This window comes from Lampris incognitus, chromosome 3 (assembly GCF_029633865.1).
Source record: "Lampris incognitus isolate fLamInc1 chromosome 3, fLamInc1.hap2, whole genome shotgun sequence".
NCBI lineage: Eukaryota > Metazoa > Chordata > Actinopteri > Lampriformes > Lampridae > Lampris > Lampris incognitus.
In genome coordinates, this window is record NC_079213.1 from 81,540,899 (window position 1) to 81,612,987 (window position 72,089).

Here is a 72,089-nt window from a genome sequence, read left to right on the forward strand (position 1 = left end):
TTCCTAGGGACAATTTAGTGGGGCCAGTTCACCTGACTTACATGTCTTTGGACTGTGGGAGGAAACCCACGCAGACACGGGAAGAACATGCAAACTCCACACAGAGGACGACCCACCAAGGTTGGAGTACCCCGGGTTTCGAACCCAGCACCTTCTTGCTGTGAGGCGACTGCGCCAACGTGCCACCCAGCCCTGGAAAATGATCTGCCAAACATTTTCACACATGCATCGGCCCCCTTGCCCCCAAACCCACAAACTCACTCTCAATTCAAACACCCCTTCCAAAACCGAACCAGTTTGTTTCCAACTAGGGTCACACATCCCCAATCCCTCCTCCCCTTACATGTTCATATCCGCTCCCAACGATGCACATCACAACACTCACATTTGCATGCATACATACTATATGCTTCCCCTTTTACGATCTATTTATTTACTTATTTTGTGTATATCACGTGTATTTTTTTCTATGTATAATCAGTGTTTTTTATCTAATCTCACGTTAAGTGCACTTATATATACTATGCAATACAAATAAAGTCTTGATGATTGATTGAGCATTCAAATTCGTACCATCTGTGATAATTTAACACAGCCTTGTATGAGAACAGTGTACTTGCTATTGGTTATCAGGGTTGTAAAATTTAAATCCTGGATGGGATGATCATTTTTATTTTTCATCCCACTGCAAAAAGTAGGCTACTTCAAACTTCTCAGAGGTGCTGTGGTAGTGGAAGCCAAACTGAGACTATAGACAACAACAATCCTCCGAGGAAAAACCACGCCAATCAGAGCTGTGAAAGATTGAAATGCACTGAGCCGTGGTAAGTGTGAATAGCTGCATTTTCAGCAGGACCAAGGTGGATGTCAAATGCAATGGGAAAAGGGACTATATCTGTGAAGTGTGTATGTGCGCGCGCACATGCACATACACACACATACACACACTCAGAACATACATATGAAAGAAAGAGACAGGAATAGGCTTAGACAATGGCAGCAATGTCTGTATATTTTGGTGGCATTCCAGATAGATTTATGGCTGATGTTTTAATCAATATTTAACTGCTAACTGCTAGCAAGCTAAAGTAAGCATCAAATGCAGTTTGAAAGAGAATGCTTCTGATGATCAACCTACATTTTTAAGTGTAATGGTGATCTCGTGTTTTTCAATCATCTTGAGTTTATAATTCTCTGAAAAATGCATTGCTGTATACAAAAGAAGGGGACTGGACTCCTGCAGGTGTCAGAGTTCGTTTCTTTGACCGAATCTCAAGGCATTATTTTGTTAATCAGGACACAAGGCAGCATGGCTTCTCACACCCAAACAATGTTAAATAAAATCTGCTGTTTCAAAACGAGATTAAAACCTTTAGTATGACATAAATCAATTCCAAAATCGAAGTGGGAATTCAAAATAGCCCCCGGGACCTTCATTTTCAGGTATTACATAACATTGTACAAATGCCTTTGATTAAATGTCTCTTTTGCTCAGAATCATCTGGACTTCTTGGCTTTTGTTTTCTTGCTCTTCCCCCCTGATTTGGTTACATCATCCTGTGAAATGAGAGAAAAGATCAGAACATGATCAAGGTCATGATTTTCTCATTACCAGAAGACTACTTAGTGGTGCAAAAAGCATTTCCCGGGGGGCGTTCAGGTAGTGTAGCGATCTATTCTGTTGCCTACCAACATGGGGATCGCCGGTTCGAATCCCCATGTTACCCTCAGCTTGGTCGGGCATCCCTACAGACACAACTGGCCATGTTGGCGGGTGGGAAGCCGGATGTGGGTATGTGTCCTGGTCGCTGCACTAGCACCTCCTCTAGTCGGTCAGGGTGCCTGTTCGGGGGAACTGGGGGGAACAGCGTGATCCTCCCACGCGCTACATTCCCCTGGTGAAACTCCTCACTGTCAGGTGAAAAGAAGTGGCTGGTGACTCCACATGTATTGGAGGAGGCATGTGGTAGTCTGCATCCCTCCCCAGATCAGCAGAGGGGATGGAGCAACGACTGGGACGGCTTAGAAAAGTGGGGTAATTGGCCAGGTACAATTGGGGAAAAAAAGGGGGAAAATTTTTCACACAAAAAAAAAAAAAAGTATTTCCCAAACTGAACATTTGAGGGTAATTTTATTTTAACAACTCATGACTCAGTTTTGACAGACACTTTTGTCTGGTTTCCTGCTGTGCCTCACTGCCTCGCTAAAATTTGCTTCCTTCAATGTGCTGTTTCTTAATCAGCTTAGTATTTAAATGCATTTCAAGTATTATTGTCTTAAGCTTTGTGTTGCACTCTAAGGAGCTATTTATTATTGTGTATTTTATACTTTCATCCATCCCTGACCAAGCTGCAGCTGAATCCCCAGTCCACTGGACATAAAGCGAGCATTATGACTAATCGAGTTTAATACAGCTCCCTGCTCTACCAGACACATAAACTTTACATGAACTTTACATATTCACACGACTCATTTCCCCCCCTAGGAACAGCAAAACATCAACACAAAAGAGAGCTCTTCATATTTTCCACTGCTGGCAGGATTTGATTTTGAAGGAACATTCTAGCGTCTAAAGGTGTGAAATATAGATTTTTTTTCAATCCCACAAGACAGTTCACACAATATTTAAATGTCTTTAATACTTCTGAACAACACATCTTAACTCAACCTGCACAAAGCTGTTTGACATGAAATGGAGGCAACTAGGTGTGGGAATGTGCTCGTTGGGGAGAAGAATAATTAAACAGAAGCACTGGTGATATTCTGCATGACTGGCAGAATGGCAGGCACCCTTACGTGTGTCATTTTTTATTACAATTATGTTGTCTGTATAAAGGTCCCTGAGAACATCAACAGCAACCACAATAACACTAAAACAAAAATGTGCCTTCAACCTAGAAAACGCCACTGCTGTGAATCTAAGCAAAAGAGCGCAGAAACGCAATTTCAGGAGCTGAACCATTCGCTGTTTTTGTTTTTGCAGCAGTTTGAGTTGGGTTTTTAATGTAGGTCACTTCCAGGGTGTTGGTTTGCAATACCTTTTAATCTATCAGTGGCAGCAGCTCAATGGTCAATCATGTTGTCAATGCAATGACTTGGATGTTCACAAAGAATACTTCAACGCACACTGCCCCAACCCGCGGGCTGGTGAAAGCAAGGAGTGTGTTTGATCTCAAGAACATGCAGTGTAGCTACAGACACTTCAGATCAACTGACATCCATAATGCAAGAGCAGACCTACTGATGGTGTGCCAGACACAACACAAGTTACAAATATTGCATTGTAACAACAATGTCGTCCTCTGTGGCATTACAGCAGGTACCATACGTGCACAGCACTGTTCCCTGACCTCTCTGACCCTACTTCAGCTACTATAAAAGAACACTGTCTAATGAATAACTAATTACTGTTTTGATGATTGGAGAAAGAGTGCCATCTTTTGCAGTGAATCTAGTGAACACCTCACTATCAGTAGAAATGAATAAAACCATCATTTGACCGCTTATGTGTTTTATCTAAAGAGCAACACTAGAAAGCAATTTGAGACCCAGATAACGTCTCACCGCAGAGGAGGTGAAGCCTTCCTGTACCAGGATGTTTCTAGCACAGTTATTGATGTGTTTGAAGCGGTCCGGACCCAGCAGAATACCTCCATACCAGCGAGACACAACCACCATGACATTACGCACATCCAGAATCTGTAGGGGGAGTGAACAGAAGGACGTTGGTGTTAAAGAAAGCAAGGTATTAGATGTGTGAGCATGTGCGTGTTCAGGAACAGCTATGCAAGTACAGATACTCAAACCCCATATGGCCATTTTCAACATTTTTGTCATCTGTTGTGCTTAAATCAAATTGGGTCATCATGATATATCTTTGTCTCAGCTGTAAAAACAGAGGTTTCAGAAAGTTGAATCAGTTCATCTGGACACAACGTTTAATGACAGAGAAACGTTTCATCACTCATCTAAGTGACCTCTTCAGTCTCAACTGACTGCAGGTATCCTCACCCTTATAAACAATACAGTGGCATAACGACCGAAACCAATGACTGGTTTCATATGCAAATTGCCGTGACCATTAACTAGAGTTACAGTGGCCATGTGTACTATTCATAGAGGATTTGGGAATGTTTGCAATCACAACATTGTAAGATGGTGACAGATGTACTCTTAGGCCACCCCTCTCAGTTCAGGGATAATAATAATAATAATAATACATTTTATTTGTGGAGAAATAACAAGTGAAAGTGTGTGTGTGTGCGTGTGTGTGTGCGTGTGTGTGTGTGTGTGTGTGTGAATCATAGTGTAATCTGACAACATCAACCAGCGAAAAGTGTCTCTTTGACATGAGAAACAAAAAGTAATATGGGTGAAATAATATCGCAGTAGCAAAATCCCTCTGGACGGGGATGGAGCAGAGATTTCAATGCGTGCCATCATCAGCCTGTCAGGATGGGGAAGCTTCACTCTAATAAACATGTGAGCAACATAAAAGCAGCAAAATACTTGCCATGGTCATCATGTTTAGAAACCTACTGGCCCCTACACAAGCTTCACAATACAGTCAGTTTAACAATGTTGATGGTTATTGGTCCTATCACTTCTCTTTACTCTGTAAAGACCTTCCCTCTCTCTGGACTTGATGCTGCCAAAAGGAGATATTCATTTCAAATTCAGTGTTTGTCTTTGCTTTGTACTACTGCTTTAAACAAAGCAGATAGTGCAAAGCATCTCACAAGTCCTTTATTCACCGACATCATTGTTTCAAACAAATTATGGTATTTATGAATGCAGCGGCATGGCTGGGTCAGATGGTCCCTTTGATTTAGGCATTGTCAGCCTGTACTTTGTAATAATAGCTGTTATTGACAAAAGCGATTTAAAATATTGCCTGGTCCCTTAAATTACCTGTCCATTTTGAAACCACTGGTTTCTTTACGGTAACTTATTCATTTAAAAGAGAAAGTTGTCAAGGTCACCTTGCAGAGCTAAGCAGATCTGGACTTCTATATAAGGGGTCAGTGGAGGGCCCCTCATCCATACCAATTACAGTTTAAAAAGAACAATAGTAGGGGGCGTCTGGGTGGTGTGGAGGTCTATTCCGTTGCCTACCAACACAGGGATCGGCGGTTGGAATCCCCATGTAACCTCTGGCTTGATCGGGCGTCCCTACAGACACAATTGGTTGTGTCTGCAGGTGGGAAGCCAGATGTGGGTACGTGTCCTGGTCGCTGCACTAGCGCCTCCTCTGGTTGGTCGGGGCACCTGTTCAGGGGGGAGGGGTAACTGGGGGGAATAGCATGATCCTCCCATATGCTACGTCCCCCTGGAGAAACTCCTCACAGTCAGATGAAAATAAGCAGCTGGCGACTCCACATGTATTGGAGGAGGCATGTGGTAGTCTGCACCCCTCCCTGGATCGGCAGAGGGGGTGGAGCAGCGACAAGGATGACTCAGAAGAGTGGGGTAATTGGCCAAGTACAACTGGGGAGAAAAAAGGGGGGAAATCCAAAAAAAAGGGGGACAATAGGGGCCATCGTGTAGACTATTGAAATGAGCATGGCTGTTTAGATGCAGCCCCAAATGAGAAATTGTAATCCAACGGAATGTCAGATTCTCTATTCAGATTGTTTATGTTGGACCTTAGAACCGATTTAATGGCAAATGGATGAATGTGATGGTATACTTTGCATACAGATTGGTCTTGTACTGTAAACCACCCATCCATCCATTATCCAAGCCGCTTATTCCAATTGGGGTCGTGGGGATGTGGAGCATATCCCAGCAGTCATTGGGCAGCAGGCGGGGAGACACCCTGGACAGGCTGCCAGACCATCAGAAGGCCCACACACACACACACACACATACACACACACATAATCACACCTAGGGACAATTTAGTACGGCCAATTCACCTGACCTACATGTCTTTTTTTTTAAATTAAACTGGTTTGGGCATGTTTGCCGAACGGAAAGGACACTTGCAAAGGACATCCTGCAAGGCCTGGTAGAAGGGACTAGGAAGAGAGGAGACCGAGAAAAACCTGGGTAAACAACATCGGAGAATGGCTACAGATGAGCGTAGCGGAGGCGGGGAGAGCTGTGATGGACAGGGAATGGTGGAAGAGACTTGTTGAGGCATCAGCTGTGCTCCTACGACTTCCATAGGTTACGGAACTGATGATGATGATGATGACATGTCTTTGGACTGTGGGAGGGAACCAGAGCACTCAGAGGAAAACCACGCAGACATGGGGAGAACATGCAAACTCCACACAGGATGACCTGAGATGACCCCCAAGGTTGGATGACCCCCAAGGTTGGACAACCCCGGGGTTCGAACCCAGGACCTTCTTGCTGTGAGGCGACCGCACTAACCCCTGCACCACCATGCCGCCATGTTTTTAGATATATGATGTAATATAATACGACACACAAAACTTGTGCATGTGTTGCACACTGACATGTTAATCTATTTATCAATGCACCAAGTGAGTAACTCATCAGAAAGTTGTCTTAAGAGGCAAAATGGCCTTGTGGTTAGAGATATCATCCAGATATCATCTGTCCAAGACTTAAGCCTAGTGTCTTGTAAAGTGTTCCTATAGGCGTTGGGGAGTTGTGCTGTTTTGCTGGCTCAGTGCTCTGACCACCTAAAGGGGGGAGTTTAAGCATCCACACACACAGGAGTCAACAAAATGTAGCGTTTTTATCACATCTCCTATTGTACATTACTTGTATTAGGATTTCTTTCCTCCTGAGGACCAATGCACGATGCCAGCTTCAAGTCAAATGAGTGACTGGCTAACTCATGGTCAATCTGTGTAGATTCAAAAACATACCTGTAGTAAATGGAGCAATCTTCCCCCTGCTGCTGTCTCGCCATCATCTTCACAGTCTTGCAAGAAGCTCTGCTTGCCCTCACAATAAATTCTACAACACAGAGAGTCATAATTGCTTGACATTAGGTGAGAGAACATTTGACGTTTTTGAGGCTCGACAGCCTCTTCAGAGGAACGTTTCAAAAGTGGTCTAAAAGTCAACATATCCTCCAAGTTGAAATGCTCTGCACGCACGCGCGCACACACACACACGATTTCATGTCATAAGTCATATTTTCCAGAATGTATTGCTTTCTCCCTTGTGTTCCGGGCAGACTGGAAATGAAAAATGGCCCTGGACTTTTTGACTCAGACCGGCCCACCAACCCCCCCCCCCCCCCCCAGCGATACACCACCACCCACACAAACCACGCCACACTTTATGTAAACAAGATTACTGAGTAATATTTATAACAATAACTTTAGTAAAATAGATGTAAAATAGAACAAGGGGAATGTGTTGCTCTTAGGAGGCTGGCTAAAAGGAGCCCATTTTGGCATAACGGCACTGGCAGCAAGGTGGCAAGAATCTCTGGTACTATCTGACCAGTAAAAGAAATCATTTTAACCACCTTTACGTTTTTTCTCCATCCGTTTGTCCAACTTTCTCCACTCCACTATTTATCCAAATGTCGCCACTTAACAGAGATGGGAAAGGGGCAGGGCCCAGGAAACATCAGAATGGACCAGACCTCCCCGTGTTGCCTCCGGCTTGGTTGGGCGTCCTACAGACACAATTGGCCGTGTCTGCGGGAGGGTAGTCGGATGTGGGTGTGTGTCCTGGTCGCTGCACTAGCCCCTCCTCTGGTTGGTCGGGGCGCTTGTTCGAGGGGGAGGGGGAACTGGGGGGAATAGCGTGATCCTCCCACATGCTACATCCCTCTGGTGAAACTCCTCACTGTCAGGTGAAAAGAAGCGGCTGTTGACTCTACATGTATCGGAGAAGACGTGGTAGTCTGCAGCCTTCCCGGGATCAGCAGAGGGGGTAGGGCAGTGACCAGGACAGCTCACAAGAGTGGGGTAATTGGCCGAATACAATTGGGGCGAAAAAAGGGGGAGACATTTTTAAAAAAAAGAAAAAAAGAATGGACTGGACCAAGAGTAATTGGCTGGGAGAGAGGCAGACAGGTTTAATACCCAACTGCAGTGGGCCAGCAGCCCACTCGCCTGGGCCAGTCAGACACACAACACTTGGTTATTTTTATTTAAGTGGGAGCTGGGGTTATTTATATGTTGCGTTGCATCGACCCCAATGTCAAACGGCCCACCGGGAAAACTCCCAGTGCTCCAGATGGCCAGTCTACCATTGCTTGTGTTTTTTGACCTTTAATTGCAATAATGAGCACTTATATAAGAAGATTGACAGTTACCAACCCTATTTATATATTATTTTTCTACAATAACCACACACTGAAACACCAACCGTTAAACTGACCTGTAAAATACCACCAACACAGAAAATGAATCATATATTGGGCATTAGCTGACCTGTATGCATAAATATTATGCGTGGCACTAGCAATCTTCTTGTTTTCACACAACTTATCCAGAACCATTTTGACCTGCAACACAAAATACAGAGAACACTACATTTGAGAAGTGTTGAGGTGATGATCACCTCTTAGGTCCTCTCTCACTTTTTGGAAAATCAGTGACCAGGGAGGATTTCAGGTTTTGAAGCATCGTCAACTCTCAACGGGAGCATAATTATGTTTGATGTCTGGCAAAAACACTAATCCAGTACACCTGTGTGGTGTGTAAAGAAAAGAAACTCACTTTTAAAACAGTTTTAAGTTGAAACTGATACTGTATACAAGGAGATGATAGGCATAGTTATGTTACCAACTGTCTGATGCAGTTGACTCAGACCCACTGCAGCATCAGAGAGCTGTTAGTGCGTCTACCCATACAGGAAGAAATATGCAATCATGTCTCAGTTCTTGGTCTAATAATCCCCCTTAAATGAGCTATTACAAAGTCCTACCTGCTTTAACAGAAAACGCCCGACCGCTTCTTTGCTTGTTTTATTACTGAGCTTTGTAATAAACCGATAATGTATTGGGCAAGGATTACATTTTGCTTCTGGACCGGAGGCTAAATTCATTTTTTGACAAGTGAGTGTTTTTATTCAGAGAAGTAAGGGACAGCTCATCGCAGCCCTTCCCCCATTTCTTCCCATTCTGACAAGAAAATCATACAAACGCTGATATCGTCAGGGAGAGAAATGGGAAGGTGAAAAGGATATGGTTACATCATTGTTTGCAAGGAACGAACGTGATCTTAAAAATTCAAGAAATGTAGGCATATGAACCCATTTCAAGAAAGATGTGATCGGCTGCAAAAAGATATTCAGGTATTATGTTCTTCCCATTATCTTGGAGAATTGTTCTTGTGGTGCTCATTGGAGAGAGCCTGGTTACCTGACTGAGCCAAGGGTTTGATTTCAACTGGGGCAGTATGTACAGTATATATGACCATGACCATGTCTGATTGATTGAAATGGGATATTGGTAATTTCTGTAGTACTGCAGCAAAATATAGCTCGTTTGAATGACCAAAGTCAAAATAGTAATATCGCAGAATCTCTTGTTCAATCCATCAATTATCTGAACCGCTTATCCTGCTCTCAGGGTCGCGGGGATGCTGGAGCCTATTCCAGAAGTCATTGGGTGGCAGGCAGGGAGACAACCTGGACAGGCCGCCAGGCCATCACAGGGCTGATACACACACACGTACACACACACACCCATTCATACCTAGGGACAATTTAGTATGGCCAATTCACCTGACCTACATGACTTTGGACTGTGGGAGGAAACCGGAGCCTCCGGAGAAAACCCACACAGACATGGGGAGAAAATGCAAACTCCACACAGAGAACGACCTGGAGATTTTCTCTTGAACTCATAACATTTACAATGTCCCATGTAATTACATGTTTCATCTGCTCAATTCATGCACTCTCTGGAGAACGACAGCGCCTGTAATTGATTACCTTTGTCTAAACACCACTTCATAGCAGGCGGAAGCTTTTAAGAGCAGTTGTTAATGTTACCCAGAGAATCAGATTTATAGATACCAGGAATCTGTGAGAGGACGTTTCAGTATCCACATTGGTGAGTGAACTGGCCCAGTGAATTTCACTCCTATACATAACACTCACCACCCAGATAATTGTCTTGCTAAAAGCAAAGAAGCTGTACAAAATTTGACCAAAGTCCCAAATGTCACACCAATCATGTGACACTTTAAAATGTCATTTATTTTTTTGTGGATTTTTTCCCCCTTTTTTCTCCCCAATGGTATCTGGCCAGTTAGCCCACTCTTCTGAGCCGTCCCAGTCGCTGCTCCACCACCCTCTGCCGATTCAGGGAGGACTGCAGACTACCAAATGTCTCCGATACATGTGGAGTTGCCAGCCGCTTCTTTTCACCTGACAGTGAGGATTTTCGCCAGGGGGACGTAGCGCGTGGGAGGATCACACTATTCCCCCCCAGTTCCCCCTCCCCCAAAACAGGTGCCCCGACCGACCAGATGAGGCGCTAGTGCAGCGACCAGGACACATACCCACATCAGCTTCTCACCCGCAGACACAGCCAATTGTGCCTGTAGGGATGCCCGACCAAGCCGGCGGTAACACAGGGATTGGAACCAGCGATCCCTGTGTTGGTAGGCAACGGAATGGACCACCACGCTACCCAGATGCAAAATGTGATTTTAAGTTTCTCTTTGAAGCTTCTACTGCAGCTGGAAATGGAAATTCAACTTTTTGAATAAACCAGTATATATTGCCAATCTATGAATTGAATCCTAACTGTGTTGGGACATAAAAAAAAAAACCTGAATTCAGACACGATTCGTGTGTTGTACCTGTCTGGGAGTTACAACAGGTGCTAAGTGAGGCTGGAAGGTACTGCGTCGGTCTGTGATTGTATCTCCATGTTTTACCGGAGGAACCTCTTCATCTGCAAGAAAATACAGAATATGCTTTACAGACACTGTGTGTTATACTTAATTAATGCATTTTATATACACTATTAAAGTTAAGTGTTGTGTAATTCATGCAACTACAACACCGTTGGTCAGACAACATACAGCTTTGACATTTCTGGTCTAAAAATATCCAAATAAGACTGAGGCCATACCGCTGTCATGATCCATGAAGAGATGTACATTTTCGGTGTTCAGTTTCAGAGTATTAAGATCCGGAATATCTTCATCATCCACATCTTCCTCAGTCGTTACATTTACCATTTCTGGTTGTCCCACTGTAAAAGTCATGTAATTTTTTTTTTTAATGATTCTGTTAGATGTAAAACTTTTAGTGCCCTTAATGGTCCCCGTGATTCGTGTGTTGGTCAGTTAAGGTCTCATTAAAACAGACACCAATTGGGCCGCTCATGCCTATTTGACCATCAGGTGACCTTACTATTATCATTAATACAGATTCATTATCTAGGATACCAAGCAGAGTCATCATAATAATAATAAAATAACTAATATAGCTAATATTTTCTGATTTCTCTAAAACCTTTAAATAGAACACAATGGTAGGATGGTAATTTATATAAATAGTTGTGAATTCTGCCATGTTTAACTTTTAACAAGCATATGGTAGAAAATTGGGTAACAAATTGAAGGAAAGCATGGTCAATTACATGTGCACACTTTTATACTTCTTGAGTACTTATATTTAAATAGAAAAATGAACAGTAAATAAACACATACATAAATACACACACACACACACACACACACACACACACACAGCCAAAACTAGATCTGCAAATAAGCGAGCATTCATATATGGATGAACACACATGACATCCTCTCCAAAATCACTCGTTTGCCTGCTCTAACACACTGATTTGTAAACTTCATTATCCACCCTATTATTTGTCCTCATTTGTGCCACCCACTTTGTCGTGTTTACTCCTATTTTTCTTGAATTTTATAATCAAATTAGAATTCTGTTGTTCTCTTTCAATGTTGTATTCTGTAAGTTGTGTAAACACAACATCCATTGCATGTTGTCTGTCTTGGGAGAGAGATCTTCCTTGTTGCTCTCCCTGAGGTTTCTTCCTATTTTTTCTCCCTGTTAAAGGGTTTTTTAGGGGGTTATTCCTTATCCGATGCGAGAGTCTAAGGACAGGATGTTGTGTTGCTGTAAAGCCTATTGAGGCACATTTGTAATTTGTGATATTGGGCTATACAAATAAAATAGACTTGACTTGACTTTTCTTCTGTTGTCCTCCACCTCATTTCCTCTCTCTCACATTTTCATAACTTGAATGGGAACAAGCCATCATTCCTCACTTATTGGGCTAAAGAACTGTGATCACTTACCCAGAAGGGTAATATGCATCACAAAGGTGATGAAGATGATAGATTTATCTTTAGCCTTAGTGCCTAAAAGAAACTGCCCTAACCCATCAATAGATGCTGCCACATGCATTCACAGATAACCAAGAAAAAAGCCTTCTCAAAATCTTTTTTTTTCTTTTTCTGTGTGTGACATCAGGGGAAAATGTGCAATTTGGATACCTTTTATACTTTTTATGCTTGAAAGGGAAAAGGAACAGTCTAGGTAACATAAGTCATTATGTAGATACAGATCTTGAATTATTTCAGTCAATCAAAGTCAGATGTCAGAGAGAGCATATTTACTGCCTTCAAATGCCTTTGTGTTCATCTTTTCCTGCATCCCACAGCATGGAAACACTTGTATTACCATCGCCCATGGCATGGTTTCTTAGTAGAACTTAGCGGGCACTGTGTTTAACCGGATATTTGATTCAACTCTTCTTCTCGAGTAAGGAAGGGTTGAACAATGAATCAGTATTGCCCTCTACTGATTAACAACAGTCCATATCAGAATCAAGTCATCAGGGCTTGATTAGATAAGATTAAAATGTTAACTATGGGTCCTGTCTGGGTGGCGCAGCGGTCTATTCCGTTGCCTACCAACACAGGAATCTCCGGTTCGAATCCCTGTGTTACCTCTGGCTTGGTCGGGTGTCCCTACAGACACAATTGGCCGTCTCTGCGGGTGGGAAGCCAGATGTGGGTATGCATCCTGGTCGCTGCACTAGCGCCTCATCTGGTCAGTCGGGGCACCTGTTCTGGAGGGAGGAGGAACTGGGGGGAATAACGTGATCCTCCCACACGCTACGCCCCCCTAGCAAAACTCCTCACCATCGAGTGAAAAGAAGCGGCTGGCGACTCCACATGTATCAGAGGAAGCATGTGGTAGTCTGCAGCCCTCCCCGGCTCGGCAGAGGGTGGTGGAGCAGCGACCGGGACGGATTGGAAAATAGGGTAAATTGGCCAAGTACAATTGGGGGGAAAAAATCCAACAAAAAATAAAGTTAATCATTAAAAGATCTGAATTGCAACAGCAGTAGAAGGCAAACGTATAGAAATAGAAATCATAGATATCGCTAACAGAATAAGAATGAAACAAGCTAACCCAGACAGCAAAGAACCTTTGGCCCAAATATGGCCCACATCTGCAGTTATCTTATAGCCCACATTTGGCCTTGAATGACAGCTTAGACTCAGGGTGAGTGTAGCTGCCTCAACTCAGCCACAATTGGGCCATATTTGGGCCACATCTGACCCACATAGTATGTGCTGTAACCCAAGTCAAGCCCGGTTCGTTACATTTGGGCCATATCTGGCCTACACAACACTTGCCGTAACCCAAGTCAGGCCCAGCTTATGACATCTGGGCCACGTCTGGCCCACACAACAGTTGCCAGTGCCGTAACTGGGCCGTAAATACCAAAAGTGCGCCATATCAGGCCCAAATGTGTCTGCTATCTGGGGAAAAAAACCTACCTAATAAAAACATTTTGCCTGTCAGTCTGTGGGTGTACACCCTCCGAGGCGGACCCTCGCATGAATGAGACCAACTCTAATATGAACTTGCACTTTCCAAAAAGAAAAGGTTTGCTATGCAACCATTTTGGTCTAACCCTAACCCTGTCATTAATTTAATAATATTATAAAACTGGGTAAACCGTTTATGCTTGCACATACATGACTCACAGCTACGGTTGACTCAGATGGGCAGCGACAAGAATACGCAACACTTCCAATTTTGAATCCAACCTGGAGGAAGTTGCTGCTTTACAACTTTCACATTTTTTGGATTATCAAAATTCTTTTAATAACTTTTAATCATGTTGCTGCCCAATCCGGGTCAATCACAGATGTGAGTCGTGCATGCGCACGGTTGACTCAGATCAGGCAATGACAGACAGCAGCGTTGGTCGACAGAGAGGGGGCAGCGACAGCCTCCAGGAATTCTGCCTGGCGGGGATGATAAAGACATGGTTAACATCAGATCAAAATGGTCACATAGCAAACCTGTTCTTTTTGGAAGGTGCAAGTTCATATTGGTCGCGTTCATGCGAGGGTCCGCCTAGGAGGCTGACAGGCAAAGCATATTTATTAGGTAGATTATTTTAGCTTGAGTGCGGTCTATTACATTTTTTCCCCCAATTTTCCCATTCAATTGAGTTGGGCACTGCGCAAAAGTCTTATAACGGCAGGAAAAACACTGGTTTTTCTGTGTGTGTGTATCTGTCCGCTGCTAATATAACATACTACTGGACCTGTCAGCCTAATAATTGTTTGGGCATAGTTATGACTGTATGATCAGGGACTTCTTGTGGTTGCGGTGATTCAAAACCTTTGACAAACCTGTTTTATACCGTAATTAAGTGCTAACTCCTCAGCTGTTTTTTTTGCCAAAGTCCGAGCACCAGAGAAGAGGAGATGTGCCTGGCAAAGTTGCACTCTACTGACTACACTCTTCTAGTTTTATTTGTGTATATGTGTAGGTATGTGAATATGTATTGGCTAACGTGTATAAAAATATAACCATATATAGCTGAGACACAGACATATGGTTATATATTTATAAATTTAGACAGACAGACAAACAGATAGACAGATAGACAGATAGATAGATAGATAGATAGATAGATAGATAGATAGATAGATAGATAGATAGATAGATAGATAGATAGATAGATAGATAGATAGATAGATCACGTTAGAAGATACAGCCCAATATACATTACATTTTGATATCTAGTGTAGCTTTGTGAAGGGAATGTTATTTACTAAATTGCTAGGTATACAGGGAAATTGATTCTCCCACAGTTATTTTAAATAAGAAAATAACAATTCAAATGTCACTTCAAATAAGTATAGATCGTCGTATAACTATGGACCTCACCTGTTTCTGTGCTTTGAGATTTCTCCACGAGGAACTCCCGGATTCTCTCAACCCAAAGGTAGAGGATGTTCTCTCCGGTATGCTCTCTGTTGAAATGAAAAACATTTTACAAGTGAGGGCCTACACACAAAGAGATGATGCACATCAGACATGGAAAGAACAACACATTTTTAAACTATGAAAATCTTACTGTGCGGCTTATGTAAACAAACATCTTATTACTGTTATGGCTAATTCCACTTGTACAAAAGTACACAAAACTGGAAATAACCAAATGCACTCACACATAAAGGTCCTCCAGGCTGTTTGCTAATTTCATCCTCTCAAGACCTCGCAACCATGCTGCACTGCAAAGGAAGGGAACAAGGAGCGGGTTAGACTATTCAACGCGAGCCCTTTGAATTAAATGGGAAAAGTAAATGGACCTACTTTATCTGATAGATAGGTGGTGCCGCACTTGGATAATCGGGTGGTAGAATTATCTGATCATTTAAAAAGACATTTTATCAGGAATTATTATTTGTGGCAGATTATAGGTAACTACAAAGTCACATAGATGTGATTAACAAACTTTTTTTTTTTACCTGTAAACACGCAGTCAGTTTTGGTTCCTCCAAGTTGCTGGATATTTTGATGCAAAAGATTCTGGAAGCTTCATCAATAACACACCACTCATCGCCGTAAATGGCAGAAAGTGCCTCAACCTCTTCGATCTGGCAGAGGCAAGACAATTTTAAAGCTGCATCACACCCACTGTGAAATGACGTCTTTAATGCAATTGCTAAAGTCAATCATACACTTTTTTTGTATCTCAAAAGATACGGTTAGAAACGCGATGCAAAAGCACACGCCTGGCAGTGATAATGTTCTTTACTGTGGTAGATTCTTCTTTTAATGTGCTGCGTTTAATTCTTTTGATTTAAATTATTTTAATCGAGATGGTGTTAGTTTTAGTGCGTCTTTTTTATGAGGAAATCTCTTGTTATCGTGACGAGATCGACGTGTTATCTGCGCATGGTGTGAGTTAGCGTGCCTGTGTATTTCTAAAGTTTGCCCAATATCACTTCAATCTGCATCTGTGAGACAGAGAAATACTGAAATACAATGAGATCTAACTCCAACATCTGGGTTCGTTTCTTTGACGTCTGTATCAAATTGGCTATATTTGGGCTTGTAGCGGTCTGACGCTGTGGCGCCGCCGTCGGGCCACGCCCGCGATGTCGGCGGGTGGCCAGCGAAGGTAGGAGCCAGCACCGCGGCATGGGAGGAACGTTGTGTAGCGACGAAGAATCGGTCAGCCTCCTTTGACAGCTCACGGGGATCCGTGATGGTGGAGGTAGCGAGCGCAGTCTGGACGTGGGGCGGCATGTTGCGCAGAAACAGCTCCATAAACAGGAAACATGGCTTTTCTTGACCCAGTAGGTTTAACATCCTGCTCATTAGCTCCGATGGTTTGCCATCTCCCAAGCCCTGAATTGCGAAGAGGCGACGTGCTCTCTCCGTTGTTGACAGTTCAAAAGTTTCAAGGAGGAGATTTTTAAGTGCGGCGTATTTACCATCGGCCGGTGGGTTGGTTATGAAACCGCTTATCCTGGAAGCCGTAGCGCACCCCAGCGCTGCCACTACGTAGTAGTACCTGGTCTCGTCTGCTGTTATGTCTCTGAGCGCGAACTGTGCCTCAGCCTGCGCGAACCATGTAGCCGCGGAAGACTCCCAAAACTCCGGCAGTTTCATTGCAACGGCGTTCGTAGCCATAATGTGATTGGTTTCAGAAAACTTATCCGAAAACCGACGTCGGGGTCACCAGTGTAGAGCCGAAGGGACGGAGAAGACCGTAGGTTCACACTTTAGCCGTGTAGGCAGCTTTCTTTAATCAATGGTAAATCAGAGAGACAACAAAACCACAGCTCGACTGAGCGGAGGCGGCAAGAATAACCAGAAAACTGGCTGAACAACCATGACTTAACCCTGCGTTAACCTGCCAGGGCAACCCTGACTTAACCCTTAGTTCCTGGGGCGAATTCTATCCCCAATACGTGTCCACCACAGTCTCATATATATTCAAGATCAATAACTATACGCCCTATACACAACCACCATAGAATAATGCAAAATAAAATGATTTTAAAAAGGCACTCAGCTGAACTGTTAGTTTCCTTGGTTGTAATGAAATCTGAAAGGAAGTAAGGGTTGCGATGTCAAAAAAGTTAGTTTACTTGCGACTGGAGGTCCCCTTCATTCTCCGAAATTGTGATGTCAGCCATTTATTCATCGTAAACGTCACGTTGAAAAAACACGAGGAAACAACGGAACATTTGTGTTAATTTCAAAAACTCTTGCTTACAGAACTGGGCGTGCATGTGTGACAACAGCAATATTCTTTCCTGCTAGACTATTTCGGCTTCCGGTGTCCGCCGGATATTCAGTGATTTAACGGTGCCTTGCAAAAAAATAAATAAATATGTAAATTACAAAAACAAGGAGCAAAATAATCCAGTGTTTCAAGTAATTCTTTAATAGACTGTACAAGCCTGTTTCATGCCTTAAGCAATCATCAGCTGTCAATCGATGATTGATTTGATTTAATTGATTTGACAGCTGATGATTGCTTTGGCATGAAACACGCTTACTGTTTATTAAATAATTGCTTGAATCACTGGATTTTATATATATATATATATATATATGTGTGTGTGTGTGTGTGTGTGTGTGTGTGTGTGTGTGTGTGTGTGTGTGTGTGTGTGTGTGTCCCGAAACCGTCAATGGTGTTATAAGAGCTCAACTAATGAGGAGCGGAATATCAACACAGATACAGAAGAAGGAAAAAAGGTTTAATGCATAGCAGTGTAAACTACTAATAAGACACGTTAGTCCCTAGCTAACGGGTCTGACCCTTTAGCCGAGCGGTTAGTGATGTCGCCTTGTGGTGCAGTACACCCCGTATCGGATCCCGCACCGGGCAAGAAAATAACCGGTTATAGCAGTATAGGCATGTGTCGTGCGTCACGCACTCATATATATATATATGAACTGGAGCATGGTGAACTATGTATTTCTAGGTATCTACATAATTGTATTAGCTACGCCAACAAAGTTACAGAGCCATACATGGCACCAGTGACCCCTGTCTCCATCCAGGGGGTCGGTGTGGACACTGTGGAGTACTACCTGGGGCTATATATAAACAATAAACTGGACTGGGCTAAGAACACTGATGCCCTCTACAAGAAGGGACAGAGCCGTCTCTATTTTTTTAAGAAGGCTGAGGTCCTTCAAAATCTGCCAGACAATGCTCAGGATGTGTTATGAGTCTGTGATGGCCAGTGCTCTCCTGTTTGCTGTTGTGTGTTGGGGCAGCAGACTGAGGGTAGTGGGTGCAAACAGGCTCAATAAACTGATCCGCAAGGCCGCTGATGTTGTGGGGGTGGAACTGGATTCTCTGGCGGCAGTTTCTGAGATGAGGACGCTTTTGAAATTATGTGCCATCATGGACAATGTCTCCCACCCACTCCATGATGTGCTGGTTGGGCACAGGAGTACTTTAGCACAGGAGGACTCATTCTGCCGAAAAGCACCACAGAGCTCCACAGGAGGTCATTCCTGCCTGTGGCCATCAAACATTTACAACTCCTCCCTCAGAGTGTCAGACACTCGGAGTTAATGGTCATTGGACTGGCCCTTCCACTTGTTTTACCCTGTCAGGTTTTGTTTGTGATGCTTGCTGTGTGCTGCGGTAGTGCAGTATAGATAGGGTGTTATGTGCACCATGCTTGTTGATATATTTTTTTCTTATTTCTAGTTCTTATTTTGTCTTTTATTTCTGTTTGTTTCTGTTTTTTCTTGTTTCTATTGTTTCTATTTTCTTGTTATCTTGTATCTTGTTAGTTGTTAGTTTTTCTTACTAGGGCTTGAGCGTCTGTAATAGAACCCAATTTCCCCTCGGGGATGAACAAAGTATTTTGATTCTGATTCTGATTTTTCGTTTAGCCTGCTATATCAGGTCATACACAAGCGTCCCGACTGGTGACTCTTATTTTGAAAAATAACTTCCGGTTAACTTCCGCATAGTACCGCGATCAGCTGATGCTCAGCGTAAACAGAGGCGTGGGACGCGTTGGTCCCACCAAACGTAGGTCTAAAAGATAAACCTGAATGTTTGCATGAGGATTATGCTCTGCGAAAGGATATGCTACGAGCTTGCCATGCCGTGTTTTCCTAATCAAGTAAATTGAAACAAGGACAACTACGGGGCCCAGAAAAACCACATGCCGACCTCCGTAGGAACTTCAGCCACCGCGGACTATGTGAGAACAATTTTCGGTCCGTTGTTTGTATTCGCCACTCACGGATTTTAGTCATAGTTTTGGATATTTATCTATTTATACTTATTTATTTTGATGCCTTGAATCAAATCAGTAAGTCTGGGGAAAGTTGCACTGCGTAGGTATGGGTTGCGTTTTCATGGCGTTGCTCTTTTGAAGTTTTCTTAAAAATTAGTCTCTCAAACAAGTCCGAAGGAAAGGACGGTATCGCTAATTTACAGCGTTTATCTTCTAATAACCTGGCATCCCCGCAGTCTGATTCCGAAATGCTAAACCAAGGTCCCGGTGCCAAAATGTTGGCGATGTCAGTTACATGTAGTGTTCATGGTTGTATCGACGTTTCCCGAGTTAAAATCTTTCACCTGACCACAGCATATTCTTTATCATGTGTTCTTTCACGACCCTTGAACTGGTTCATATAAAGGAAGTCACAAGACAGGCTGCATGCTTTATCACATCCAAACTGTGTTGCTCAACACTTGAGGGCTTTTCGTCTCTAGCAGTACAGTTGAGCAGATTGATGACTTGAGTTTAATAAAGTTAAGCAATACTCAGTTTCTGACTCATTTCATTCTTCTCCTTCTTTTTTTACACCGACCTTAGAATATTGGATTATTTAAGGTGCCCATCAATTTTGAGTAAATGTCACGTGGCATTGAACCATTGAATTTGTATGCTGCATTGATGATGACACTGAAAGACATTGTAGGCAAAGCAGAAATCTTCCCTGTTTGGCACTATTTTATGGATATGCTGTTGTTAATTAATCTAATAGCCACATTAGGACATCTTTGGACTATTGTAGCATAAATGAAGCTTTCAGAGACTTCCTGTAAAGCTGGTATGACGACTGCCACCTTTTGTTACAGTTACTTATGTCAGTTGTTTTGAAATATCCGTTTTCTCTTATTGTAGCTTGTGTTGTAAAAAAATCTAAACCAGCTGGGATTGGGGTTTTCAGGCATAACAGTATTGTAAAAACTAAAGGTGCAATATATGAGGTTACAATAGTTATCCATACACTACACAATTTTTTCATCCAAATTAGAGATTATTGATAGCGAAGTTTTAAATCTGTTAAAAAAAGCCTGAGTTACCTGTCACTTTTTTTTAAAATCTAACATTCATGTGATGCTGCAGAAAGTGAACTGTTATCGATTAGAAATTAACTTTATAAACACCCACAGGACCATTTCCGTAAACTTGACACACTCTAGATTAAATTGACCAAACTTTACTTTTTTAAAGCATTTAAAAAAAATTCTGGTATTGTGTTTCTGCTACAGGGATCCATGGAGGAGCTGGACCCCGAGGAACAGTTCCTTCGCCATGCCAGGAATGGAGACCTCCCTGGTATTCAGAGACTTCTCTTGTCCACGATCAAGGAAGAGACTTGCATCAATATCAACTGCAAAGGTTGGCATGATGATACCAAGAGGATAATAACAATAACGTTAGTGTGAGTTAAAAACCCAGCAATGCCATTAAAATTGCTTAACTGGTATTTAACATTTGTTCAGGTAAGAGCAAGTCTAACCTGGGATGGACTCCTCTTCACCTGGCCTGCTACTTTGGACACAAAGATGTGGTAGAGGAGTTGCTTAAGGTATGGTGTCTACTGGTAATTGAATGAACATTTTCAATGTTTTTGGAAAGGGTTTGAATAAGCACCATGTTGAAGGCAGAGCAATAATAAGTGTGTGCGTGCGTGTGTTTGTGATTCATTCTTACTGCAGGCTGGAGCAGAGGTTAACTTGCCAAATAATATGGGGGACACACCGCTGCACAAAGCTGCCTTCACAGGAAGAAAGGTACTGTGAATTTTTCACTTTAATTAGTTTTTTGTTGTTTGTTTTTTTTAATTGTCAAACCTTGCACCTCTTCCTTGACAGTGTAATTTTATGCATGCATATATTCATCCATTCTTTCAATTACACTTTAATTCAATCAATCAATCAATTAATCAAATCAATCAATCAACCAATCAATCAACCAACCAATGATGCATTGATCAGGAGGTTGTCATGCTGCTGCTACGCTTTGATGCATGTGCTACTGTCATCAATGGGACAGCACAGATTCCCAAAGATGTCACTCAAAATGCGGAGATCAGAAGCATGTTAGAAGGTGAGGGAGCAGCGTTTGTGGCATTCTGACAATTGTTAGTTTCTTTTTAATGTCATTATGCATGTCTCTTGAATAGATGAGTGTATTTTTCAATTTCTAAAAGATAATATTAGTTTTTAATGTTGGGTCAGTGTTATTTATTTATAAAAAAAATTCGTAATTCATCTGGCTAAATTCTCAAAGAGTAAACATTTTCCATATCATATCTATCTTATGTCAGCGGCCGAGAGAACAGAGGAGAGGAAACTGGAAGAACAACTTTTGGAAGCAGCAAGAGAGGGAGATCTCCCAACACTAGCACAACTGGTTAGTGCTACTCTGGGTCCTACTTTGTATTCTTTAATCTCTGCTTTGTGTTGTAAATCAGACTCATGCCATCACACCAAGAAATGCTTCCGAGCGTTACTCAGAAGCTTTTTTTTTTTTAACCCTTGGATGATAATATGGGACAGGCAACTTTTGTAGGCAGTGGAATTGGCTGTTCCCTGTGTGGGCATGAATGGGTGTGTTTGTCTGTGTCTGCGCCTCTGCTATTGTACTAATACGAAGTGTGATCTGCGTCCCTGGTAAATCTAAAGGTGTAGAATGAGGAATTGAATTGAAGTTTCTGTTAGGTTCCTGTAGTTTTAAGTAAGGCTAATAGTGTGTGGCAGCTTTTTTGTGTGTTTGCTTGTTTGTTTTTTTGTTTTTAAAGAATGATTTTGGGCTTTTAAATGCTTAAGATGATGCTGAGCAAAGTACAGGGTTTTTCCTGGCTCAAATTAAGGTGGAGGTGGTACCATCCTGATCATGCGCACACACGTACGTGCATGTGTACTGTGCCTTCAACTGGCTCAAGCAAATACTTTTTCTTTTACAAACAGAGTATTTTAGGAGTTCTAATAATTTCATGATTGAAGAAAATGACAATTATCAGGTTAAAGCATATTTTATTTAAAAAAAAATAAAGGTGCCATATTCAACACTGGCGGCCTGTCCAGGATGTCTCCCTGCCTGCTGCCCAATGACTGCTGGGATAGGCTCCAGCATCCCCGTCACCCTGAGAGCAAGATAAGCGGTTTGGATAATGGATGGAGGGATGGATGGACAGCATAAATGCTAATGTGTTAATTTACACACTTAACAGCAAAGTTGTTTAAGATTAAATCAAATATAACATAAGCTGTTGTTTTCATTTAAAGTTCACATGGGCCCTCTGGCAGTGTAGTTGAACATAAATATAACATAAAGGCCTTTGCTTTAATTTACACTTTTCACGATTGGAAACTTCTTGAAAATTGCAACTATTTTTTTTTTCCTCTGACAGCGCCTTTCCAGGTGCAGTGCTGATTACGATACAGCACCACCACATTGGCGACGGCGTAATGCCGCATTTGCAGTTAAAAATGACATTCACCGAGTGCAACGCTCATTAGAAAATAGTGTGTTTCGTTCATTAAGACACCCGTTGAGAGCTGGAGGCGGGACGGAATGTGACGGAGGCGTCCGCTCGTAATTCTCTATCCAGGAAAACCCCTGAAGTAGAGAGGGATCTGATTTTAATTTGTTCCCTTCTCTTCCTTCTCTTTTGCAGCTGAACAGAAAGAAGCCGCCAGACATCAACTGCACTGATCTCTTAGGTAACACTCCGCTTCACTGCTCCGCCTACCGAGGCCAGAGACAATGTGCCCAGAAGCTGCTGAAGAGCGGGTCCAACCCAAACATCAAGAACAAAAATGGTGAATGTTTGGTTGGGCTGTTGATACTCATCAGTCCTGGCCACCAACAACTCTGTTGTTTAAAATCTCAAAGGCCCCGACTGATACTTCCAGTTTGCTTTTGTAAAAGACTGTCGAGCAAGTTAACATTGTCACATTGCTCAGTTGCAAGATTTAGTCACAGGGAGTAAATGCAAAGACTTGATGGTAGAGCATGAGTAAAGGCTTAGAAAGTTCCCAACTTGACACTTTGTTTTTAGTTTGCTTTTTCCAATTTTTTGGTTTTCTTTAATTGTCTTGTCTTTGTGTTTATGTTAACTTGCTCATAATCAAGTCTTCTTCGTGTCACAGAAACAAGACAGTTAGGAGGCTTTGCCATTGCCAGCTAGGATTAAAGCCCTGCTTGTTTGCTATATTATGTTTTTTGTTGTCCTAAAACAACAGTATGTTTGTTTCAAAATGCCTCAGGTCAGACGGTGTTTGACCTGGCCAGTGATTCGTTGATGAAGCAGGTCTTGGAAGGCAGCGTTACTCGAGTGAGTGCTCTTGACAGCATTTTTTCTGAAGTTCGGTCTGTCATTCACAATGTTTCATGCTTAATTTATCTCTATTCATTACAGGGGATGACACGGCATGTGAAAATGTTTGAAGGGCTTCTATGGAAGGTAAGGTCCTGGGACCGTTAGACGTTCCTTAAAAACATTTGAAAACAACACGACTGCTAAAAATGAGAAGACTGATGTCACTCCTCTGATTTTCTTGCAGAGCTCCAGATTTTTCGGCTGGCGATCTTACTGGGTTGTGCTCCAGGATGGGGTGATATCCTGGTATTATAAACAGTATGTACCCTCTGTTGTGCCGGCACTGCTTTTTTAATTGTAGCATTTCACCATGTTGTATTTTATACCCTTTTCAAATGCGGGGACCCAGGGAGATTTGGATACGCTGATTCAGGGTTGATGCAGTGTGGGAGGGAATTCACACCAAGTTTGATGAGAGATCATCATTATAGTGTCGTCAAAAATAGATGTGTTTTCACTCTGGGTTTTACCGTGGCGGACAGCCTGATACTTAAACGACCCGAGAATTCACAGGTTAAGAACAAAACTTTTATACCAAGTCTGATCTTTATTAAAGTTGTCAGTCCAATTTACCCAGTGGAACCCTTCCAACTTGCTAGTCGACTCGTCTGTTTCCCAGGTCAGTTGTCTGGTGTGAACATGGGAAAACATGGAGAGGTTTTCCAAAATAAACTCTTGTCTCTTGTTGAAGGTCAGATGCAGCCGCCAACACGAGAAGACAAGGTTGTAAATCCCTGACACAAGCTCATTGTTTGGTAAGCCTGCTTTGTGAGATTTTTACCCCCTTTCTAGAGATGTGTGATAGTAGTCATGTAGTGACTGTACAAGGTAATAGAATAGTCATAGGATTGAATTTGCCTCTTCTGCCGATCAAAGTTCTGCTAAGATGTGAGCATCCTCCCCGTAGCCCTCAGCTGGTTTGCGGTCTTCTTTTGCCATTCTGGTTTACAAATTTTATGCTTTATTTCTCAGATCAGGGCCAGAGATAACTGCTTCTTTACCCTCAAGTGTTTCGATGATAGTGTGCACCACTTTAAAGTATCGGCCAAAAATGATCCGGAGGCAACAAGAAAAGTAAGTCGTTTTATCTCTTAACAATCTCCCAGCCCCTACCAATCCTTTGTCATGATTTTCTTTCTTGTTCATGGTGATATGTATCTAAAGATGTGACTGTCTGCCAGGCATGGCTGGATGCACTGGAAGAGCACTCCGCTTACAGCACACACTACTGCTCTCAAGATCAGGGCAGTGAGGAAGAGGAGGAGGAAATTGTGTCACTCGGGGAACTTACAGAGTCACTACAGGTGGCAGAATACAATATATCCATTAACACTTCAGCATAATGATGGTGTTTTCACTGCATTGTAATGCCCTGCTCTCAACCTCCCTCCCTGTGTGCTTTTTATTCCCACCTCTGTTTCTTTATGAAACCAGTCAGCAGAGGCCAGCCATAAAAGACTGGAGCAGGAGGTGGCAGCTTTTCTCTTCATGGTCAAAGACGACGGACTTGCAGAAAGTAAAACCTCTTGTTTCATCGTCATATATATACGTGGTGTAACACATTGCAAATAAAACATCAAGCATGAAACGCCCAGAAGAAGAGGTGAAAGAATATTATGAAACCTCGCTAAATGGTTTGATTTCGAGTAAAAGCATCGGCAAAGAACATGAAACAATTTTTATGGTTAAAGTATGTCTTAAATCCGTACTAGTAAGGTTCTCTTCCATTTATATATATATATATATATATATATATATATATATACACACACACACTCACTGGCCACTTTATTAGGTACACCTTGCTAGTACTGGGTTGGACCCCCTTTTGCCTTCAGAACTGCCTTAATCCTTCGTGGCATAGATTCAACTAGGTACTGGAAACATTCCTCAAAGAGTTTGGTCCATATTGACATGATAGCATCACGCAGTTGCTGCAGATTTGTCGGCTGCACATCCATGATGCGAATCTCCCGGTCCACCACATCCCAAAGGTGCTCTATTGGATTGAGATCTGGTGACTGTGGAGGCCATTTGAGTACAGTGAACTCATTGTCATGTTCAAGAAACCAGTCTGAGATGATCCGAGCTTTATGACATGGCGCGTTATCCTGCTGGAAGTAGCCATGAGAAGATGGGAACACTGTGGTCATAAAGGGATGGACATGGTCAGCAACAATACTCAGGTAGGCTGTGGCGTTGACACGATGCTCAGTTGGTACTAACGGGCCCAAAGTGTGCCAAGAAAATATCCCCCACACCACCACCACCAGCCTGAACCGTTGACACAAGGTAGGATGGATCCATGCTTTCATGTTGTTGATGCCAAATTCTGACCCTACCATCCGAATGTCGCAGCAGAAATCGAGACTCATCAGACCAGGCAATGTTTTTCCAATCTTCTATTGTCCAATTTTGGTGAGCCTGTGCGAATTGTAGCCTCAGTTTCCTGTTCTTAGCTGACAGGAGTGGCACCCGGTGTGGTCTTCTGCTGCTGTAGCCCATCTGCCTCAAGGTTCGACGTGTTGTGCGTTCAGAGATGCTCTTCTGCATACCTCAGTTGTAATGAGTGGTTATTTGAGTTACTGTTGCCTTTCTGTCAGCTCGAACCAGTCTGGCCATTCTCCTCTGACCTCTGGCATCAACAAGGCATTTTCGCCCACAGAACTGCCGCTCACTGGATATTTTCTCTTTTTCAGACCATTCTCTGTAAACCCTAGAGATGGTTGTGCGTGAAAATCCCAGTAGATCAGCAGTTTCTGAAATACTCAGACCAGCCCGTCTGGCACCAACAACCATGCCACGTTCAAAGTCACTTAAATCGCCTTTCTTCCCTATTCTGATGCTCGGTTTGAACTGCAGCAGATCGTCTTGACCATGTCTACATGCCTAAATGCATTGAGTTGCTGCCATGTGATTGGCTGATTAGAAATTTGCATTAACGAGCAGTTGGACAGGTGTGCCTAATAAAGTGGCCGGTGAGTGTGTGTGTGTGTGTGTGTGTGTGTGTATATATATATATATATATATATATATGACAGCTGATGATTGCTTATGACATGAAACAGGCTTGTATTGTCTCATAAAGGGTTTACTTGACTCACTGGATTTATATATTCCTCATAATTACTTGTGGTGTTCTCCCACAGGGTTGCCATCCAATGTACAACAAAAGATGGAGGAAGTGTGCGATTTGTCAAGAGAGGCTTGTGTCAATCTCAACGTCTGTCTTAGCCTCTTCTCCAGACAGGAAGGGGTAGGTGTCACATTCTCGGGGTGTGATTGCTTCTTAGCAGATACCTTTGGCTGCTGTATCAAACGTTAATTGTTTAATCTACCAATGATTATCATATCACTATTATGCAAAACATGTTGCCACACAAAAACCTGCAGAACATAGTTGTTCATTTTCTCATGTATGTCAACATGCTCAAATAAAAACGTTTGACAGTTCATAGTTGTTTGAATCTACAGGGGAGCAGTTAGTGTTGTGCTTTTGCATGTATGAGTAATTGCCTTGTTTTTGAAAAGTTTATTCATAAATTTAAGAGGGAACTGAAGACACGTTTCACACTTTCATACATGATGAACAGTCATGGTCTATGAGCAAAGCGGAGTGGTTTTCATAGTGGTTTCAAGGACCACTAAGCATCTTAGAGAACGTGTACAAGATTTGTCACGTCTGCTACTTGGCACAAAGAGAAAACGGGTCAAATTATCAGTTATGAATAATTTCAAGAACCCCTGTTCAAGAGTATAATGCCTATAATAACTAATATAGACTTCAATTTCCTTATTGAGATTGCTTTGTTTTAGTTCAACTGACTCCTCTTTACCTATTTGTTTTAGAGGGAACATTTTCTTATTTGAGCTAGTATGAATGCTAGCATTTTGTCATTCTATCAACCACCTGAGATAAAGGCTCCAGTAGCAGATTACATTGAAGCGACATTGATTATGAGTGTCGTTCGCTGATGATGCCTTTTTGTCAGAATGAGAATTACTCAGGGGTTAACACTTGCACCTTTTATTTTGAATTCTTGTTGTGAGTTTGAAAGCAGTTTTTGTGCAATTAATTAATTAATTTCGGGCCCCACCCCCATTTTCTCCCCAATTGTATTTGGCCGATCCGGGAAGGGCTACAGACTACCACATGCCTCCTCCGATACATGTGGAGTTACCAGCCGCTTCTTTTTACCTGACAGTGAGGAGTTTCGCCAGGGGGACGTAGCACATGGGAGGATCATGCTATTCCCCCCAGTTCCCCCTCCCTCCCGAGCAGGCGCCCCGACTGAACAAAGGAGGCGCTAGTGCAGTGACCTGGACACAGACCCACATCTGGCTTCCCACCTGCAAACATGGCTAATTTTGTCTGTAGGGACACCCAACCGGCGATCCCCATGTTGGTAAGCAAAGGAATAGACTGCTGCGCTACCTGGATGCCCCAATTTTGTGCAATTTAAACTCAAGTACTGAAGCCAAGTTATGGCACAGTGAGAAATTCAACAAAACAGATCTATGTGACAGCATTTTCACATTCAGGATTTTATTTTTTGTTTTTGCTGAACACATCTTATGCCAGGGAACCGCCGCAGCTAGGACGCGAACGCAGATCTCCCGCACCACGGGTGACTGCGCTAACCAGTCGACTAAAGGGTCCGACCCGTAAGCCAAGGGCTAGTAAGTCTACTTATCCGTGCACGTTACACTACTCCCTCCTTCGGGAAGCGCATCCCCATGCTTCAGCATATCAGCTCCCTCACGCCTCTGAGCGCACGCACTTCCGATGGCTTCACGGTCTCACCATCCTACTTCTGACACCAATGTAGCGAATTCAGGGGGCAGCCAGGGAACCGCCGCAGCCAGGGCGTGAACCCAGATCTCCTGCACCACGGGCAACTGTGCTAACCAGTTGACTAATGATTTTCACTCGTCCAATGTCTGTCGTTCTTGGCTTTGGTCATGCACTGGGATCATATCACAGTAAAAACTCTACAGGAGGGCCTTGAGTTCAAGTTCCCAACACTGCATGCATCCATACTGCGCCAGACTTCACCCCTAATACCTCCATGGGCCATTTTGCTTTGCTGACCCTGTAACCTCCCTGTAGAGGGGACACATGAAGAGAACGTACCACAAAGAGGGCCTTTCTTGTACCTGTTACTCGATTTATATTCTCATAAATGTCTTTTGGTCCACTTTGTGCTTTGGTTCAGAGATTATTAATTTGAAGTGTTTCGGCGGAGACACTGAAGTAATGTTGTGGCAGGAAGCAATAGAAAAAAAAACAGGCACATCTTCATGCCACATGCTATGTCTGTGGTTTAAATGGGTAGTTTGTCTACTTGTTTATATCCTAGTCTGTTATTGTTATTGTTATTTGATCTCCCCTCCTCCATGGGAGTCAAGTTTTCAGGGAAGCCATTTGAGACTGCCGGTTTAAGGGCACCTGTCTTCCGCTGCAGAAGAATATCTGTGGTGTCCCGTAGCCGAGTGTCTGCTGTCTGGGGTCCTGGGATGTCTGCTGAATAGACGCAATGTTTTTTTTCACCAAATCATTTGTTAACTGACTCGCTGATATCAAAGCAGCATGAGATCCAAGGTCCTACTCGGTTTTTCTAAGTCATACTAACCCCCCCCCTTTTTTTCTTTTTTCTTTTTTTGTTCTGGGGAATCAGACCAACTACTGGTCTTCAAATTGTCCAGTATGTTTGATTACACACCACACCTGATTGTTTGTTGGCTCTGCTGAACTTCTGTTGTTCTGTTACATAATTCACTATGGTTATTGATTCATTTTGTCTCAGGAGGCAGAGATGTTCATTAATGTAAATAGGAAGCGAGTAGTCAAATGCACTGTGGGAACTGTCATTCTCTCAACAGTTTTTAATCTGAAATAACTTGTGCTTTAACAAATTTATGATTGCTCTCTCTCAGATTACTGCTAGTTTAATCATTCAACTAGTCTCTACTAGCATCCTGCTTTCAGCTTCATGAATGCTGTGTGTGTGTGTGTGTGTGTGTGTGTGTGTGTGTGTGTGTGTGTGTGTGTGTGTGTGTGTGTGTGTGTGTGTGTGTGTGTGTGTGTGTGTGTGTGTGGTGGGTCAGGTGCGCAGTCTGAAATTGGAGCAGGAGGTAGAGAAGAACAAGATCCTGTCTGAAGCGCTGCAGACTCTCGCCACGGAGCATCACGAACTCGAGCAGTCAGTCGTGAGGGGATCCTCTCCACGGAGCGTGCTCAGCGAGGATGAGTTCCACGATGCTGTGTCTGGTGAGCTGACAGTTATATTAGGGGTTAATGTGGGAGATCATTGAGACCAGCTCCCCTCGCACCCTTGCCATCCACGCATGGGGCACCGAAACACTTGACGTTGGGGTTTATGGCTCCGGTGTGTACGGGCGTCTCAGACATGGCATGAGTGTTTGTTTATATGACCTGCTAAAATTTCTTGAAGTCTTTTCACACAAGTGATTTTTGGGGGTTTTTGTTTGTTTATTTGTTTTAAGAAATCATCATTCTGGTGAAATGTGCATTGACATGTTTCATTGACTGCTTTCACACCGGCTACAAAACCTTGACTTAAAGAAATCTGAAGCATGCTTATGTGCAGAACATTTTGTAGATGTTGCAAGGGAACTATAGACAGCAAAGATTTATTTATTTTATTGACTTTTTTTCTTTTTGTTATCACTTCCACTGGATCTTGTGTACAAACCTTATTAGTAATGATAAACTACTTCCTTACATATTATTGTCTGTTTTTTTATTTATTGATGATTTGAAGACGACTTATGCACACACTTTTTTCTCAAGTGGACCGAAAAAAAAAGAAAAGGAAAAAAAACAACTAAAAACATTAGACTTTGGGACTAAATTGAGAACAAATACATTGAAATGCAGCAGATCCACATGCATGTGATAGCTGCACATAGAGTTTTTATGAATATGGCTTCGTGACCGGGCGTGATGGAGAATATTTCAAGGACTAATTGATCATCCCATCTTGCTTGTCACTCATATATTTATCCTGGCTTTGCCACCAAACTGTCTCTGCATGTCCCTTCATTTCAGAATCTGACTCGGAGCATTCCCTAAGTGGTTTTGAGACGGTGGCCAGCCGCTCCTTTGAGGAGGAAGAGGAAAACTCTGTCCTGTTGAGCAGTGATCGAAGTAGCCCGACCAGCATGTTACAAGAGGGTTGTGGCAACGAGGAGGAAGATGCTCAACCAAATGGACTCGCCAAGCATAGGTCAGAATGCGTGCAGCCAAAGATTTTTTTTAAACGGATCGCTTTAATCCGTGATTCATCAAAGCACATATTCACAAAAGCGCCCCTCCTCCCACATGAGTGGGTTTTGTTTTTGTCAGCAGCTACAGGAGTCAAATTTTGGTATATCCCAAGGGTTTTCATTTTTGTGTTAATGTATGCCATAGGACAGTACTCACAAGTTAATTTGTGACGTAATCTGCGCTGTTTTTCTGTGTTGTATTTTCTGGCCGGCCACTTAGTTTGATTTTCATGTCTTTTCTCAGGTCACGCCAATTCAAAGTGTGAATAATTTAGAGGGAGGGCTGACCTGGTTGAGGCGAGAGAAAGGCTTGTATTGAAAGGACTGAGTTGCTTTGTCAGACTTGTTAAATATTGATGAGGTCACAGCGTAATGCAATAATCGGAACTCGGTACAATCCTACGTTGACTAATTCCTTCAGTCTGTCGAACAGCTTAGGAGTGGATCCCTTTTGAAATGGACATCACTTTAAATACTCTTATTGCTCATGGGTGCACAATTTTTTTTTTTAAAGATTTTATTTGTCATACACTTCTGATTGAAAGTAACCATCCAAGCATAAACATTTAACACTTTTAAAGGGGGCAAAATCGTGCACCCTGCTGATCCCCTCAATTTGTTCAACTTTTGTGAGATGTAATTTATCTGCTGTCACACAGAGTTACGCAGGATGATTCCGAGGCCGTTGCACACCTTGTGTATTGGTGTTGATTGTCAGTCTGGGCTTTGTTCCAGTATCTCACCATTACCTGAGCCTGAAACTGCACGGAGGTTTTGTGTCATTGCCAGAAGCTTGTATGCACTTGAATGAGAAAAACGACCCTTGCATCCCTGCCATGTCTGGCACATTTAATCTCACAAAGCATGCCTATTTTATTTGCGGTGGTGCAAAGTTCAAAGTTAAAACACCTCGAAAATCATTGCAGCAGAAATGTTAATTTGCATGTGTGCATGCACGTTTCTGTGTGTCTGTGTTGTCTCAGGACCCGCTTACCTGCACCTATGTTCTCAAGAAATGACTTCAGCATCTGGAGCATCTTGAGGAAATGTATTGGAATGGTGAGCTTTCACTTTGTGTTAAGCAATAGATTGGTATAAAGAAACAGTAATGTGCCAAAGTGGTACTGATAGACTTTCTTTCTCCAGCCTACTTTTTCTTGAAAAATGAGTGTGATGTGCAGAATTGCATGTTGTCGTTTTGATAAATTTCTGTATGCATGGTTTAGAGCATTTAAAGAGTTGAAACATGTAGTAATCCAGGCGAGGAATGTTGAATTCCTGCAGGAGGGTCAAGGACATACAAAACCCCAGTAGGCGCACTAATCCTCGATTTAGTCACCGCAGAAAAATACTTTCTAAACCTTTGTTCCTTATGGCCCCATACTCTATAGATGTTCCTTATATATGATTTTTAAACTCTACACACTAGACTTTTTTTTAATCTTTTATTGGCTCAGCTTTTGCATTATGCTGTTCTCCAGAACATAAAAACAAATGTCCAAAGACCCACCAATAAAGTGTATAGTCACCTACAAAAAAGAAAACAAAAAAACAACTTATAACACGAAAAATGGGGTAGGGGAGTATATTACAAAACAGACTAATATTTATGACTTTCTCTCTCAAATGATTCCTCTTTCCTTAATGATGCTACCTTTCCCATTTAGGAACTCTCCAAAATTACAATGCCGGTCATCTTTAATGAGCCCCTCAGCTTCTTGCAGCGTCTGACGGAGTATATGGAGCACACGTACCTCATCCACCGGGCCAACGCCGCCTCAGACTCCATTGAGAGGATGAAGGTGTGATGTACTTTAAAAAAACAAAAAAAAACAAACACACATCTACCATAGAAATAACCTCTACAAATGACATCATCCAGCCACACCATTTCCAATGTCAGTGTATTGCTGAGTTTATTACATCATCGCCTAAATTTATCTTGTTTGCTTATTGTAAAAGCACTTCAGGTTTTAATTGCATTTACTGGCAAAATGGTGAGATATAGCTGTTTGGTACATGGGTCTTGGAAAACCATTTTATGTTCCCTGAAAAGTGCCCATTCTGCCAACAAATCCAGGCAAATTGTCTTTCCGGGGGTGCATTTATTCAATTAATGTTGACATTCAGCACTCATTCAGCCTTTATGGTGCTTGTACTAAACATCCACTAAATAACAGGGGAACATGACTGTAAATAAGAAAAAGGTGTATATCTTATTAATCAGCAAACAAATAAGATTGGCATTTAGCGATCCTGATGAGAGCGATAAGCCAGTTTAGGAAGAGCAAGAGAATAAATGGTGAGCCAGGAGACCTGGAAAGCTCCATATCACACTGGGTTTTCACCCAGACGTTCCTACTAATTTTGAGTTCAATATGTATGATTTGGAGTACACATTTGTTTGACATTGGCAGTGTGTGGCTGCATTTGCTGTATCTGCTGTGGCCTCCCAATGGGAACGGACTGGCAAACCATTCAACCCGCTGTTGGGAGAAACCTATGAACTGGTCAGGTAAGAGGGAATTTGCAACGTTTATTGAACACTGATTATTTTACTAAATTCGGCCAAACCTTTGCCGCACCTTACACCTGTCTGCCCTGTCGTCGTTCATTCAGTCAGTCATTAATTACTGTCTTTCATTCTGTCAGAGAGGACCTGGGCTTCAGGTTGATATCTGAGCAGGTGAGCCACCACCCTCCTGTTAGTGCTTTCCACGCTGAGGGGCTGAAGAAAGACTTTGTGTTTCATGGGTCTATCTACCCCAAACTCAAATTCTGGGGTAAAAGCGTGGAGGCTGAGCCAAGGGGCATCATCACATTGGAGCTACCAAAGTAAGGCCTTCTAACTGATGGAAATGAATGTCGCTAAACATTTCACAAGCTTTTCTCACATTAATATTTGCTCAAGGCTGTTATTGCACTTCATACTCTTTTTGAATTGCTGTTTTTTTTTCTCCTGCAGGTACAATGAAGCCTACACGTGGACAAACCCTACGTGTTGCGTTCACAATATCATCGTGGGTCAACTTTGGATTGAGCAGTATGGTAATGTGGAGGTGATTAACCACAAGTAAGGGGATCAAAATGCAACATTTCTTACTTCTGAGTTTTGTAGCTGCTATTTTACACCATACGTATCTTTCAGAATCTAATTTAAGATATGAAGTACATACCAGCATAGCAAGTGCTGACATGGTCGCAGTGCCTTCAGAAAGTATTCACCCTCTTAATGTTTTGTGCGTTGCTGATTTGACAACAGTCTCTATGAAATAACATCCATCCATTATCCAAACCACTTATCCTGCTCTCAGGGTCGCAGGGATGCTGGAGCCTATCCCAGCAGTTATTGGGTTTGCAGGCAGGGAGACACCCTGTACAGGCTGCCAGGCCATTACAGGGCTGACACACACACATTCACACCTAAGGACAATTTAGTACAGCCGATTCACCTGACCTACCTGTCTTTGGACTGTGGGAGGAAACAGGAGCACCTGGAGGAAACCCACGCAGACACGGGGAGAACATGCAAACTCTACACGGAGGACGACCCGGGACGACCCCCAAGCACTACTCCGGGGCTCGAACCCAGGACCTTCTTGCTATGAGGCGACCACGCTAACCACTGCACCACCGTGCCGCCCCTATGAAATAACACTTATTCCAAAATATAAACAGTTTTATAAAATAAATAGTAAATTAAAAGTAATGTCTCTTTTAAATTAGTATTCAACTCAGTACTTAATGGAGGGAGCTTGGCACCAGTTAAGTTTTCAGGACAGCTTGAATTTTCCTGTATAACTTAGGAACATTTGGATTTGGTGATTTTTTTTTTCTTCTGTCTTTCATCTTGCAGATTTGCTCAAGCTCGACTAAGTTAGAAGGGGGGCATCTGTGAATGGCTATCAAGTCATTTTATGAATATTTGATGGGATTTCATTGAGGTCGATTGGGCTCTATGCGGAGGGTCAGTGTAATTTTGGAATATGAATTTTCACCTAATCCTAAGGTCTTCACCACTCTGAAGCCACATCTCCCCAAGAACTTGTCTTAATATGGCTCCATTCATGGTTCATTCTGTCCTAACAGCCCTCCCAATCCTGAACGGTGCTGAGATGTGTGATGAGCTATGCCTGGTTGGATGTGTGCTGGATGATGAGTTCAATTTTCATCTCATCGAACCTCAGACCACACACAGTGTCTTTTTTTCATGTCCTGTGCTTTTTTTTCTTTTTTTTTCCAGAGTGGCCCACTTCTGGCCGCTCAGCCGTACAACCTAGATTTGTGAGGTCCTGCTGGTAAGATGTCCCATCACAGCCAGGAGGCTTCGTAGCCCTGTCTGAGGAGCCGATGGGCTCTTTGGAACCTCCCTAAATAAGGTCTTTTCTGCTTGGTTACTCAATTTACCTCGACGACTAGCTCTAGGGAGAGCTGCCCAATATTTTTTTTCTCTTTCTCAATTGTGCAGTCTACTATTCTTTTGTAAATTCCCAACACACTGGATATTCTTCCTCTCAATCCTGTATCTGAATGATATGGACAGTTATTTGGATTTTGTGGTAGAATTTCTGCTCTGACATGCTCTGCCGAGAATATATTGTATGTGTCTCCTTTTAAGTCATGTCCAATCAATGGGATCAGCCACAGGTGAAAACATCCCAAAGATATTCAGAGAAATGTGGATAGACCTTAACTCAGTTTAGAAAAGCAATGCAAAAGGGGTTAAGTACATATTGACTCGAAACATTCCAGCTTTCCCTTTTTTTCTTTTTCTTTTTTTCGTGGACCCCCCCCCCTTTTTTTTTCTTCTCCCCAATTGTATCCAGCCAATTATCCCACTCTTCCAAGCTGTTCCGGCTGCTCCACTGCCTCTGCTGATCCAGGGAGGGCTGCAGACTACCACATGTATCCTCCAATACATGTGGAGTTGCCAGCTGCCTCTTTTCACCTGACAGTGAGGAGTTTCACCAGGGGGACGTAGCGCGTGGGAGGATCACACTATTCCCTCCGGTCCCCCCCCCCAAACAGGCACCCCGACCAACCAGAGGAGGCGCTAGTGCAGCGACCAGGACACATACCCACTCTCCCACTCGCAGACACAGCCAATTGTGTCTGTAGGGACGCCTGACCAAGCTGGAGGTAACACGAGGATTCGAACTGGTCTGTGTGTTGGTAGGCAATGGAATAGGCCGCTACACTACCCGGATGCCCTTCAGCTTTCCATTTTTAATTTATTTGCACAAAAATTCGAAATAGAAAATAAATCATAGTGTTCTGACATACAAAGGTATTTTCTTTCATTCAAAAAAAGAAAAGAAAGAAATCTTATTTATTACACTTTGAAATTAGGCTGTTGCTTGTCACCAAGCAAAAATGAGTTAAAATGGAGAAGAATGCTTCCTGAAGGCACTATGTGCTGGGGAAATTTGCCCAAGAAGCAGGAAAAGGGTCTGGAGATGAGGAAGTTCAGTGTATGAATGGAACATAATGAAAGGAAATTATATTCTGTGATTTCTGCTTTTTGCCTAGAACGGGTGAAAGGTGTTTCTTGAATTTCAAACCATGTGGCCTTTTTGGCAAGGAACTACATAAAGTTGAAGGGTATATTCTGGACAAAAGGTAAAGTTATTACCCAACAGTTTATATAAAAGTTCCTTACATGTTTGAAAATTGTGATATTCAGAAGTCTTTGTAACAAATGATAAATCATTTTGCACAGAGGCTAGTAGCCTCTCCACATTTGTCGCATTCACAGAAGTGATTTGTCATTTCTGTGAGGACGTGCTGACATTTTCCATCTGCATCTTACACAGCAAGAAGAAGCTCTGCGTTCTCTATGGGAAATGGACAGAGTGCTTGTACCTAGTAGATCCCGTCACCTTTGAGGCATATAAAAGAAATGACAAGAAGGGGGCTGAAGAGAAAAAAGGCGGCAAACTGGTATGTATTTTGACATACGGTACACATGCAGTGGGGCAAGATGGTTAGTTAATCAATACAGTTAAAAATGACAAAACATTCCCACCACAATTTTGCATATACAGTGTAGGGAATCACACGAAGTCAAGTTTGGATAATTCATTCACATTTCAAGGCTGTAATTCACAGATGATAGTGTTATATCCGGTCATCGCTGATATTGCCCATCCCTCCCACACAATGCTTTTATTTGGAACAGAAATTATAGAAATGCAGTGTAATACTCTTTAATACTGACAGTTTTAAAATGCCATATGTCCTGCAAAGAATCAGTATTTAGTGTTGCTGATGCTGGTATGGTGATGATATAGAGCAGGGATGGCTAACCATGTGCCATGGAGAGCCATGTGCATTCCAGCCAGACTCCACACCAGGTGATTTCACTGATTAGTAACCTTATGGAGATTCTGCAGCTCGTGGGTTCGCGGGTCTAACATGGGTTTAACATCCAGGGATCTGCTGAGGAACCAGAGGAGATCCCTATTCCAGATGCTGAGACAGTGGAGGCCATCCCTGGCAGCCAGCTGCTGTGGAGAATAGCACCCAGACCAGCCAACTCTGCTCAGGTAACGGAGCTTCTCAGTTTCTGATTGCTCTTTTTTTTTTAAACATGGTAATGCTGGTCGCGTGGCTTGGGTCCTAGGCTGTTGCGGTGGCGTCTGGACACTGCTTGGCATCCTGCTCATCATATTCTTCATAAATTTTATAACTCCATTATAATTCTGTTATCCTCTTTCAATGTTGTATTCTGTAAATTGTGTAAACACAACATCCATTGCACATTGTCCGTCTTGGGATAGAGATCCCTTCTCTGTTGCTCTCCCTGAGGTTTCTCCCTATTTTTTCTCCCTGTTAAATGTTTTTTTTTTTAGGGAGTTGTTCCTTATCTGATGCGAGAGTCTCAGGACATGATGTTGTGTTGCGGTAAAGCCCCTATAGGCAAATTTGTAATTTGTGATATTGGGCTATACAAATAAAATTGACTTGACTCTACATATGCAGTATTTGGGCTGTAGTTCAAACATGGTGTCCAACACGAGTAGGAAAGCACAACACACAAAATCCCAGAGATATCAGCTTTGCGTTGCCTTTGTCAACGTTATGTGCATCTGAAAATAATCGAGGAATGCTTTAAATCTTTTTCTTTGAAGATGTACAGCTTTACGTCCTTTGCAATGCAACTGAATGAGCTGAATAAGGAGATAGAGGAAGTCATTCCCAAGACAGACTGCAGGCTGAGACCAGATATACGAGCCATGGAGAATGGTGACATAGGTAATAACTAGGCATATCATGTTGAATCTGCAAATGAAATCTTTCTCTTTTCCTTTGACGAGTCTCATAACTAGCAAGGATATTGAAATGCCTTCCCCTTTTAGACCTTGCAAGTGAGGAGAAGAAAAGGCTTGAAGAGAAGCAGAGAGCTGCACGCAAGAACCGCTCTAAATCTGATGACGAGTGGAAAACAAGGTGGGTTCCTGAAAATGGTCGAAAAAAACAAGTTCCACCTTCTATACTTTTGTTTTCTTCTAAGTTTCTATGCCTAGTTGGCTTTAAAGTGATTAGATTTAGGTAATAATCAGTTTTCACTGTGGCCAAAATGTTAATGCAGTCTTTGTTGGGTAGCTTGTATTTGACATGCTAATGACAAGCAATATACAAATGGTGTAATTCAACCGGACTGCCTTTATTTAGTGTTCTGTGGTTCATGCTTGCTGCCTGTAAGTTTCTGTGAGCTCTTTCTCTTTTGTTTCATTTGTGGTTATGAAATGCTAAAGATAAGACTCTTACACTGCTTTGTGTCTCTGTTGCATCCTCACTTTGATATTAAGGAACGCCGCCCTTGGCTCGAGGTCAGAGTTGCTCACTTCTTTTTTTTATGTGCTAACTTACAGTACACATGATGTTCTCATATCGTGCAGTCTCTAAACAACTTGCTAGTCTCTAGGATGGATTTATACCTGTTGTTATTGTGCTATTGTGGATTTCATTTATAATGTCATTTAGTCCAGGGTAGATTTATCAAAACTGCCCATACAAATTACACATAATTTTAAGGTTAAATGTACCTGATTTTCATTTCTGGTTTTCTCTCAAGTGTCTTTTCTATTATCTGGTCAATGGCCACTCAACTTCAGACTGAATACTGACACCACTGACCCCCACCCCCTCCCCACAGGTGGTTTCAACAGGGCCAGAACCCCCACAACAACTGTCAGGACTGGCTTTTCTCTGGCGGATACTGGGACAGGAATTACACCCAGCTACCTGACATTTACTAATAGACATTTCCTCAGCAATTAAATTCCCTCAGATTGACTTAGTCTGCTAACTGCTCTTTCATAGAGGTGCATGCTTTCCACTATTTTTCTAAACAGACCCATTAATTATGAGCAATATGCAAATAGTGTACTTTAACAGCGAGGCCTTAATCTGTTATGACAATGATGCGTGTAAATGTCGATTATAGATATTTAATGGTTGCAAAATGTAAGGGCTTTGACTTTCTTTTGAAATGTAGTATTTGCATTTGCATTTTCTGTTCATCATATGCTTTTAGTCTGGTACAATGGGGCGTTAAGTCACTCAAGTATAGTTGATGGACAGGGTTTTATTGTTTTATTGTGTCTGGTTTTTAAATGTTCACAGTTATGTTGTATTTCTTAATGATGTACTTATGTCCTCTTGCAAAATATGTAAACTCCACCCTCCAGTTCCCTCATTTACATTAGCTACAGTTAGGTCCATAAGTATTTGTACAGTGACACAATATTTGTAATTTTGCCCCTGTACACCACCACAGTGGATTTGAAATGAAGTAGCCAATATGTGATTGAAGTGTGGACTTTCAGCTTTAATTTAAGGAGTTGGACAAAAATATTGCATTAACCGTTCAGGAATTACAGCCAGTTTTATATATCGTCACCCCATTTTCAAAGGATCAAAAGTAATTGGACACTTGACTAACGAGTGGTTTCATGGGCAAGTAAGACCTTTTCCATCATTATTTCATGACAAATTAAGCAGATAAAAAGTCTGGAGTTCATTCCAAGTATTTGCATTTGGTAGCTGTTCATCAGAACTCTCAACATGAAGTCCATAGAGGTGCCAATACAAGTGATGGAGGCCATCATTAGGCTGAAAAGCAAAGGAGCTCTATCAGATGGATAGTAAACACGTCAGGAGTGGCCAAATTAACATTTTGGTACATTCTTAGAAAGAAAGAATGCACTGGCAAGCTCAGCAACACCAAAAGGTTTGGAAGACCACGGAGCACATCTACAGTGGATGATGGCAGAATTCTTTCCCTAGTGAAGACAAACACATTCACAACATCTAGTGAAGTCAAACACACTCTTGAGAGGTAGGGGTATCATTGTCCAAGTCTACAATCAAGAGACGCCTGCATGAAAATAAATACAGAGGGTTTACGACAAGGTGAAAACCACTGGTGTCACTTAAGAACAGGAAGGCCAGATAAGACTGTGTTTAAAAACATCTGAAAACCTACCCAGTTCTGGAACAAGGTTCTTTGGACAGATGAAGCAATGATTAACTTGTACCAGAAGGATGGGAAGAGGGAAAGTGTGGAGAACAAAAGGAACAGCTCATGATTCTCAGCATACCACATCATCTGTCAGACATGGCGGAGATAGTGTTATGAAATGGGCATGTATGGTTGCCAGTGGAACTTGGTCATTGGTGTTTATTGATGATGTGACTACTGACAGAAGTAGCAGGATGGATTGTGATGTTTATAAGGATATACCATTTGCTCGGATTTAGCCAAATGTCACAACACTGAGAGGATGGCGCTTCACACTGCAGATGGATAATGACACAAAACAAGCTGAGAAAGCAACCCAGGAGTCTCTCAAGGCAGAAAAGTGGAATATTCATCAGTGACCAAGTCAGTCACCTGACCTCAACCCAAGTGAGCATGCTTTTCACTCGCTGAAGATCAAACTAATGGCCAAAAGACCCACAAACAACCAGCAACTGAAGGCAGCTGCCATTAAGTCTTGGCAGAGCATTTCAAAGGAGGAAACCCAGAATTTGAAGCTGTCAATGGTTTCCAGACTTCAGACAGTCATTGACTGCAAAGGATTTTCCTCCAAACATTAAATATAATTGTTATAATCCTACTTATGTTTGTTTGTCCAATTACTTTTGAGCCTCTGAAAATGGGGTGACCCTGTATATCCATGGCTGTAATTCCTGAACAGTTAATGCCATATTTTCATCCAACCCCTTAAATTAAAGCTGAAAGTCTACTTTTCAACCACATCTCAAATACTTCATGTCAGATCCACCATGGTGGTGTACAGGGGCAAAATTACAAATGTTGTGTAACTGTCCAAATACTTATGGACCTAACAATGTTTCAGAGCTCGACTGGGGTGGGTTAAACTCAAAAAGGGATGATGGGTTATCTCTAGCAGTCACAATCTGAGTCAAAATAAGGTTTAGTGGAGAATCAGGAGGGAAACCTTGTCTGTCCCATTTTGCCTTTGTAAACCAATTATGTGCTTAAAGGGTCTGATTTGAATAATAATAATAATAATAATAATATCTCTGGAAGCAGAGCTCAAATTAACATATGTCAGTCAGCGTATGTTGTCCACAATTGTTTTGTGCTTATTTCTGTATGTTCTCTGTTAAAAAGTCAGTTACCACATGTCTGGATGGATGGTTTATCTGTCGTATCACTTGTCCAACTACAGATTAATTGTTACAATAACTAATAATTTTGAGTAAAATTTGTTTTGTTTTTTTTCTGAAGGGTTTTATATAATCCTGTTTTGGTCGGTGCTGGTATCGCCTAGATTTGTTGTTCCTTCAGTTATTTGAACCAAAGGTCATTGTATTGCAGTCAACGCCTCCTGCTTTGCATCTTGCTTTGTATGGTGATGATCCCAGAAATGATCCAAAGAGACGTGCAGAACTTTGACCCTACTACACCTTCAGGATCTGATAATAATAATGATTTTCCTCAAAAGTATTCTCATAAAAAAAATGTACAGTCAACCCCCCCCCCCACTATACCTTCATGTTTATTTACTAAACTAGGAGTTATACGTCTATTTTCATTTACAAGTTAATTAGTTTGGATCACATGTGTCTGTGTAATGTCATGTCTCTTGCACGCAGTGCCTTACACAATAGAAAGGCATCCTTTTCCTGATACCACTGCAACCTCTGCAGAGATGATGCAGATTCACAACGCAAACGTTTTGTTCATGCACTCTGTGTGATGTCTGCTCATCAGGATTTTTCCATTTAGCAATCAGAGAAAGACTGATTTTTGTAGGAAAAGTCTTACGCCACTGATATTTTACACAGTCGGATGAATGTGAAAGATCTTGTAGACTATTAAAGACACCCCATTGACTATGAAAAGGTTTCTGAGAAGCTGTTTATGGAAGAAAAAAATGTCATGATAATCTGGTCTTTCAGTAAAGACTTGTCATAGATTCTGCATTCGGTGATGGAATCATTTCGATTAACAACTCTGTTCCCGAGAAGTAGAAACTGCCCCAGACAGTAGATCACATGTCTATGCTTTGTTCCTCAGAAAAGCCGAGGGACACGGACATTAATGGATTCAACAATTTAATCGATTGATGGAATAGGCCAACAAAGCCATTAAAGTAATTTAAGGGCAGCAGATGAAGGATTTGTCTGCTGTCCACAGCTTTGACCTCTGTGAAACCGATTCCCCCACCCCATGTTAATAACATTATTAAGTCTCTTATCATAGCTTCATTGCTCGCAGGTGATAAACGACTTGCAGAGGGATTTTATTGGTCTGTTACAAACTTAAATGCTCACTCCTTTGCAGTCAAATTATGCCATCCTCACTTTCTCTTCACAGCCAACTGTGGCCACATTGTCGACCCAAGAGAACGAGACCATGACAGAGACGAACCAAATGCTACTTGTTTCATGTGAGCCATTTAGTTATTCAAAACGGATTTATAAAAGTTCCTGGCATACTTTTTGTTTTATGAAGTTATCCCAAGTTTCTCTGCCATCAAAAGATGAAGTCTGCGAATCCGGACAAAGCACATCCGTCCAAAATTGTGGGAGCTTAACTCTTAATGTACAAGCCACGATTGTTTACTTCCAGCTGTATTTAACTGAGGAGCAAACAGTAGGAGCTTTGTGAAGACAAGTTACTCAGTTTAGTCACATACAGAGAAGCAAAGATTCAAATTGTCACTTCAGCGCAGGAGCGTCTACTCATAATATATATATATATATATATAGCGCAGGAGCGTCTACTCATTTTGTGTGTGTATATATATATATATATATATATATATATATATAGTATATATCTACTACTACTACTACTTTCGGCTGCTCCCATTAGGGGTCACCACAGCGGATCATCCGTTTCCATTTCTTCCTGTCTTCTGCGTCTTCCTCTGTCACACCAGCCACCTGCATGTCTTCCCTCACCACATCCATAAACCTCCTCTTTGGCCTTCCTCTTCTCCTCTTCCCTGGCAGCTCCATATTCAGCATCCTTCTCCCAATATACTCAGCATCTCTCCTCCACACATGTCCAAGCCATCTCAATCTTGCCTCTCTTGCTTTGTCTCCAAACCGTCCAACCTGAGCGGTCGCTCTAATATAATCGTTCCTAATCCTGTCCTCCTTCGTTACTCCCAGTGAAAATCTTAGCATCTTCAACTCTGCCACCTCCAGCTCCGCCTCCTGTCTTTTCGTCAGTGCCACTGTCTCCAAACCATATAACATAGCTGGTCTCACAACCATCTTGTAAACTTTCCCTTTAACTCTTGCTGGTACCCTTCTGTCACAAATCACTCCTGACACACTTCTCCACCCACTCCAACCCTGCCTGCACTCTCTTTTTCACCTCTCTACTGCACTCCCCGTTACTTTGGACAATTGACCCCAAGTATTTAAACTCAAATGCCTTTGTCACCTCCACTCCTTGCATCCTGACCATTCCACTGTCCTCTCTCTCATTCACACATAGGTATTCCGTCTTGCTCCTACTGACTTTGATTCCTCTTCTCTCCAGTGCATACCTCCACCTCTCCAGGCTCTCCTCAACCTGCACCCTACTCTCACTACAGATCACAATGTCATCCGCGAACATCATCGTCCATGGAGACTCCTGCCTGATCTTGTCCGTCAACCTGTCCATCACCATTGCAAACAAGAAAGGGCTCAGAGCCTATCCTTGATGTAATCCCACCTCCACCTTGAACCCATCTGTCATTCCAACCGCACACCTCACCACTGTCACACTTCCCTCATACGTATCCTGCACCACTCCTACATACTTCTCTGCAACTCCTGACTTCCTCATACAATACCACACCTCCTCTCTCGGCACTCTGTCATAAGCTTTCTCTAAATCTACAAAGACACAATGCAACGCTTTCTGGCCTTCTCTATACTTCTCAATCAACATTCTCAAAGCAAACATCGCATCTGTGGTGCTCTTTCATGGCATAAAACCATACTGCTGCTCACTGATCGTCACCTCTCCTCTTAACCTAGCTTCTATTACTCTTTCCCAAATCTTCATGCTGTGGCTGATCAACTTTATACCTCTGTAGTTGTTACAGCTCTGCACATCGCCCTTGTTCTTGAAAATCGGTACCAGTATGCTTCTTCTCCACTCCTCAGGCATCCTCTCACTTTCCAGGATTGTGTTAAACAATCTAGTTAAAATATAGTATATATAACTTTGTTAAAAGAAACACTCAACGGTAGGGAAAGTGGTCAACAAATAAGGGACAAAATAATCCAGTGAGTCAAGTAAATTCTTTATGAGACAGTACAAGCCTGTTTCATGCCATATGCAATCATCAGCTGATGATTGCTTATGGCATATGAATGCTTTTCTGCCATATCTCCATTCCTTCCTCTTAATCACTGCTTTTCCTTCTCCTTTTCCAAGTGGAACTGATACTGTTATTTCCTTTTGCAATGCTCTTTTTGCTAGTTTATCTGCACATTCATTCCCTTTCAGTCCCTCATGTGCTGGTACCCAACAGAACTGTACATCTATACCACCTCTGTGTAGTCTTGGCAAATTATGGTAAAGTTCAATCGATGATTAAATCTTCTCTGACAGTTTTTGTTGAATGTATACTTTCCAGGACTGCTATTGAATCAGTACATATCACCACCCTATCAGGTCTGACCGCTTCAACCCACTGTAACCCAATAATGACTGCCACTGTTTCTGCTGTATATACTGATAACTGATCAGATATTCTTTTGGAAACCGATATTTTAAACTCAGGGACATACACACTAATTCCCACACATTGCTGTTTGCTCTTGATTGCACATTTTACTACTGGTTGAATATGCTTCAACCTTCATCACAAACGGACACCCCCAACTGCAACTGCCGTGTGAACGACTCATGCCCCCTCGAAAGAAAATGCCAGACGAAAGGAGTTACCAAGCTACGGTGACGAGAAATGACAGTGGCAAATTAGAGACATGCGTCAGTCTAACTGAGGGAATATTCAAAAAGAGGTTTAATGCACACGTGTAACTTTAGAAACAACCGTTTAAAGAATTTAACATCTTTAAGCTGTTATATTTGGTCATTGGCGGACAGAAACATTAATTATTCAACCACCTGGAAAATCCTCTCAAAAAACAAAGCATATTCAACCAATAGTAAAATGTGCAATCTCTAACTGAATAGAATTTTATCATTTGCAAACCAGAAATGTCCACATTGAATAACAGCAATGAATTGACCAGCAGTTGCAGACATAGATATATGCATCTAGTTTGTAATTATAAATAAATTATGCCAATAGACAAATACCATTAACCTTGTATGCAACCCCCACCCCCTTATTGGACTGTTAGCGATTACGTGTTTTTGAATTTTTGAATGTCACACCTTTCCCTTCCCCATTGAACGTTGTGCACGTGATGTGCATGATGAGGCAGTAAATGGTATGTCCTTTCCTGAGTAGCTTTATTAACAGCTGATGATCGCTTATGGCATGAAACAGGCTTGTACTGTCTCATAAAGAATTTACTTTGACTCACTGGATTATTTTGCTCCTTATTTGTTGAGCACTTTCCCTACCGTTGAGTGTTTCTTTAAACAAAGTTTTATATATATATATACACTACCGTTCAAAAGTTTGGGATCACCCAAACAATTTTGTGTTTTCCATGAAAAGTCACACTTATTCACCACCATATGTTGTGAAATGAATAGAAAATAGAGTCAAGACATTGACAAGGTTAGAAATAATGATTTGTATTTGAAATAAGATTTTTTTTACATCAAACTTTGCTTTCGTCAAAGAATCCTCCATTTGCAGCAATTACAGCATTGCAGACCTTTGGCATTCTAGCTGTTAATTTGTTGAGGTAATCTGGAGAAATTGCACCCCACGCTTCCAGAAGCAGCTCCCACAAGTTGGATTGGTTGGATGGGCACTTCTTGCGTACCATACGGTCAAGCTGCTCCCACAGCAGCTCAATGGGGTTCAGATCTGGTGACTGCGCTGGCCACTCCATTACCGATAGAATACCAGCTGCCTGCTTCTGCTCTAAATAGTTCTTGCACAATTTGGAGGTGTGTTTAGGGTCATTGTCCTGTTGTAGGATGAAATTGGCTCCAATCAAGCGCTGTCCACTGGGTATGGCATGGCGTTGCAAAATGGAGTGATAGCCTTCCTTATTCAGAATCCCTTTTACCCTGTACAAATCTCCCACCTTACCAGCACCAAAGCAACCCCAGACCATCACATTACCTCCACCATGCTTAACAGATGGCGTCAGGCATTCTTCCAGCATCTTTTCATTTGTTCTGCGTCTCACAAACGTTCTTCTTTGTGATCCAAACACCTCAAACTTGGATTCATCCGTCCACAACACTTTTTTCCAGTCTTCCTCTGTCCAATGTCTGTGTTCTTTTGCCCATCTTAATCTTTTTCTTTTATTGGTCAGTCTCAGATATGGCTTTTTCTTTGCCACTCTGCCCTGAAGCCCAGAATCCCGCGGCCGCCTCTTCACTGTAGATGTTGACACTGGTGTTTTGCGGGTACTATTTAATGAAGATGCCAGTTGGGGACCTGTGAGGCGTCTGTTTCTCAAACTAGAGACTCTAATGTACTTATCTTCTTGCTCAGTTGTGCAACGCGGCCTCCCACTTCTTTTTCTACTCTGGTTAGAGCCTGTTTGTGCTGTCCTCTGAAGGGAGTAGTACACACCGGTGTAGGAAATCTTCAATTTCTTAGCAATTTCTCGCATGGAATAGCCTTCATTTCTAAGAACAAGAATAGACTGTCGAGTTTCAGATGAAAGTTCTCTTTTTCTGGCCATTTTGAGCGTTTAATTGACCCCACAAATGTGATGCTCCAGAAACTCAATCTGCTCAAAGGAAGGTCAGTTTTGTAGCTTCTGTAACGAGCTAAACTGTTTTTAGATGTGTGAACATGATTGCACAAGGGTTTTCTAATCATCAATTAGCCTTCTGAGCCAATGAGCAAACACATTGTACCATTAGAACACTGGAGTGATAGTTGCTTGAAATGGGCCTCTATACACCTATGTAGATATTGCACCAAAAACCAGACATTTGCAGCTAGAATAGTCATTTACCACATTAGCAATGTATAGAGTGTATTTCTTTAAAGTTAAGACTAGTTTAAAGTTATCTTCATTGAAAAGTACAGTGCTTTTCCTTCAAAAATATGGACATTTCAATGTGATCCCAAACTTTTGAACGGTAGTGTATATATATATATGTATCTCAACATGTTGATATTCCGCTCCTCATTAGTCGAGCACTCAACACCATTGACGGTTTCGGGAAAAAACGCTATATATATATATACTAGTAAGTGACCCGCAACCAAGTTGCGGTGATCATGACGTTTATTAGCTATCCACCCGTCTAAATCTCCCTCCTCTTCATCCTGCCAGCTAACCGCCTTCCCCCTGCCCCTAACCCCTCCCCCCACACACTCCAACTCCCTCCCCCAAATGCTCAGAATCACTTGAAATGCCGAGAAAAGTGTTTTTTAGCCATTTTTAGAAAATGCATATATATATATATATATAGATAAGAGTAGCGAATTCGGGGGACAACGCAACCACAGGAACTGCCGCGGCCGGGAAGCGAAACTGTATCGCCCGCACCGCAGGAGACATCGCTAACCGCTCGACTAAAGGGTTAGATACGCCAGCCAGCGGCCAGCGTGTCTACTAATCCATGCACGTTACAATATATTATGAGTAGACGCTCCTGCGCTGAACTGACAATTTGAATATCTTTGCTTCTCTGTGCTTCTCTGTATGTGACTCATCAGCTGCTAAGTTTTAATGCATTGCAGTACAGCTGATGAGTGCACGACGCACGAAACAGGCCTGTACTGCAATGCATTAAAACTTTTTTTTCCTGTATCTGTGTTGATTTATGGCTGCCTCTACAGGAACTGAAAAAAGAAGATTGAAAAGTTGGTCACATTGTCTTTAATGTCATCTCTTCACTGTTTTTTATTCTTTAATTTTATCATTTCTATTGTCTTCGAAATTTTGGACTCTAACCCGCATGCTTTTAATGTAGCGACTCTCTTCAAACTTAGAAAAGTGTAATGAAAGCTATCGAGCTTTTCTTGCTTAAAAACCAAAAACCAAACGAATGAAAATGGCAGGATGTCTGGAGGAGAGAGGACAAGGGGTATCGTTGTTTCTCTCTTTTTTTTGTGGACTTTTCCCTCTTTTTCTCTCCAGTTGTATCCGGCCAATTACCCCACTCCCCCAAGCCATCCCGGTCACTGCTCCACCCCCTCTGCCGATTCGGGGAGGGCTGCAGACTACCACGTGCCTCCTCTGATACATGTGGAGTCACCAGCCGCTTCTTTTCACCTGACAGTTCCCCTTCCCCCCTGAACAGGCGCCCCGACGGACCAGAGGAGGCGCTAGTGCAGCGACCAGGACACATATCCACATCCAGCTTGCCACCCGCAGACACGGCCAATTGTGTCTGTAGGGACGCCAAGCCGGAGGTATCACAGCGATTCAAACTGGCGATCCCCATGTTGGTAGGCAACGGAATACACTGCCACGCCACAGGGACGCCCGGGTATCGTTGGAATTTCTCAAGAATCGCAACAAACAATCTGCATTACGATTTGATGTAACATTTCCCCTTTTCACACAAGAACTTACATGTTTGTTTACAATTTCAATCAGAATTTAATTCCAATTTTTTTAACTTGTTTCTTCTTATACTCATATCCACATGTTTAATGAAAGTCCTGATTACACCTTCCTCCTTGGTTGAAGGTGTGCTATAAAGTGAAATTTCTAGGTGTAGTTAATGGTTGAATGGAAAACCTGTGTAGGCTACTATTGGCACTCCATGACACGATGTTGTGTTTGTCGGCTTTAGCCTATTAGTTGGCGGGCTGTAGGTCTTATGAAACTAGCATGTAAATTGTAAATGGACCGCATTTATATGTCGGCTTTCTACTCAAAATAAGCACTCCAACAAACACTTTACAGGTGACGGCAGTGGCGCCCCCAAGGGGTGGCCACGGCCACCCTGATACTATCTCTGGCCCCCCTAGCCACAAGTCGCATATGCAGAATATGCTTCTGATTATGCAGAATATGCTTCTATCTGATATTTTACATTAGGTGCTGTTCATTTAAATCAATGGTGTATATTTTTCTTAACTCTCATATTGACAGTTTTCAACTAGCCTATACAGTATACTACAACAGCATCATAGAATTCTCAAAATTCAGTCATGGCTTTTGGTTTTGGTGTGCCACCCCAAGATTTTCAGTGGCCCCATTTGGCCACCCCTATGAAAAATTTCTGGGGGCGCCACTGGGTGACGGCTCACACATACTGACATCCATCAAAGTGAAGGTATTTCACTTCATAGGTTTTGACCAAGCAATGTCAGGGCTATGGACGCCGTCTGTCTCTTCAGACATACTTTGTAAGCAGAATGAGGTCTGTTTCACAAGTTGTATGATGAAGCAAGGGGGTTTGGGGGTTTTAATGTTAAAAATATGATGATAGCTACAGAATCCGGTTCCCCCTACATCCCACCAGCCACTGGCGTAACATATTTATTATGGGCCCTGGTGCAAGCAACCCTCGTAGACCCCCCCCCCCGTCTCTCTCTGACTTGCTCACACACACACACCACCACCACCATAGGTGGGTTTAGTAAGTAATTTAGTAATTTATTTGTATAGCACCTTTCACAGATATACAATTACAAAGTGCTTTACAGCATAAAATATAACAAATAAAATAGAAATATCAAAGTAACAGACAAAGTTTACACAGATTAGTTATTGTAAAGGTCAGTACATCAAAGATTGGCTACACTTCAGAACCACGGAAAGCGGACGCACCACCATGGTCTCTAAATCAAAGCAGTCGACAAGGCAATGAAACAAGTCAACAAAGCAACTAGGCTGTAATATAGCTAACAGCCTTGTCATTCGACAGTAACGGGAGCACACATCAGACTCAAAACCTGGTAGATTGCATGGTTTGGCACGCACGCAGCACACATTGCAGCTTTCCTTTTTTTCCTTGCTCTCCTTCCTCTTTTTACATCCACTTTTGTGTGTGTAACTCATGCTTGCTTGCTTGATTTTATTTTTCTAACGTTACTTAGGTAGGCTAAACAAGCTATCATCACATGCTCAAAACAGACACGTAACATTGGACTAGGACAATGCATGCAGAAATATTGACGGGCCCCCCCTAGCGACGGGTCCTGGTGCCACTGCACCGGCTGCACCACCTATATTTACGCCAGTGCCACCAGCCTGAGGCATAAGGGAACTAAGTGGCCGCTTGTTGCCCCATGACCCTCATGAGTAGCAAAGTGGTGCTGGGGCATGGAAAGGGGCAGTAGGGGCAGATCACATTCTGCTTAAGGCTCCAGTGAGGCTTTGGTTGCCCTGACCCAACCCCTACCATTTATTAGTGTAGAGGTTGGGGTTATTTAATAGTTATATAGAGGAAGTGACTGTAGCACAGAGCTAGTACTGCACAGTGACCTCTATGGCTCCGGCACACACTAAATAAATCTATAAAAACAGGTGATGTGTGGAAACTAATACAAAATCACTAGTGTCACTTGAATGCATCACTCAAGATTGGAAACTGGAACTGGGATTTACATTTTTTGTTTTTAGCCTAGGACACCACCTATTGCTCTTCAGGAGCATGCTTTTTCATTTATGTGCATTCAGGGTTTGGACACAGTCAACACGAAACATGTAAAATCTGTCTGTCTCTGTTTCTCTGTCTCTTTGTCTGTAACTTTCTATACCTAGCTACCGCAGTTGTCTATCCAGCTTTTCACCGCAGAAGGTAAATTTATGGCAAACATAGTCTGCTTTTAACTCAGTTTCTGTAGTTGTCAGTGATCTTTTTATTTATTTATTTTTTTGTTAAATGCAGAGTAGATTCTTTTGAACAGATCTGGAAAGTAAATTTTACTGTGCCATCAAAAACGGCGCAATAGAAAAGAAGTTGACCATGTCTTGGACCGCTATGAGAAAATCACAGACTGGCTTTTGGTGACAGACTGATCTGCCTCTCTTGGTTAAACGGTCATGAACGGCTGTTGTGCTGTAGGCCTGTTGTTATTTGACGGTTCTCATAGGAGACAAACTGAGGCATTCATGTAATTTTCCTCCTCACAGTAACTTGTTCTATTCATGTGTGCAGCCAATCCAGCCTTGTTGTCATGTAGGCCAACACTTTGTGACAGGTTAGAAACAGCAGCCAAGTTATGAGGCAATGAGGAGGCATTCATCTTTCATGACTTCAGTCACTGGCTAATTCATTGCCACCGTGTGGTGATGGTATAGATGAGTTTTCTTTGATCCAGGATCATCTTCGTGTTCTAGGTCTGTTGTTCCCAGATAAACGCATCGTAAACTGAAAATACATCTGCAGATTGATTTTGGTGTGTCAGGGAGTGCTTCCAGTTCTGATCACAGCCATGACAACTGAATGGTCCTCCTTAAATCCTGAGATAGTACAGGACAGGGTGCAAAGCCAACAAAGGCGGCTTTGTCTGACATTTCCAACTGAGCAAGAGAAAGGAAAAAAAGTTAACAGTAGCTAACGGAGAAAAAGAAACAAACATGCAATTTGACAAACTCATTGCTTAAAGTTATGCTGTCCATACAAATATATGTAACTATTTGTATTTTTACTTCTCTAACCGTTAAATGAACTTAAATTATGCAAAAATAACTAAATTAATCACAAAGACACGTTCTAAAATGACTAATTAGGAAAACAACAGTATATTTATTTTCCAGGTACATGGCTGACCCTACAAACGGTAATTCAGGGGTGTCTACGCTGATCAGCCAAAACATTAAAACCACCCGAGGCCACTGCCATCAGGGAATACCATTGGCATGAAGGGGAGTACCCAATTTGCAACAATGTTTAGTTAGGTGGTACGTGTCAAAGTAACATCCACATAAATGCCAGGATGGTTTCCCAGCCACGGTTTCCCAGCAAAACATTGCCCTGAGCATCATATTGCCTCCACCTGCTTGCCTTCTTCCCATAATGCATCCTGGTGCCATCTCTCCCCCAGGTAAATGATGCACACGAACCTGGCCATCCACATGATGTAAAAGAAAACATGATTCTTCACACTAGGCCACCTTCTCCCATTGCTCCATGGTCCAGTTCTAATGCTAAGGTGTCCATTGTAGGCCCTTTGGGCAGTGGGCAGGGGTCATCATGGGCACTCTGACTGGTCTGCAGCTAGCAGCAAGCTGTGATGCACTGTGTGTCCTGACACCTGTCTGTCATAGCCAGCATGAACTTTTTCAGCAATTTTAACTACAGTAGCTCTTCTGTGGGATCAGACCAGATGGGCTAGCCTTCACTCCCCATGAGAATCAATGAGCCTTGAGGGTCATGACCCTGTCGCTGGTTCACTGGTTGTCCTTCCTTGGACCACTTTTGGTAGGTACTGGTCACTGCATAACGGGAACACCCCACAAGACCTGCCGTTTTGGAGATGCTCTGACCCAGTCATCTAGCCATCACAATTTGGCCCGTGACAAAGTCGCTCAGATCCTTATGCTTGCCCATTTTTCCTGCTTCCAACACATCAAATTCAAAAACTGACTGTTCACTTGTGCCTAATATATCCCACCCCTTGACAGGTGCCATTGTAATGAGATAATCAATGTTATTTACTTGACTGTCAGTGGTTTTAATGTTTTGGCTGATCAGTGTATATGTACATGTATACCAAAGCACTGTTTCTTCATTAGGTGACAAAAGAGGACAAACAGGGAGGATATAAATGCTAGTTTAAAGAATGACCATTAAATGTTTGTACTAATGTTAATTAATCTTATTACATGCCAAGAGCCCTTTTAAGCCTCCTTGGATAATTTCCATCGCCCAAGTAGTTGATTTCCCTTTGACTGTCAATGGAGAAGCTGCAGGATTTGGCTTATGTAGCGCTATCTATCCCTTTTAACTGTCAAGGACAACGCTCCTGAGTTCTCTATACAACTCGTTATCCAATAAACTATTGAAGTATGGTAACTTCACTTTTATGTGTTTAAAGTATGTTCTAAAGGCTCTAAATGTCTTACAGTGTTATCTGGTAACTCCAACTAAAAAGGTTGACTACCCCTTTAAGGCGCTTAAATAAGGCATATGACCCCTTTAAGGCAATCTAACATGGTCTAGACACCTCAATGTTTCACCGAGTAACTTATATTAAAACGGTGAACTAGCCCTTTAAGGTTCTAAAATGTGGTGTATTAGCCCTTTAAGGTTATATACTAGGGTCTACACATCTCTGGGTGTCACTAGGTTACTTCCAGTAAAAAGGTGGACTAGCCCTTTAAGGTTGTCTCAACATGTCACTTACCATAGCCTGGACACCACAGGAATAAACACACATGAATAATCCACACTCACACAGGTACATAGAATTATATATACAAATGTATTATGAGTAATAATTATTAGAATGAATGAAAGTAATAAGCCTCAATGGCTAACAAGCATCTGCATTCATATACACACAAATGAATCAGACCAACACATTAGCATACAGCTCAACAACCCTATAACTAAGCCGGCAATAAAAATAAAAGAAAGTCCCAACACATTAGCATACAGCTCAACAACCCTATAACTAAGCCGGCAATAAAAATAAAAGAAAGTCAACCCCCAGTTGCAGGCCTGTTTCTTTATCGGGTACGTTGGGACCCTAAACAGCCCTCTTTGCTCCCCTTGGAAGCCCGCACATCCGGCTTGTACTCACAATGAATGCTCCTCTTCGTCTCAGTGCAGCAGCGAACGTCAGGCCGGCAGCCATCCTAGCTAACTGGCTAGTTAGCCGTTAGCACCATCTCACGGTCGAACCGTGCGCTCGCCTCGGCAGCACAACAGACGACTCCTTCTGCGTTCCTCGATGGTCGCATGAACACAACACTACACTGTAACTGACAACGTTACTTCGCTAAACTAGAAGACGGCCCGACTCACTGTGGGGAGAGCCCCTTACCGCATCCAGTCCATTCGCCCGTCTTGTTGTGCTAACAACGAACACCGACTGGCTAGCTCGCTCCGTAACGTCGCTGGGTCCACATATGGGACTGACGAGTAGTCAGTTTGTCTCCCCAATCCACACAAACAGTTCCCGGGATGGGTCTCGGTCAGACACCCGCACACATCACTGTTCACTAAACTTCAATTACATTTCTCTCACCGCAAAATAGCATATAACAACTCGACATCCAACTGCTCCGTTGCTCACACCGGGGACGAGAGACCTCTTTCTCCCAGTCCAGTCTGCTCGTGCTGACGTTTTCCGCTGCCCTCTCAACCAATCACATTCAAGGTAAGGTATTCACTCCACTGCCAACCAATCACAACAATGGTAAGTTTCAACACTAAAATAAATGCATTTCACATTGGTAAACAACTGTTTTGCAGAACAATATCAACAATATAATATATTCATATTCAAAAGGTATACAAAATAACAAACATAGGCCAAACTCTTATCTAATAGTGCAATATAATATATCTAAGGCCTATAATTTAACCACAGGGTTACACTTACAGCAAACATTAGGAATCCTGATTTGGGCTCTTGACAATGATTTTCAAACACCAATTTGATCCAGACATCTGCTAAAATGCATTAACTAGAGAAATTGTGGGGTATCCAGGTAGTGTAGTGGTCTATTCCATTGCCTACCAACACGGGGATCCCGGTTCGAATCCCTGTGTTGCCTCCGGCTTGGTCGGGCGTTCCTACAGACATGATTGGCCGTTTCTGCGGGTGGGAAGCCGGATGTGAGTATGTGTCCTGGTTGCTGCACTAGCACCTCCTCTGGTCAGCCCAGGAGGCATCCTAATCAGATGCCTGAACCACCTCAACTGGCTCCATTTGAAGCGAAGGAGCAGCGGCTCTACTCCGAGCTCCCCCTGGATGTCCGAGCTCCTCACCCTATCTCTAAGACTGAGCTCAGACACCCTACGGAGGAAACTCATTTCAGTCGCTTGTATCCACGATCTCACCCTTTCAGTCACTACCCAAAGTTCATGACCATAGGTGAAGGTTGCCGGAATCAGAATCAGAATACTTTATTCATCCCCGAGGGAATATTGGGTTCTATTACAGACACTCACTCTAATAAGAAAAAACTAAAATCTAACAAGACACAAGAGCACAAGAAAATAGAAACAAGATAAACAGAAACAAATAGAAATAAGAAATAGAAATAAGAACAAAATATATCAACAAGAATGGTTTACTTAACACCCTATCTACACTGCACTACCGCAGCACACAACAAGTAGCACAAACAAAACCCGACAGGGTAAAACAAGTCGAAGGGCCAGTCCAATGACCATTAACGCCGAGTGTCTGACACTCTGAGGGAGGAGTTGTAAAGTTTGATGGCCACAGGCAGGAATGACCTCCTGTGGCGCTCTGTGGTGCCTTTCGGCAGAGTGAGTCTATCACTAAAAGTATTCCTGTGCCCAACCAGCAGGTCATGGAGTGGGTGGGAGACATTGTCCATGATGTCACATAATTTCAATTTGTCCTCATCTCAAAAACTGCTGCCAGAGAATCCAGTTCCACCCCCACAACATCATCGGCCTTGCGGATCAGTTTATTGAGCCTGTTTGCATCCGCTATCCTCAACCTGCTCCCCCAACACACAACAGTAAACAGGAGAGCACTGGTCACCACAGACTCATACCACATCCTGAGCATTGTCTGGCAGATTTTGAAGGATCACAGTCTCCTCAAAAGGTAGAGACAGCTCTGTCCCTTCTTGTAGAGGGTATCAGTGTTCTTAGCCCAGTCCCGTTTATTGTCGATATACACCCCCAGGTACTTGTAGACTGACTGGTAAATTGAGAGCTTTGCCTTCCAGCTCAGCTCCCTCTTCACAGCGGCCTGGTAAAACATCCACATTACTGCTGATGCTGCACCAATCCACCTGTCAATCCCAGCGACTCGTGAACAAGACCCTGAGATACTTGAACTCCTTCACTTGAGTCAACAACTCATCCCCAGCCCGGAGGGAGCACTCCACCATGGCTTCACACTTGGAGGTGCTGACCCTCATCCCAGCCATTTCACACTCAGCTGCAAACCACCCCAGTGTACATTGGCGATCACGTTTTGATGAAGCCAACAAAACCACATCATCTGCGAAGAGCAGAGATGCATTTCTGAGGTTCCCAAAACAGACACACTCCTCACCTTGGCTGTGCCTTGAGATCCTGTCAATGAATGTCACAAACAGAATCGGAGACAAGGGACAACCTTGGAGGAGTCCAACATCCACCAAAATGGTGTTTGACTTTATGCCAAGAATATGGACACAGCTTTAACTTTGGTTAGGATGGCTTGTAACAACTGTCCTGGTACTCCATACTCCCGCAGTACCCCCCACAGAGTGCCCCCAGGGTACACAGTTGTAAGCCTTCCCCAAGTCCACAAAACACATGTAGACTGGCTGGTCAAAATCCCATGCCCCCCTAAGCACTCCCACAAGGGTAAAGAGTTGGTCCATTGTTCCATACAGCCAGGACGAAATCTGCATTGTTCCTCCTGTATCCGAGGTTCAACAATCGGTCGGAGCATATATATATATATATATATATATATATATATATATATATGTGTGTGTGTGTGTGTGTGTGTGTGTGTGTGTGTGTGTGTGTGTGTGTGTGTTGTTCGTCCGTCGCAGCGATGAGGACCATCTAGTCATCCTGTAGGGGCCGAATTCTGTGGGTGCGAAGATGGCTGGTTAGTCCAATCTGCGCCCTGAATGTTCTTTGGCAGTGTGGGCATGGGATAGTGGGAGTAGCTGGAGGGTTGCTGGCACGGTCTTTCCTGGCCTGCCTGTGGCTCTCTGCTGCAGCAATCCTGGCAGCCTCATATGTGTTTGCACCATTTCAGACAGCTGCACGCCACTCTTTTCTGTTCAAAGCTTTCTGTTCCCATGGTGGAGGTCTTTAATGAAACCTTCAAGGTGTCTTTGAAACGCTTGTTTTGACCACCATGGGAGCGTTTGCCATGCTTGAGTTCACCATATAACAGTGTCTTTGGGAGCTGGTGGTCTGGCATGCGAACTACATGGCCCACCCAATGAAGCTGTGATTGCATGAGGATGGTGTATATACTCGGCAGTCTTGAGCAAGTGAGAACCTCTGTGTCAGGGATCTTGTCGTCCCACTTTATGCCAAGAAGTTTTCTGAGGCATGTGGTGTGAAAGTGGTTTCGTGTTTTTGCATGGTGTTTGTAAACTGTCCATGTTTCGCAGCTGTAAAGCAGTGTAGTGAGAACTATGGCCTGATACACTTTAATTTTTGTCTCCTGGGTGATGCCTCTCCTGTTCCACACATTCTTGTGGAGTCTGCCAAAAGCAGTACTTGCTTTAGCAAGCTGTGCGGTCATCTCTTCATCAGTGGTGACATATCTGGAGAGAGAACTGCCCAGGTAAGTGAATTTGTCAGTCGCATCTAATTGATGCCCATTTATGGTGATGTTGGGTACATTGTATGGCTTGCCTGGAGCTGGCTGATAAAGTACTTCAGTCTTTTTTTATGTTGATGGTGAGGCCAAAGTTGTTGCAAGCCTCTGAGAACTTATTGATACTTTGTTGCATGTTGGCTTCGGATGTAGCGTTGAGGGTGCAGTCATCGGCAAACAGAAGATCGTTGATGGTTGTTGTTTTAACTTAGGTTTTTGCTTTAAGCCGCTGAAAGTTGAAGAGAGAGCCATCAAAAGGGTAATTGACAGCAATGCCAGCGCCCCCCTCTCTGAAGGCATCTGACAGCATGGCTGAGAACGTAAGGCTGAACAGGGATGGGGCAAGGACACAGCCTTGTTTTACTCCGTTAGAGACAGGGAACAGCTCAGACGCAACTCTGTTGTCTTGGACTCTGGCTAACATGCCATCGTGTAGTTGTCGTACAATGGTGATGAACTTTTTTGGACATCCGTATTTTGCTGTGATTCTCCAAAGGCTGTCTCTGCAGACAGTATCAAAGGCCTTGGTCAGATCAACAAAAGTGGAGTACAGGTGAACATTTTGTTCCTGGCATTTTTCTTGAAGCTGGTGGGCAGCAAACACCATGTCTATGGTCCCGTGTTCTTTCCGGAATCCACATTGACTCTCAGGTAGAAGACCTCTCTCGAGGTGTGCGCTGAGGCGATTTAATAAAACTCTTGCAAGCAGCTTGCCTGCAATGGACAGCAAGGAAATTCCATGGTGGTTATCACATGATTGGCGATTTCCCTTGCGCTTATGGAGATGGATAATTGAGGCATCTTTAAAGTCCTGAGGTACTGTTTCAGTTTGCCATATGAGATGAAACAACTGCTGAAGTTTCTTAACAATCACAGGCCCTCCTTCTTTATAAATTTCAGCTGGGATGGAGTCTGAGCCAGGTGCTTTTCCACTTGACAACTGACCGATTGCCTTAAGCATCTCTTCCATTGTTGGAAGGGTGCTCAGCGTCTCATTAGATGGAATTTGGGGTAGTCGATCGATGGCTTCATAGTTGATGGTAGAAGGGCGATTCAAAACATTGCTGAAGTGTTCAGCCCGTCTTTCAAGGACTTCCCCTTTGTCTGTGATTAGTGTTGTCCCATCTGCGCTAAGGAGCAGGGATGAGCCAGCGATGGTAGGACCGTAGACTTCTTTCAGGCCATTGTAGAAGTTTTTCCATGTCATTTCTGTCTGCAAAGCCCTGTATCTCATCAGCTTTGTTGCTCAGCCATGAATCCTGCATTTGGGTTAATTTTCTTTGGATAGAGCTGCGGATGTTCCTAAGTGCATCTGTCTTGGCCGTTGACTGGGGGTCTTCAATATGAAGTTTGTAGGCACAGCATTTCTCTTCTAACAGCTGGTTTATCTTGGTGCAGTTTTCATCAAACCAGTCTTTGTGATTCCTTGTGGAGGGGCCTAGACACTCCAAGGCTGTGTTATACAAAGTGTCATGAAGTGCGGTCCAAGCAGCCTCCAAATTCTGGCTATCAAGCACAGTAACCTCCAGTCGTTCCTCAAGAGTGTCTGTAAAGGACTTCTTGATGTCATTATTCTTTAGATTGCTGACATTTAGACGTTTTTGTGCTTTCATGCCTTGTGGGTGTCTCTTGGGCTGGACATGGAGATTAACTTTAGAAACAATGAGGCGGTGATCCGTCCAGCACTCTGCCCCACATACATATATAGTGGGTTTTTTTTCGGAAACCGTCAATGGTGTTAATAAAAGTGCTCAACAAATGAGAAGCAGAATATCAATACAGATGTAGGGAAAAAAACTCTTAATACATAGCAGACTGCTATGTATTAAGTCTTTTTTTCCTACATATATATAACTATATATAACTATATATATAACTATATATATAACTATATAGTTATATATATATATATAAAACTATATATATATAAAATTAAAAGAAACACTCAACGGTAGGGAAAGTGCTCAACAATTAAGGAGCAAAATAATCCAGTGAGTCAAGTAAAAAAAAAAATGTTCATGTATTTTTTTTCTTCCACCCAAGTTGTGGTTATTGAACTAGTCTTTTATTTTATATCTTTCAACAAGTCTACTTGGATTACTGTCGTAGTCAAAAGTTTGTACGTACATGTGAATGCTAAGTTAAAATTCAGCAAAAATATCGATAAAATAAAAGAAGGGGGAGGAAAAAAACCAACAAATAACAAATTAGTCCTGCCCCCTCCTTCAAAAAACAAACAACAACCCATCAAGAGTGTTTTGTGCGTTTAATTGACAACACTTTATTGTATTATAGTTCAGTAACACATAGGAAAGCCATCACATGTAACTTCAGTGTTGACAACATCCAAAACCTCTCAACAACGTGGACAAAACCGTCTTCCCATGGCAAAATGAGCTCAGTAATCGATGGAAAAACGACATCCTCATGAGGCTTTAGCGTAAGCTCATCTGTTTCACACACACACACACACACACACACACACACACACACACACACACACACACACACACACACACACACACACACACACACACACACACACACACATCACGTGGTCAGCACTTTCCTCAACATTTACCACATGTTAAATCCACCACAACAACACGGGGGGTGACTGGCAGTGCCAAACCAACAGCGAGTGAGGCAAAGCAAACTTATATTCACACACAAGTCTGAACATGGGAGGAAAACACACTGTGATCGGTGGTGCCACCGGAAACAGGATGCCGTCCTGTTTTTTGTTTTCTTATTGCTTGTGTGGCAACACCTCAGTGTGCTTGTCATAAAAAGCCAATGTCCTAAATTGAATATGTGACTATTTACATATATATATATATATATATATATATATATATACCCACCGTCGATGGTGTTATAAGTGCTCAACTAATGAGGAGCGGAATATCAACACAGATAAAGGAAAAAAAGTTTTAATGCATTGCAGTACAGGCCTGTTTTGTGTGTCATGCACTCATCAGCTGCAGTACAGGCCTGTTTCGTGCGTCGTGCACTCATATATATAGTATATATATATATATACTATATATATGAGTATGCAACAGAGTAGAAGAAGTTGGTTCTTACTAACTTCTAGAGATACTAGAAATGATTTTTTTTTTTTGTCCAATTTAAGCACTTTTGAATCAGTCGCATCGCTAACAAAACTATCCAGGATGCTGGATCGACCATCACAGAATATTAGTGGGTTTGACACTGGGGGCATACCTATCTCTAAATGAAGCTTAAGGCCTTTCTTGCATGGATGACACCTGCATTGTTCATTATAACCTCCATTATGTGAGTTATTAACTTGCTACTCGGTATAGACTCATACAAAAGCCTGGTTGCACTAAAAATACTATCAAAATAAGTTACCAGTATTTCATACTCATTAGGCTGACATTTAGCAGCACCTTTGGATGTAGTGTTACAGTACCGTTAGTATAATAGTACCTATTGTGTTTGAAGGGATGGATCTACAGGTACATCTGACATGCAGCACAATCTCTGGGCTGCTGTTACCCTGCCATACCATGCACAGTGCACAGATCAGCACCCACTGATTTAAATGAAAAAAAAAAGTCATGTTCACAACCCAATATGTGTAGTGGAGTGCGCTGAATCTATGCACATCGTTTTCATACACACTCCTTGAATGTGAACATGACCCGGAATGGCAGGCATAGCTGCATTCAGGTCAGCCAAGAAAATCTTGTTTAATTTACATTTTACAATGCTATTTACCTTATCCAAAGTTAACAGACCGCATTATAATTACATAGTAATTTAAAGTGGTGGTTTTGTATTTTCATCCAAATTCAAATGCATTCCCTCAGGTGAAATCAAATGCGGATAAAACAACATTCGCAATTTCACGAAAATATTTGGGGGAATTTCGAGTTAAGAAACCCACAAAGTACTCCATAAGAAGACATAGAGGAATTGAATATTTAATTCACCAAACCTTTCCCTTTTGTTGTTTTATAATAACTTTTGGGTTAACATATTTAACTGTCTTAACTGTGTGTTCAAAGATTGTGAAAAAAAAGACTACCATCAGAATACTAGTAGTGTGTTCTTGTAAACGTCATGTGAGCTGATCTCATGGAAAGGCATTCTTCATGTGCTGAATGGGACCACAGGCAGGAGCAGAGAGGCACAACTACAGTCCTTCCAATACACAAGTCAGTTAACACGACTGTCACTGGTGGTGAAATTGTTAGCTACTATGTTTGGATGTGTTAAAACACCTAAAATGGGAAAAAGAAACCACCCCCCCCCCCCGAAAAGAACCTGTCCACTACAAAGTCATACAGTGGTTTTGAATGGCTTTCACTTTATTGTAAAAAGCCATGCTTTCATCAACAGCACAGCTTGAGTCATTGCAAACTTTCCTGTCTGGGGGTCACTGAGGCACTACTTCCTTTAATGAGGCCAGGGCTGAATGAATGCGTACGTGGAGCCTGTTCTCAAAGTCGTAGCCTGCAAAATCCTCCTAAAAGGAAAAAATAAATAAAAGCTTGTCAAGACTTAGTTTGGGATGAAATGTACTATAGCTAAGTGATACCTTTGTGTAAATAAGTATGACGTGCATATCAGCAGAGTTTCATCTAAATATATTACCTTTGCTTGAAGAAGCAATGATCTCCCCTTTCCCACTGTCTAAGTTAAAATAAAACCAAAAAAGGGTTGAGTATGACGTGTTACTGTTATTCAAAAGGAAAATCCATCTACGGTTTCTGAGTAAGTCAAACAAGCTGCACCCAACAAGTCAAGTATTACTTGCAATAAACTCACCTCTGGTTTTGCAAGGAGTATACATCCCAGCTCATAGTAAGAGTATGGCTGTACATACGAGTTGATCTGTCGCCCATACTCATCTCTAGCAGCCAGCTGGAACGACTGGACGAGAGATAAAGTGAAATAAAGATCAGTCATTTATGTTATATTTTAGCCTTAAACCATCGTATTGCCTTTTTTTTTTTTACTAATGTTAACTGGACAGTCATACCTGAACAGCATCTTTAGTGTTTCCGTGACATTTGTGAATGGCACCAAGAAGTAGATGTTTCAGGCCTCTGCATGATGCATCCTCTACACTTTGCAACACTGAACCGACACAAAAGGCAAAGTATCACACACTGCTGTATAATATCACAATACTGGTTTTGCATATGAACACCCCTCATGTCCAGTAAAAACTGAAAAAGGAAAAACTCAGCTAGAGCAGCTAGAGCAGTAATGTTCATGTTGGTTCAAATCCTATGAGTCACCCTTACCCTGATTCATCATCTGGAGTTTAGAGGAGGAGCAGTTTGGAAGTGCCTTCCACAAGTACAGTACCTCAATCACACCAAGGATGCACAGCTCTCTTGTGGGTGAGATCTTCCTCAGTCTTTCAGCCTGCAGATAGGAATCAGACAAAGAAGGGAAAGATTCCATCATACACAGCTGCAACAATTTTCAAAATAGAAACAAAATGCCTAGTAGAAAAATCTTCAGGAAAACAAAACTTACCCTTTTTAGGGCAAACTGCTCTATCTGGTTGTTCTTTCTTTTGAACAGCTTCTGTACATCTTTGAAAACACCACTTGCTCCATTGAGGTCACCTGAGGCACCCTGGCACACTGAAGAAGGATGAGCAGGACAATTTAGGCTATCCAATATTAACTTTTCTTAGGAGCTTAGGAGTTTGTCAAGGTGACAGGCTCACCTCCGGTAAGATAGGCATAGTAGCACTGTGACCATCGTGACTCATTCTTCAGTCTCTCGAATGATCTGTATGCATCTTCAAAGTTCATCTCTATCATGCTACACCAGCCTGAGAAAGACAAAGTAAAGTTTCTCCCTGTAAGCTTAGTGCCTGTATGTTAAGACCAGCCTAATGAGAAAACACATACCAATCTCATAGAGACACACATGCTGGATCTCTCTTTGGTCTGATGCAAGCTCTAATGCATCATGGAAGGAAGCCAAAGCACTGTTGATATGGCACTGGAGATATAGGAGACAGCACACAACCAAACAGGTAAAGGTAATCATGTTAGAAACACACTACATTCATATGTTGTATTTTAGTCAGATGGGATGATGACTAATCAGATGTTGGTGACTTAATGAACTGTCATTCATGCATATTTATTTTCAGTGCCAATAGAAATTTCTGAATTGAAAAACTTGCTGATGGTCGCTGTAGGCCTATTCTAAATCTCAAATGGCATTCATCAAAGATGGGTCTGGAGTCTATTTTAGCCAATGTTTAGCTACATAAAACAAATGAGTGAACTAACTCCAGCTGCAAAAAACTTCATCACAATTAGCTGTCATGTCAATGTCCTGCAAGCCCAACTCTTTATACATACCTCTAGCCTTTGAACCCGTCCTTTAAAGAACATGAATAGGGAGGAGTTGGGGTATACCACTGACTTTCTCTGCAGAATGGCTTTGGCTTCCAGCAGACCTGCATGTGTGTCTGAGCCATCCAGAGCAAAAAAAGGCAAAACTACTGTGTGGTACCACAGCAGGGCCAACCTGAGCAACAAGAGACTGGCATTAACCTAACCAAATGTCTGAATTTGCTTAGAACACCATCATTTATCAATTCACACAATATATGCTGTATTTATTAGAGTGGACACAAATTTTGGTGAATTAAACTATGGATGTGGGGGGAGATAAATTCTCAATGCTAAACTGAGCAGAACAGGTCACATTTGTGTATAGATCCTGCCCTATATACAAGATACATCTGGGCACATCATTAATAGCTTTAGCTATTGAACAACCACTAAAATGTGTAATTTCACAATCCAGAGATAAATAAAAATAGGAGTAAAATGCTTTTTGCTTTGAATTCAACCATTAAATGTATTACATACTGTTAACACAATGGTATGTGTGAACCTGCAAGTTGCGTACTAGAGCCTATGTCTACCAAGACTTTTTGGAAAGTGATTATGTGGTTGGTTGATATTAGCTTTGGTTATCTACCAACTGTATCAATTTGCAAAGTGTATCTTAAGAAAATAAATAGGGCACATCTAGAAAAGCAATACTGCGAACATATCATATTCTGTACTCTTCTGTTATGGTAATAGAAATGACCTGGTCAACCCCCACCCTCCCACACACTTTTTTCCTCAGTATAGGGCCAAAGTCTGGGCCTACTCACGTAGCTAAGGGGGCCTTCATGTCCTTACTCTCGCTGGCATACATGAGGGAGGACAAACCCTGGAGACGGTCCCCAGGGAAACCGAGTAGATTGATAATTTTGAGCAGGTGTGGTGGCACCATGGAGATGCACAAGTGGAAGAGGCCATAACCAAAGCTGACAGAGCCCTTGAGCCGGTCCAGAGCTTCTGCAGTTACTCCGTTCCCCATTGGCACGTTGTGATTGGCGTTGCCAGTTGAGAGAGACTCCTGGTGGAGAGAGGACCTCCTCTGACAAGCCTCCTGCAGTTGGCTAATATCACTGTGGCACTTGTTGTACATCTTCCAGGCCTTACGAAGGATCCAGCCTCCTTTAATGTACGCTGTTGGTGGAAATAGGACAGGGTAATGCTGAAGTGTTGCAAAACCTTCCTTAATAAATCATCAAAATAAAAAAAAACAGTTGGTGCAAGCTATCAACACACTGTTGTTTCCATAAACCCAATTTAGGCATTTATGTGGTTCAGCTCCCAGATTAAACTGCATTACCTGAGAGCTCCTGTTTGACAAAGGAGAGCACAGCGAGATAGACCTGACAGTCGGCAACAATAATCTGTCGCTGCAGGCGGTCAACGACGACAACCCCTGACCTCTGGGAGTCCATCTATCACACACACACACACACACACACACACACACACACACACACACACACACACACAAAGAGCTTTGTAAATACCAGTCAGCTCAAACTAAAGATACTCTTTCATGGCTAGTTGCCAAAAAACTGCATTTCCCTGTGTACTGAAACACATCATTGCTAACTGGGCCACACTAACCTCACTACATCCCTTGATTACATTTCAGAGAGGTACTAATCAAGTTATAGGGAGGGTTTGGCATGATCTCACTGTTGACAACATCATTAGGACCCATGCTGAGAACCTAAACATTGTTATCTGAAACATGTGCCTGCTATAAGGAGTCGCAGCAACACTGTGATGCTGTGTACCTAGAAGTAACTGAGGGAAAATAAAATTGTTTAACATATACTTTGGGTGTAAAATCAGCACGTAACCATGAATGCTGAAATAATTAACAGAGACGCCATTTAATTTGCAAATCTATATTATTGGCATCAATGGCATTTACTTAAAATGACTCAGTTCTATTATTGACACTTATATGGCCACATTTGAGCTGGAAACGACATAATTGTCTCAGCCTGTCATACCATTGCCCTTCCTTAAAATAATCTGTACATTATATTCTATACATTGACTTCTTTTGGCAGTAATGTTGCACTCACGCTCTTCTTTATCTTGTTCCTGATCGTCTCTATGACCCCGGCGCTGTCGTTTTCACACAGCTTCTCCGTGGTCCTCAGGTCATCGCAGGCTGTCTGCATCTTCTCCTCCTCAAAAGTCATCATGGCATTCTGCACAGCAATACAGCAAACAGACATGAAAAAGTGTTTCCTTTTATTTACAAGTATCACGGTGAAGCATTTGGAAATAAAGAATTTTTAATAAGTCACAATTTGAGAGAAAAACCTTTTTGTGAGTTCTTTGTTTAAATGAGATGGCCATACACAGTGGTGTGCAATGCTCTTCAATGATAAACAGACGCTATTATTGTGAGAGATACCAGATTTTATATATAAGCGTCTTTTCATTCTGTGATTAACATGATCTGCAAATTAATCCTCAGGGGTGTGCTAGATAGAGCAAGCCTGCAAAAAAAAGTGTGTTCAAATAGAAGTGAGGGCAAGTTACATAATGATAATATTATAAAGCTGGGCCAGGATAAAGCACCCTTTCTCTAGAAAAATTCATTGAGTATTAAGGTGACATCAGTATTAATTGTGTCTGTGTTTCATGAAAAATACAACCAACTTCTATCACAGCATTTTACCCTTTAATAGAGAAAGTTTTTTTTTCATAACCTAGACAGGTAAAGTAAAATAGGCCACCCAGTTGACAGCAGAATCAGATTACATTGCATGGACTCTTATTGTAAAAGCCGTGGCTTTCTCTTCATATACATGTTCCGCATTTATCACTTAACATGTATGTCGCCTTCATTTATGGTCCCCAACCCCTTTCCTTCAAGGCAGTTGTGCATCTGAGGAGAGAAGTTGACATCATCGCTTGTGTCATGGTGGACTAAAACGCTGACATGAGGGGCAGTGACAGAGGCCAGCTCTGCAACTTACTACTACTACTACTACTACTTTCGGCTGCTCCCGTTAGGGGTCGCCACAGCAGATCATCCGTTTCCATTTCTTCCTGTCTTCTGCGTCTTCCTCTGTCATACCAGCCACCTCCATGTCTTCCCTCACCACATCCATAAACCTCCTCTTTGGCCTTCCTCTTCTCCTCTTCCCTGGCAGCTCCATATTCAGCATCCTTCTCCCAATATACTCAGCATCTCTCCTCCACACATGTCCAAGCCATCTCAATCTTGCCTCTCTTGCTTTGTCTCCAAACCGTCCAACCTGAGTGGTCCCTCTAATATAATCGTTCCTAATCCTGTCCTCCTTCGTTACTCCCAGTGAAAATCTTAGCATCTTCAACTCTGCCACCTCCAGCTCCGCCTCCTGTCTTTTCGTCAGTGCCACTGTCTCCAAACCATATAACATAGCTGGTCTCACAACCATCTTGTAAACTTTCCCTTTAACTCTTGCTGGTACCCTTCTGTCACAAATCACTCCTGACACACTTCTCCACCCACTCCAACCCTGCCTGCACTCTCTTTTTCACCTCTCTACTGCACTCCCCGTTACTTTGGACAATTGACCCCAAGTATTTAAACTCAAATGCCTTTGTCACCTCCACTCCTTGCATCCTGACCATTCCACTGTCCTCTCTCTCATTCACACATAGGTATTCCGTCTTGCTCCTACTGACTTTCATTCCTCTTCTCTCCAGTGCATACCTCCACCTCTCCAGGCTCTCCTCAACCTGCACCCTACTCTCGCTACAGATCACAATGTCATCCGCGAACATCATCGTCCATGGAGACTCCTGCCTGATCTTGTCCGTCAACCTGTCCATCACCATTGCAAACAAGAAAGGGCTCAGAACCGATCCTTGATGTAATCCCACCTCCACCTTGAACCCATCTGTCATTCCAACCGCACACCTCACCATTGTCACACTTCCCTCATACGTATCCTGCACCACACCTACATACTTCTCTGCAACTCCTGACTTCCTCATACAATACCACACCTCCTCTCTCGGCACCCTGTCATAAGCTTTCTCTAAATCTACAAAGACACAATGCAACTCTTTCTGGCCTTCTCTATACTTTTCAATCAACATTCTCAAAGCAAACATCGCATCTGTGGTGCTCTTTCGTGGCATGAACCCATACTGCTGCTCGCTGATCATCACCTCTCCTCTTAACCTAGCTTCTATTACTCTTTCCCAAATCTTCATGCTGTGGCTGATCAACTTTATACCTCTGTAGTTGTTACAGTTCTGCACATTGCCCTTGTTCTTGAAAATCGGTACCAGTATGCTTCTTCTCCACTCCTCAGGCATCCTCTCACTTTCCAGGATTGTGTTAAACAATCTACACTGCTCAAAAAAATAAAGGGAACACCTAAAAACACAATATAGACCTCGATGAATGAAATATTTCAGCTGAAAATCTTTATTTATTAGACAGAGGAATGTGTTTAGAGCAAAATAACCTAAGAATGATCAATGGAAATCAAAATCATTAGCCCATTAAGGTCTGGATTCAGAATCATACTCAAAATCAAAGTGGAAAATGAGAACATAGGCTGCTCCAACTTCTGTGGAAATTCTTCAAGACGATTCAAAATGAGGCTCAGTAGTGTGTGTGGCCTCCACGTGCCTGTATACACTCCCTACAACGTCTGGGCATGCTCCTGATGAGACGACGGATGAGCTCCTGAGGGATCTCCTCCCAAATCTGGATTAGGGCATCGGTCAACTCCTGGACAGTCTGTGGTGCGACATCGCGTTGGCGGATGGTACGAGAAATGATGTCCCAGAGGTGCTCGATTGGATTCAGGTCTGGGGAACGTGCAGGCCAGTCCATAGCATCAATGCCCTCGACATACAGGAACTGCTGACACACTCTGGCCACATGAGGACGAGCATTGTCATGCATGAGCAGGAACCCAGGGCCCACTGCACCAGCATATGGTCTGACAATGGGTCTGAGGATCTCATCCCGGTACCTAATGGCAGTCATGGTACCTCTGGCTAGCACGTAGAGAGGTCTGTGCAGCCCTCCAAGGATATGCCTCCCCAGACCATCACTGACCCACCGCCAAACCGGTCATGCTGGAGGATGTTGCAGGCAGCAGAACGTTCTCCACAGCGTCTCCAGACTCTCTCACGTCTGTCACATGTGTTCAGTGTGAACCTGCTCTCATCTGTGAAGAGCACAGGGCGCCAATGGCGAATCTGCCAACCAAGATGTTCTCTGGCAAAGGTCTATCGGGCTGCACGGTGTTGGGCTGTGAGCACAGGCCCCAATTGTGGACGTCGGGCCCTCATACCATCCTCATGCATTCTGTTTCTCACTGTTTGAGCAGAAACCTGCACATTAGTGGCCTGTTGAAGGTCGTTTTGTAGTGCTCCGGCAGTGCTCCTCCTGTTCCTCCTTGCACAAAGGACCAGATAGCGGTCCTGCTGCGGGGTTGTTGTCCTCCTGCGGCCCCCTCCACGTCTCCTGGTGTACTGGCCTGTCTCCTGGTACCTCCTCCATGCTCTGGACACTGTGCTGGGAGACACATCAAATCTTCTTGCCACAGCACGCATTGATGTGCCATCCTGGATGAGCTGCACTACCTGAGCAACTTCTGTTGGTTGCAGATACCGCCTCATGCCACCTCTAGTGGTGAGGGCACTAGCAAAATGAAAAACTAACCAAAGATCGGCCAGAAAAGATGAGGACAGGCAAATGGTCTGTGGCCACCACCTGCAAATCCATTCCTGTTATAGGGGTTGTCTTGCAAATTGTCTAATTTCCACCTGGTGGAAATTAGACAATTTACCAACAGGTGAAATTGATTCACAAATCAGTGTTGCTTCCTAACTGGACAGGTTGATATCTCAAAAGTGTGATTGACTTGGAGCTACATTGCATTGCTTATGTGTTCCCTTTATTTTTTTGAGCAGTGTAGTTAAAAACTCCACTGCCATCTCTCCTAAACATCTCCATGCCTCCACAGGTATGTCATCAGGACCAACTGCCTTTCCACTCTTCATCCTCTTCATAGCCGCCCTCACTTCCTCCTTGCTAATCTGCTGAACTTCCTGATTCACTATCCCCACATCATCCAACCTTCTCTCTCTCTCATTTTCTTCATCCATCAGCCCCTCAAAGTACTCCTTCCACCTTCTTAGCACACTCTCCTCGCTTGTCAGCACATTTCCATTTCTATCCTTGATCGCCCTAACTTGCTGCACATCCTTTGCAGCTTGGTCCCTCTGTCTAGCCAATCGGTACAAGTCCTTTTCTCCTTCCTTAGTGTCTAATCTGTCATACAACTCACCATACGCCTTTTCCTTTGCCACCTCTCTCTTTGCTTTACGCTGCATCTCCTTGTACTCCTGTCTACTTTCTTCATCTCTCTTACTATCCCACTTCTTCTTTGCCAACCTTTTCCTCTGTATAATTTGCTGTACTTCCTCATTCCACCACCAAGTCTCCTTGTCTTCCTTCCTCTGTCCTGATGACACACCAAGTACCTTCCTAGCTGTCTCCCTGACTATTTCTGCAGTGGTTGTCCAGCCATCTGGCAACTCTTCACTACCACCCAGTGCCTGTCTTAACTCCTGCCTGAACTCCACGCAACAGTCTTCCTTCTTCAACTTCCACCATTTGATCTTCGGCTGTGTCTTCACTTGCCTCCTCTTCTTGGTCTCCAAAGTTATCCTACAGACCACCATCCGATGCTGCCTAGCTACGTTCTCCCCTGTCACCACCTTGCAGTCTCCAATCCCTTTTAGATGGCGCCTTCTACATAAGATATAGTCCACCTGTGTGCACTTTCCTCCACTCTTGTATGTCACCCTGTGTTCCTCCCTCTTCTTGAAATATGTATTCACCACAGCCATTTCCATCCTTTTCGCAAAATCGACCACCATCTGTCCTTCCACAGAGGCCAGCTCTGCAACCATGTTGTGGAAAATCTGTCTCCCAACAACCCCTCCATTAGTGGCCAGTAGATCACAACTACACTGCATTTTTTTGCAAGGAAAATTTCCTTTTGGTGATGGATAGAAAGGCCAAAGAGATGATTATGAAGGTGACAAGGGTGCCATCAGTTTTACATACTGGTTTGTGTTGGATCATCTTGTTGTGTTACTTGCTCAACCCACTGAAGGCAGCGGTCTGTGCCCATATACAACACCATCACCATGTGTACTGCAGCTTTAGGGTCATGTAAAATGTGTTTTGCCATGGTGTATAGGTCATTAGAGTTCTTTTAAGATTACTGACAGAGACGTTTGCAAGAAATACCTGCAAATGGTCATGTGTTTTTCATGTCTGTCTCCACGTAAAACTAACATGACCACTGTGGCACCACTTCAAAGATAATCGAAAGCATTAAACATCATTAATCTTGAGTTCTCTCTATCAGGGGGAGACATCAGGGATGGTGGATGGAGAAATAAAGGTCCAAACATTAACCGGCTGGCGGGGAGACAGGCGGGGAGACACCCTGGACAGGCCACCAGACCATCACCCAGA

General features: G+C 42.7%; 3 protein-coding genes across 6 annotated transcripts in view; 1 reads left to right on the forward strand and 2 right to left on the reverse strand.

Annotated features, from left to right (window-relative positions):
- Positions 1–400: 400 nt before the first annotated feature.
- On the reverse strand, positions 401–17,516 carry impact (impact RWD domain protein). Its single transcript, XM_056276268.1, has 11 exons — positions 17,349–17,516; positions 15,717–15,845; positions 15,562–15,614; positions 15,417–15,479; positions 15,133–15,218; positions 11,030–11,152; positions 10,755–10,849; positions 8,373–8,446; positions 6,846–6,936; positions 3,565–3,699; positions 401–1,557 (listed from the first exon to the last, which is right to left on the reverse strand). Exons 1-11 carry the CDS (start codon positions 17,394–17,396, stop codon positions 1,498–1,500), a joined length of 957 nt encoding a protein of 318 aa, XP_056132243.1. The 5' UTR covers positions 17,397–17,516; the 3' UTR covers positions 401–1,497.
- Positions 17,517–19,210: 1,694 nt separating this feature from the next.
- On the forward strand, positions 19,211–41,365 carry osbpl1a (oxysterol binding protein-like 1A). Of its 4 annotated transcripts, none has more exons than XM_056275948.1 (29): positions 19,211–19,452; positions 20,741–20,870; positions 20,975–21,060; positions 21,191–21,265; positions 21,470–21,581; positions 21,802–21,887; positions 23,155–23,299; positions 23,747–23,814; positions 23,899–23,943; positions 24,044–24,117; positions 24,551–24,614; positions 24,832–24,933; positions 25,041–25,163; positions 25,294–25,375; positions 27,009–27,115; positions 29,968–30,130; positions 30,932–31,109; positions 32,133–32,208; positions 32,817–32,951; positions 33,567–33,664; positions 33,802–33,984; positions 34,115–34,222; positions 36,679–36,768; positions 36,963–37,089; positions 37,581–37,694; positions 38,280–38,403; positions 38,508–38,598; positions 38,961–38,981; positions 39,308–41,365. In XM_056275948.1, the coding sequence occupies exons 2-29, from the start codon at positions 20,747–20,749 to the stop codon at positions 39,408–39,410; spliced, it is 2,904 nt and encodes a 967-aa protein (XP_056131923.1). In that variant the 5' UTR covers positions 19,211–19,452; positions 20,741–20,746; the 3' UTR covers positions 39,411–41,365. The 4 variants fall into 4 exon arrangements, with proteins under 4 accessions (XP_056131923.1, XP_056131920.1, XP_056131921.1 ...); XM_056275945.1 differs by having other exon boundaries at positions 19,211–19,436; XM_056275946.1 differs by lacking the exon at positions 38,961–38,981 and having other exon boundaries at positions 19,211–19,436.
- Positions 41,366–62,604: 21,239 nt separating this feature from the next.
- Positions 62,605–72,089, reverse strand: part of ttc39c (tetratricopeptide repeat domain 39C) — an 11,390-nt gene continuing 1,905 nt past the window's right edge. Inside the window, exons 3-14 of the mRNA XM_056277829.1 lie at positions 66,658–66,786; positions 65,898–66,012; positions 65,371–65,731; positions 64,562–64,730; positions 64,100–64,193; positions 63,913–64,020; positions 63,717–63,826; positions 63,479–63,602; positions 63,211–63,308; positions 62,997–63,101; positions 62,823–62,861; positions 62,605–62,694 (exon numbers count right to left, since the gene is read on the reverse strand). Coding sequence (XP_056133804.1) covers positions 62,605–62,694; positions 62,823–62,861; positions 62,997–63,101; positions 63,211–63,308; positions 63,479–63,602; positions 63,717–63,826; positions 63,913–64,020; positions 64,100–64,193; positions 64,562–64,730; positions 65,371–65,731; positions 65,898–66,012; positions 66,658–66,786 — 1,542 coding nt within the window. The remainder of the gene's footprint in view (positions 62,695–62,822; positions 62,862–62,996; positions 63,102–63,210; positions 63,309–63,478; positions 63,603–63,716; positions 63,827–63,912; positions 64,021–64,099; positions 64,194–64,561; positions 64,731–65,370; positions 65,732–65,897; positions 66,013–66,657; positions 66,787–72,089) is intronic.

What these genes read in the sequence shown, in the direction of transcription:
- impact (XM_056276268.1), bottom strand. Translation starts at nt 17,396, where the DNA reads ATGGCTGACATCACAATTTCGGAGAATGAAGGGGACCTCCAGTCGCAA. An exon ending in AACTGACTGCGTGTTTACAG is followed by an intron (nt 15,615 to 15,716) that starts GTAAAAAAAAAA and finishes TTAAATGATCAG; the next exon opens with ATAATTCTACCACCCGATTA. An exon ending in CTTCATGGATCATGACAGCG is followed by an intron (nt 10,850 to 11,029) that starts GTATGGCCTCAG and finishes ATTTTCTTGCAG; the next exon opens with ATGAAGAGGTTCCTCCGGTA.
- osbpl1a (XM_056275945.1), top strand. Translation starts at nt 19,398, where the DNA reads ATGCCGACCTCCGTAGGAACTTCAGCCACCGCGGACTAT. An exon ending in TCTTCTCCAGACAGGAAGGG is followed by an intron (nt 27,116 to 29,967) that starts GTAGGTGTCACA and finishes GTGGTGGGTCAG; the next exon opens with GTGCGCAGTCTGAAATTGGA. An exon ending in GACCAGCCAACTCTGCTCAG is followed by an intron (nt 37,695 to 38,279) that starts GTAACGGAGCTT and finishes TTTTCTTTGAAG; the next exon opens with ATGTACAGCTTTACGTCCTT.